We start from the raw sequence: 72089 nt of genomic DNA on the forward strand, positions 1-72089 counted from the left end.
ACCTCCAGAAGGGGCATAGCTTCTCCTCCACTTTACCACTGCCAAGGCTTCGTGGTTATCTGATCATCACAACCTTTACTCGACACTGCAACTTGAGGGCGCACTGCAACATCTTCATGCAACATCACCTGTGGCTTCGTTGTCGAGTTTTTGCATCTGCTTCTTCATCCACACCGTCTCAGTGGTAAAACCAGCATACGCAGCTCCCATTCACCACCAAGGATAGCCAAGCCCACCTCTGCACCAAGACGCCCAAGCTAGGTAGAGTTGTTTTGCCTTGTGAATCCTGGTCAAGGGGCCCACACAAGCTTATCCCCCAGTGGCTTCCCACAAACTTGACCGGCAAGTGACCGGTGTCACAAGTACCATTTTTCAGCACCCGTGGCTCCTGCGTTCAACACCAAGGACAGCCAGGACACCTCTGTACCTGGGCCCCATGAGACAGATAAAATTGGTCTGACTGTGACAGCTTGGACCTGGGACCCACACAACCTTAGTCACTTGTGGGGTGAGTTCAAAAGAACCCACTCGTTATTGAGTGTCACTCGTAACTTTTCCCATTGACTGCAATGGTGAGATTTGACAACTTGTGAATGCACAGATTTTATTTCCTAATCTAAAGTCCATAGTTCCGGTTGTGCATATCTTGTTTGTTTTGTTTTGGCGTCTAAAATCATATAATGATCTGCTTTATCTTTATAAATTGGTGTCAGCTTTCTTTCGATTTGTGTCAATCACTTATCGTTCATGTTGGTTCTCTGAAATGCTTAACGCATGTTCCTTTAGTAAAGCCTGACAGCTCAGTCCTGGTAGTGTGGCAAAGAGCAAAGGATTTCTTATTGTGAATCCAAAAGACCATCTTTGGGGTACTGTGACAGTATTAGATAGTGAAGCCTAACCAGCCCCACTGCATAATACTATAATACTCCACTTTCCTACACATATCAATCAAAACTCCCATGCTCTAATGTCTAGGAGGATTTAATCAATTCTACTCCTATAACTTAGTCTGTGAAAGGAGAGAGACAGTGAAGCATCTGATTCTGTACTGACATTACAAGCTTTCAACCCATGCAACAAGCAGATGGTGCTTAGTTGCACAGCTGTGGCAGATCATTAAGTAATAGGTGGCACCTCTGTGAAGGGGATGCCCCAGGGTAAATGCTCTTTAGCTATTCTGAAAAGCATTCACTAGGCTCAAAGGTAATAGTAAAATCACCTGCTATGATGATTATGTGCAACTTGCCATAACTATGAATAAAACTGTCCAAAGTCTCTAAAGTTGGGGAAGGCACTTTAAAAGGAGTGGACCTGTTATAAACATTGATAAGTAGCCACGACTTTCCACCAGACTCAGCAGTCTCAAGCCCCAGTATGTTCGGAGACTGTACTGAAATCTCTCTTATTTGCCCCGCAATGTAGTTTTGACCCATATTAACAGGCCACTCATTGACCGGGTGGCAAATTAGCTGTAGCTTTGGAAGCTGCCCCTAAACTCACTTTCTGTGGCCCATGTCTCATGGAGCACACACAGGTCAAAGTAATGATGACACCGTCACCCTCAATGTTTTTCTTGGAGGGACCGACCCAGCTCTCTCTCCAAGCCATTATTATTTCATCATAGAAACATGCAAGCAGATCCACGTTGCCATGAAGCCAGTGAGTAACTTTATCATGCAGTTCCTCATAGGGTTCAACCTTATTCTTCACCAGGGGAGAAACGCCTGCTAGAACCATCACGTGTGGACAAGCCTCTGGGGGAGGCAAAATAGTAGGGAGAGCGGGGGGTGACGAGCTCCTCTCGCATTCATTACTTCTTGCTGGGTTTATAGTGCATCTTTGTTCTCCTAGGTCCTGTCGCAGCAACAATTCAAATGGAACTTGATTACCTTTCCCCCCTCCTACTCTCTCAACCACTCCTGATACAGCTATGGAAGCTGGGGTAACGCCTGGTGGAGGTAACGGAAATTGGGTGTGGGTATCTGAATGTAGCTGGGTAGATAATCTGCTGTCCTTCATACCTGCTTCTACTTTGTCTAAGCAGGCTGTAAGTGGGCAGAGGGTGGATTCCATTATTGCTTTGACTTCTACTGAAATCATATTCAGAAGGGATGAGCACTCTAAGCCCCAAGGATTGGGCATTGGCGACCAAGCCCCTAATAGTATGGAGGGAGCAGCTCGATCAATACTCCCCTTCACCTTCCTAGGAGGCAGTGCTTCTCTTTTCCTCTTGAGAGAGGGGGCCAGGAGTGAAGGAGATAAGTCAACCATGGGCGAAGCAAAGGAAGATGATCCACTGGTACTTATAATAGTTGTAAGCTGATCCCCCTTGGGGCAGGGTGAGATCTGCAGGCAAGGCCCATGGTGCCCTCTGCACCCTGCCGTAGAGGGAGGAGAGATCGCTTTAGTAGAAGGAACACTGCGAGTAAGTGATAGCTAGCGCCTCAGCAGCTCAGTCTCCTTTGCGACTGCACCTACTGCCCTGGCCAAGAAGGCATTCAATGTCGTTTTGACGGGAGATCCCGTCTTTGGGGCTGAATTTACATGAGTCTTTGCAGGGCCCAAAAGAGCTTTACACTTAGTAATTAATTGTAGTATAGTTATCACTCTCCAGCTAGGAAATGCAAGAAAATATACATGAGAAAACTAACTACAAGTAACCAAAATAAAATTAAAATAAAAATCTGCTGAGGGTCCGCAACACTAAGATTTGAAAATGCAAAAGGCGAGGAAATATATGATTCGATAGATGACACTTTTGATATACATATAAGCGTTCATACTAGGAATCCGCCGGAGGCCCAACAGTACCTAGCACTCTGTCACATCAAGGGCAAAGGAGGGATACGCATAGCATAGGCAGCGCTTGTAGTGCTCAACAGTTCAGATACAACACAGTTGCATCCAGAGCTTTCCATAAAATCATGAGAACTTAAAATATTAAAGTCTAAGGCACCAGTCCTTGTCTCTGCGGGCCTTTTTTATCCTAGTAGCATCCTAGCGATGCAGCTCCGGGTCATATGCCGCACCCACCGGGGCTGCCAGCCAGCTACACCAGACCCCAACACACCTAAATCCCTTTTTTCCTTCACATCAGCCTCTACCCAAATCACTCAAGGGCAGCTAGGGCCTAGTGAAGGTCGCATGGGATTATGGAACCAGCGTAGCTGTGGCACACGCACCCCAACCGCTTCGGTGACTGCCCAGTGAACTTTAATATCAAAATCAAAATCAGTGCCACCACAAGGTTTAAAAAAAACCTTTTGCAGCTTTCCTTTCACCAGGTGCACCAGGGCTGCCAGCCAGCCACACCAGACTCCAAACACATCCAAATCTCCTTTCCCTCCCCGACATCGGCCACTAACCAAAAAATATGTCAGCTAGGGCCTAGTGAACGGGAGCAAGGGATTGTGGGACCAGCACATCTGCGGCACATGCAACGCATCCACTTCTGTGACTGTCTAATAAAGACTTATCTCAAAATGGAAATTAGTGCCACCACTTTGCAGCTTTCCTTACATAATGTGCACCGAGTGTGTATTTTGCAGCTTTAACCAGCCAAGTGAAGTTCACAATGCTCAGAATGTCTCCGTGTTGATGCATGCATATGGAGTGCTGACAGGATACTGGGATCAGCCTCTGCCACCTTCACTCCAACGGCGAACACCATGTGCACTCCACTCTCAGACTCTGAAACCCCCCTCCCCCCAGAACCCCTCAGAGCTCAGATCACGGAGCAGCTCCTCAGTGACACTTCCGCAGTATTCTCTGGTGGAGGTTCTGATGGCAGTTTTCCTCTGTTTAGGCAGGCTCAGCGGTGGTCATGCTGCTCCAGTCTGCTCCAGATGCTCGACCACCGCAAATGTAGCTTTTCCTCACCCTGGTGGATGGAAAATCTGGACTTTTATAAAGACACGGAGGCTAATATTATGCAACATTCTTTAATGGCACTACTCACAGCAGCTCTTTGAAGAATTTAGAACACAAAAATTCCAACACAATAAAACCAAAGAGCCCCCAAAACTCATCCTTCTTTTTTAGCCACTGCTACTGCCACAATATTCTAAAACTTTACAACAGTTTCTTTAGAACAGTCTCTGAAAAGATAATTTCTCCAAAACCCAAACAATATCCTTGTGAAATGCTTTGGAATTAAAAGGGTTGGGATAGCGGAAGGGATAATATTAGCCTCTGTGACTTTAATAATATCCAGATTTTCTGTCCACCGGGCTGAGGAAAATCTGCATTTATGACAAGACCCTTAAGCTAACATTATGCAAGTTTAAAGCCTTTTCAATAAAGGACTTGCCACATTTTCAACTGGTTTGTAATCTTCTAAAAATCACATCATTGGACCAATCAGCACATCTCAAAATGTCTTGTAATGAACCTCCCATCATAAAAGCCTTAGACACAGCTGTCCCTCTCACTGAATGAGCCCCAAACATATTCACATCCACACCTCCTCTGCTCATCACTTCTCTCACCCATCTCGCAAGTGTTGGAGAGGACACTGCTTTAAGGTTTCTTAAAAGAAATAAGTAATTGATTCACTCCCTGCAGTCTGATAACCGAAGTTCTACTCTCATACTCTTCCACACACTTTACCACACATAAATTATATTTTTCATCAAAAAATGGATTGGATAAAAAATAAAGAATTAATTTGTTTTTGTTGTTTTAGTCAGATAAAAACACACACCGCAGGAGAATAAATTTTGCTTGCTTTATCAAGCACTCGCACATCCAATAGTCTTCTGAATGAAACCAAGCACAACAAAATTGTTAATTTCAAGGCTAGGGGGGTTATTCCAACTTTGGAGGAAGTGGTAATCTGTCCCAAAAGTGACGGTAAAGTGACGGATATACCACCAGCCGTATTACGAGTCCATTATATCCTATGGAACTCGTAATACGGCTGGTGGTAAATCCGTCACATTTGGGACGGATTACCACCTCCTCCAAAGTTGGAATAACCCCCTAAATCTCTTGGAGGCAATAATTTGTTTGATTCCCGACTGTTCCGAAAATATATAACCTTTGCAACATGCCAAACTAAATAATACCTGGATATCAGGGTTTTTGTCATTCTAATGCTTCTCATTTATCTTTGTGCCACAACATCCTGCCCCACGGATAGACCATTTATCAGCCCAGGACCCCCAGCAATCACCGTTCTATATACATTCACCATTCTATTCGACAATTCATCTTCAAACCTTTTCGTTAAATAATTCACCACTTCTATGGAAAACACTGAAAGGGTATCAAACTCCCTCTCCATGCACCAGCAAACCCATTTCTGTTAAGCCAATCTATACATTTTTCTTGTTCCTGGAGCCCAAGATTTCTTAATATGTGCCGAAACCTGATGTGAAAGGCCTGGTACTTCCCAAACTCTCCTGAAATTCTCCATGCCACCAGCCTCAATTGATCTGTGAGAATCAAACCATGCACCTCCCCTGCTGGGCCCTACAGGAGTTCTGTAAACCTTGGTAAGAGAATGGGAAAGTATATTGATAGTTCCAGCAGAATAGGGTACCACACCTGTGCTCTCCAAAGTAGTTATCACCACCATTGTCTCCTTCAATTTGCAAACCATCATTGTCACACAAGCAATCATCACAAAAGGAGGAAACACATAAGGACTGAGACCTCTCCAATCCTTTTGGAAAGCATCTATCCCTGCTGACTCCAAATTCGGACGCCAACTGAAATACTGGCTCACCTGAGCATTCTGTCTATTTGCAAACAGATCTTCCCCAAATGGCCCCCAGATTCTCTCTACCTGTAAGAAAACTGTCCTGCTCAATTTCCAATTGCTTGTATCCATTAAATTTTGAGAAAACCCATCTGCCACCACGTTGCTGAAACCTGGGATGTGTTCGGCCTGAACACAAACCCTCCTCTTCAGACAATATTCGCTAAATCTGCCAAATCCTTCGATTTGGAACCTCCTCGTTTGTTCACATACCAAACCACTAACACATTGTCTATCCACAGAAGCACTGAGCATTTCACCTTTTGCTGCATAAGACATTTTATAGCAAAATATCCTGCTAGCAATTCTAGGCAATTTATAGGCATCTTCTTCTCCTCCTCTGTCCAAGGACCTCTTGTTGAAACTGTACCACATTTTGCATTCCAACATCGAAACTCGCATCCAACTCTAATAACAATTCTGGATTTTCTCTATAAATCACTCTCCCATTTAAAATTTCCATATTCAATAACCACCATCTGAGCTCTTTTCTCGCTTCCTTTGAAAGAACAACGTCTTCTGAATACCTCAAACCACTTGTCAGATGCATTGCCTTCAAATAATTCAAAAGTCCAGGAAAAATAGCCTGAATCATTGAAGACAAAAGACCATGAACACATGCTAGCAACCTCAGTGAAATCTGATCTTGCTGTAATATTCTCCTAATTTCTTTGCATATTCTCTTCAACTTTTCCTTTGGAAGTTTCAAAGCCCCATCTACTGTACTCAACGAAAATCCTAGAAAGAGAGATTTCTGTTTGGGAACTAAACAAGACTTCTGTTTCGGAACTAAACAAGACAATAAAACCTAAATCCTCCAGTAAATTGTCTGCCAAATTTCTTTAATCCATTACTTTTGCCCTTATCTGATCCATGATCAGGATATTGTCCAGAAAAATTATCAACTGACCTTTCTCTATCAGAAAAGACACCACTGAACGCAGAATCGTTGTAAAACCCATTTGGGCTTTCATCAGCCTCATGGTAAGGCAAACGAACTTCCACATCTTCCCGCCCCATTTGATTTTGAGATATGTCTGATGAGGTTCCCAAATTGGAACTGTAATATAGGCAGCCTATAAATCCAATCGAGTTAATCAATCTCCTATTTGCAATATGTTTCTTAAAATGTGCATTCTCTCCATCGTATAATGGTGACACACCACCCAATTGTTCAACCTTCTCAAATTTATAACTGACCCCACGCCGTTGCCCTTCCTCTCTAGAAGGAATGTAGTTCTCATAAATCCTCCCTGTTCCTGTAGCACTTCCACAGGAGCACCATTCTCCCTTAGCTCCAGGACCTCTTTGTTCACTAACTTCCCTTGGTCTGCACTGACCTGCACTCCACAGGGAACTAAACTTTTAATTGACACTTCTAAGAAATTGATGTGATAACCCTGCACCGCTTCTAGAACCCGAGGATCTCCTGTTACTTGCAACCAATTGTGATAAGATTGGGCAAGTCTGCTGTCCAACTTTATTGGAATAGCAGTAAGATCTAACGTTACTTGATCTTCAGAACCGCCGATCGCTACAACCTCCTCAGCCCCTAGGCTGCTGCCATTAAAGGTAGAAACTGGAAGGTCTCCATGATCCTTAACCTTGAGAGGTTCCATGTCCTTAGGAAAATGTAGACTTTGTAATTGCCTGTTGGGAAAACAACTCCTTGTTCTCCCAGTCCAACTAAAAACATGATCATTAAAGACCTTCTTTATATCACGTTGGGACTTCTGGAAACTAGTATACACCCCTACAAACTTTGAAATTGATTTGATAAAGTCATCCCCAAAAAGAAGATTTTTAGCAGAAGGCCCTACTTCATTGTTTGCCAAATCCATCAGCTTAGGGTCTCTCTTTAGTAATACACTCTGCCTGTGCTCTACTGAAAGAGTTGTATTTGCATTGCTCAATAGACAAACTGCCCGCTGGATCCATTGACATAGTTCTTCACTATCTAAATTCTCTTTGTTAACTTGAGCCTCCTCAATAATTTCGAAAATATTTCTCAGTGGTCCAATTACATCCAGCAGTTTATCCTGACACATGCGTAACCCTTTGTCTAGGCCTTTATGCTGGTCACAATCTCCTTTCTCAATAAATGCCAAAACCTTCAAATCTAGCTCAGCAGACGCCAGGACCTTATCCTCTAATGAAGGCCTTGGGTACACAGATCTCAGTCTGACCCTGACCTCTTTAGGAATTTGCTTCCTGAGCTACGAATGCAAGTAATCAGCGACATGTTCCACAGGAGTCCACTCCGGACAAAGAGGGTGTCTATGTTAGATCCTTTTTTGATCAGAGTCCCCTAAAGAACCTGTTAAAATCTCCAGTTCATTAGCCTTTACCCTTTTCTTAAACTCCTTATAGCTTCCTCACAGTCTGACCCCTCTGAACCAAATTCAATTGAGCAACCTAACTGCTTCCAGAGAACTCATCACATTGCACCACAGAGTGCTTACGACCCTTCTTCAAATGTCTACGACACCTCCATGTCTTGTACTTACACAGACTCCATGATCTGACATCGCAGATTTCCTCCTTTTTGCCTGTGAAAATTCCACTGTAAGGTGTTTCTCTTCCTAGCCTTCTTACCCCTCTTTTCTGTATGGGGAGTCTCACCTGCCAACCAGAATTCCTCCTCTTTTGGACCAACCTTATTTCTCAACATCATAGCTTCTATCTTCCTCTCCATTCTAGTACCTATCTCAGGCTACGTCTTATTCAAAGCTACATTCAACCTCTCCTCTAACATAGCCTCATCACCCGACTGAGTCCTCTCCTCACTCATCTTTCTTACTGTAATACCAGAAAACTGTGTTACATTAACTAATCAAAACAGCTTCCAATATGCAATAAGAATAAAAAATATATATATATATGTGTAACCAAATGTAAACGTTTTAATCCAAAGTGCTTATTCAAGAATTCCTTTCACCGCTATGGCCACTCCACAACACCTGTCAACAGTGCCTCAGCTGCAACTATCCTCAATATATGACTCACATCAGCAAACCGCCATAAAAGCGTTAATTACTGTAATCGGCCTTGACCTGCATCAGGCTTGTGCTGTAAAGTGCTGTTTGTACTTCGACTTGCCCACGTGACCGGTACTGAAGACAAGACTCCTACACAGCTGACTTTAGCTCCCTCCACGTGCGCTGACTCATGACACGCTCCCCCATACCTGCCTAGCCTCTTAGGTGCATATAATTCAGTGCAAAACTAACTCCATATTTATACTTTGGTGCTAGACCCATCTAGCGCCAAATTTATGGAGTTAAAGTCATTTTTTGGAAGTGGAAACCTACCTTACCTTAATGAGATGCATGGTAGGCATTCCCGTGCAAAAAATGACTCTATGGCCTTAACACCATATTTATACTCCCATGCAAAAATGGTGCACGGGAGGGAGGAGGGGGTCAAAAAATTGTGCAAAGCCATTATTTAACGCCTGGGTCAGGGCAGGCATTAGAGGACCTGTGAGCCTATTTCGATGGTGGAACACCATGGAATGAGCCCACATGAGCCCGCCCCAGGGACACCGCCACACACATACGAGGAACAGCGGAGGATGAGGGACCCCATCCCAGATAAGTATAGGTAAGTACAGGTAAGTATTTCTTATTTTTTTAAAGTGCCATTGGGGGCCCTGAAGTGGGCCCCCTAAATGGCACTGGCTGAAATTGCCATGCCCAGGGGACCCTGGTCCCCTGTGCTGGCCATTGGGGTGTGGGCATGACTTCTGTCTTTTCTAAGACAGGAGTCATATGGTATGGATGTTTTTGCATCAGAAAATGATGCCAGGCTGGTTAGAGTCATTTTTTTTTTTTTTACTATAACCTGCCTAACGTCATTTTTTGGTGCAAAACCCCTTCTTACATACCCCTGCTGGTTGCGAGACGCATCTTTTCTCACATGCTTCTCCCACTGCCTATCTCAGCGGCTCAACGCTCACACAATATCTCTATTACTCATTTATTTGAGACTGCTAACAAGCGCTGGCAAAGCCAATAGCTATGGCTTGTGTTAGGCACATGCCCGTTATTGTGTGATAGCATGGATGCACTCAAATATTAATCAGATACTAGGCATGTATCAAGCATGCACTGTGAAGCACAGGATTTTAGTTTACATGTTTTAAGCCGTGTCCTTAATTACATAGGCCACAACTCTTGGAAAAGATTCATAGTTATGCGTATTTGCCCACACCCCTTTTAGAGACCCTCCCACCATTTTTCATCCAACTTAATGCCCTGCTTAGAGCTGGAGGTAAAGGAACCAAGTCTTAAAGGCTGCATAGTTGGGAAGGCTGAGGGCCCTCAAGGTGATTCCTTACTTGGGGAGCCAGTGAAGGGCACAGACAGTGGACAATGCGAGGCAGGGCATGTTGTAGTTGTCCATGATGGGAATCTGTCCAACCCCAGGAAGAGGAAGAGCTGGTTTTATACATATAGAAATTCTGCTTGATGCTCAAACACTTGAAAGTGGGAGGTTTGATGCTTGGGACATGCTTTCTTGGAAAGGGACCGGCTGGAGACCTTATCTGGGTTGCACACCTTAGACTCAGAAGTCAGGTCAGGCTTAGTTTCAGGTTATACACTATGGGACGGCTGGGGAGAGAATCACAGCCTATCTTATTTTAGTTCTTGTAGCTTTTAGTTGATAATATTGACTACTAGTGTCATCGATGCGAAATACGAGCTGATGGAAACTGATTATTGAGAAATATTCACAATCAACATATTTCTGATTTGCACATTACTGTCTAAGTATGTTATCACTGCACAACACTGCCTTTAGTCAGCAGTTACCTTATATTGCTGTCTAATGAGATAATCATCACACAATACTGCCTGATGGGATTATTACTGTACTACACTAACTAATGTGTAATTACTGCATAGTGCTGTCTGATGAGATGGTTATTGCATAATAATGTACAATTATGTAATTAATAGACAATGCTTCCTTAGGTCATGAATACTGTCTAATCTTCTAAGTACCACTAAGTATTGCCAGATAGGGAGTTTGCTGAAGAATATTGTCTAATTCTATAATTACCACACAAAACTGTCACGTGTACCAATTACAATACATTAGTGTGCAATACTATGTGATGCCGTGATGGCATGTACTTGTCAAAATATTGAACAGTACTATTTGATGGGACGAGTACAGCACTGTCTAATTTGTGCTAACTGCGCTTTACTGTTTAGTGGGATGATTAGTGCACCATATGTTCTGTGTAGTTACTTTATAAAAATGGATTATAGGGTGATTTCTGCACAATACTGACTGATGATGTTTTTAATTGAGACACAATAATGTCTCTAAAACAATCTGTATAATTGTGCGTGTGTAAGTATATATATATTTTTTTCACTGAAAAAACAAAGGTGATAGGGATGTTATAGTCAGGCTCACATTTCAAACAACCCAAACCATAGAAATTCAGTTTTTAGAGTTATTCAAGCAACTATAACTCGTTCCTTAATGTAAATATAACTCGTGCCCCACCATGCACAGTTTTCTCATCAATAATTCGACTGCTATGGTAAATTGATATTTTTAATGGTGTTAAAAAAGATGCCATGAGTGCTATAATATCTGGTATAATGTAGATTTTCCTAGTAATTTATGACGGAAAGTCTTAATTTTATTAAAGACACAGAGGCAAATATTATGCGTTCTTTTCTTACTTTAATTTAAACAGCAGCAGTCAAGAAACTACAACTCCCAGAAGGGTTAGCTAATGTCTAACCAATGGGAGCGAAACAATAACTCGAACTGGACCAATAGGAAGGGGCCATAAACCATAGAGAGCACCCTTGACTGCAAGCAGCCCTCTTTTCTTGGACGAGCAAGTCAAATAGAGTCATGGAACAAAGGATAAATAAGACCAACAACTGCCAGAGATAAAGAAATGGAACACAAGTCTTGAACCACAGCGATGAGCCGAAAGGGCGATGGTTGAGGAAGCTGATCCTGGACAGGTTGCGATGACGCCTCCAGAAGTCTCTTCTTGAGGATGGAACCGATTGAGCTAGCGGCGTTACCCGGAAGCTGGAGGCAGTGCTGGAGTCGTTGGGAGGGAAAGAAAAAGTACATATTAATAGAAGTACTGTGGTGGGATAATATTCGCCTCCGTGTCTTTAATAAAATTAAGACTTTCCGTCATAAATTACTAGGAAATTCTACATTTTATGACAAGACCGGAGGCTCTATTATGCGCGTTTAAAGCTGGTCAATAACTAAGGAAGAAGCAGTTCTAACAGGTTTAGAATAGAAAGTTTTGAAAACATTATCGTTCGACCAGTCTGCCGACCTGAGAATGTCCTCTAAAGTGGACCCAATGGCGAAAGCTTTTGAGGCCATAGCTCCCCTGGAGGAATGTGCTCCAAAAACGGAAATATCTATTCCCGCTAGGGACATAATCAATTTTATCCAGCGGGCCAAAGTTGCCGAAGTCACTGGATTGTGGGGTTTTCGAAAAGAGATCAATAATTGATTGGAAGAGGACGTTCTCAGGTTAACGGTTCTTTTTTCATATTCTTTTAAACAAAGACCTACACATAACTTTGGCTTGTCCGGAAAGAAAGGGTAGAAAACTGAATGTAAGTTAGTTTTGGTGCGTTTGGAAATGTGAAATAGGACCCCTGAAGGTAAGAATTGCCGGGCAGAGACATCTAGGGACCTAACGTCCGAAGTCCTTTTTATAGAAATTAAGCATAGCAACATGGTAAGCTTAGCAGAGAGCATTTTGAGAGAAAGGCTTGGGTTATCTGGCCAGGAGAGGAAGAGATTTAAAACTAAGGAGACGTCCCAGATATATGAATACTTCACAGAAGGGGGTTTGGAGAGCTTGACTCCTTTCAGAAGACGACAGAATAAAGGGTGAGACCCAATAGGGTTGCCGTCAATATTTGAGTGGTTCATGGAAATAGCTGATCTGTAAAGATTTATTGTGCGGTATGACTTACCTAAGCCCGCCTGGGCGGCTAGGAAATTAATAATAAGACTTAGATCCGCTGAAAAGGGATTGGAACACTTTCTCAGACACCAGCTTGACCAAAGAGCCCAAGCTGATTTATAGGCTCTTCTCGTGCCAGGTGCCCATGCGTTATTGATGAACTCTGAAGCTTCTGCCGAAATAGTATGGGTCTGTTGGGTAGACCGGAAATGAGCCAGGCTGAGAGTGTTAAAGATTGGTCGAGAATCAGATTGTGAGGGCGATCGAAAGGATCTCGAATGAGGGATGGAAATGTCGGGAGTAGAATAGGAAAATCTACTGTCAGCTCGAGTAGGGGAGGGAACCAAACCTGAGATTGCCAAAAGGGGGTTAGCAGGACGAGGGATGCCTTCTGGCGTCTGACCTGGTTCAGAACCCTGTTGATCAGGATAAAAGGAGGGAAGGCATAGTTGAGGGAACCGGACCAATCTTGTAGGAAAGCGTCTGTAGCCAGAGCCAGTGGATCGGGGCGGCAGCTGAAAAAATGGGGAAGCTGAGTGTTGAGTCTGGACGCAAAGAGGTCTATTTGGAAAGGACCCCATTTCCTTTCTATCTGATGAAAGACAGACTGGTGTGATTTCCAGTCGCTGGAGTCTGTGAGGTGGCGAGAATGCCAGTCTGCATTGGAGTTCAATGATCCCGGTAGATATTCTGCTAAAAGGGAAATTTTGTGGGACAGGCAAAAATCCCAGAGACTCTTGGCTAGTAGAGCCAGCGGTCTGGACCTGGTGCCCCCTAGACGGTTGATGTAACGCACCACTGATATATTGTCCATACGGAGCAGAATGGAGCATCGTGCTCTGTTTTTTGTGAAACTTTTGATCGCAAAGGAGCCTGCAAGAAGCTCTAAACAATTTATGTGCAATCTGGACTCCTCTGTGGACCATATACTGCCAGTCGATATCGAACCACAGCGGGCGCCCCAACCCGTGAGACTTGCATCTGATTCTAACACAAGATCGGGCACAGAGGGGAAGATGGATCTGCCGTTCCAAGCCTCTAAATGGGATATCCACCATTGGATTTCCATCTGGGATTCTTGATCCAGGGAGACAAGGTCGGAATAAGCCAGCCCTCGACGAAGATGAAGGATTTTGAGGCGCTGGAGGGCGCGGTAGTGGAGGGGTCCTGGAAAGATGGCCTGGATAGAGGACGAGAGAAGGCCGACGACCCTTGTGAGGGCTCTGAGAGAAATAACATCTTTTTGAAGAGTTAAGATTAGTTCTTTTTTTATTGCAGACACTTTGGAACGGGGAAGGAACAGAGCGGCCGAAACGGAATCTATTTGGAAACCCAGAAACTCTATTTGTTGACAAGGTAGAAGAACTGACTTTTCGTGGTTTATCATGAAACTGAGATCTGAGAGGAGAGTGGATGTTATCTGCAGGTGAGATAGTAAGGATGATTTGCTCTGGTGCATGATCAAAATGTCGTCGAGATAGATAATCAGTCTGATGCCTAGGGAGCGAAGGAAGGTTACGACCGGTCTCAATAGTTTTGTGAAGCACCAGGGTGCGGAAGATAGGCCGAAAGGAAGAGAGGAAAAGTGATAAGTTTTTGAATTCCAAAGAAATTGCAAAAACTTTCTGTGAGAAGGATGAATAGGAACAGTCAGGTATGCGTCCTGTAAGTCTAGTCTGACTAACCAGTCGAACTGGAGCAAGATATCCCTGAGATGGATAATGGTTTCCATCTTGAAGTGTCAGTAGATGACAAACTGATTGAAAGATTTCAGGTTGATTACTGGTCTTAGCTTTTTGTTCTTTTTGTGGACGAGGAATATAGAACTGGTGAATCCGGATGGGTCTGGCGTGCAAGAATGGATGGTGTCTTTTTTTAAGAGAGATTGTATCTCTAAAGAGATTAGAGAGGACATTTCCAGAGAAAACTTTGGTTGAGGAGGAAGACAGGATTGGAGAGGGGGAGAAAGGAGTTCGATCTGATATCCCTGAACTGTTGAGAATACCCAAGGATCTGCAGAGATTGACTTCCACTTTTGGAGGAAGAAGCATAGGCGACCTCCTACGGGAGGGCCAGAAGGTTGGCTTACCTTGATTAACGGGCGGTCTGGAGAAGCGCTGGCCACGGCTGTGTAAGCCCCTAGCTCTTTGTGGGTTGAAGTGGGGTTTGAACTCGTGAGAGTAGGAATTGAAGGATTTGGCATATCCTCTTGAGTCTTGATTCCTGTATGTGCGGCCGGTAAAGCGGCTTCTACCTCTACCGGCCCGGGAAAAAACACGTTGGTTAAAAACTTTTTTGAGATTTTGTTGGGCTTTGTCCAAGGATGAAAAAGTCGAAACGAAACGGCTAACGTCTTTTATGAAGTTATCACCAAAGAGTTTCCCGTCGGCCTGAATGCCGGGGTCTCGAGTGGCCAAGTTGGCTAACTTGGGGTCCATTTTGAGTAGAAGGCCCTTACGCCTTTCGTGGATAATAGCCGAGTTCGCATTGCCCAAAAGACAAAAGGCTCGCTGAGTCCAAAGGGAAAGATCTAAGGGATCAATAGACGATTCCTCCAACCTGGCTGATTCAGCTATGTCAAAGATCCTTGCCAGAGGGCCTACCACGTCCAGGAGCTTGTCCTGACAAGTGGTCCAGGCCTTGTCCACTCCCTTACGGGGATCCTTACCGAATTTGGTAAAGAAAGTGATGAGAGAGTCATCAATAGTTGGGGTTGCTGTAATATTGGAGTCCAATGATGGTCTGGGGCATTCTGATTTTAATTTGGATCTGGTTTGCTTATCTAAAGGAAGGCGTAGGCGGGAAGTGATGTAATCACCTACATGGTCTAACGGAAGCCATTCTGTTGAGTTAGGATGGTGAATGAGGGACGGATCAAACATGGGAACACCCTCTGAGTCGACTACGCTGGTAGAGGGACCACCTGCCGCAATTTTGATACGTTTGGGGGAAGGTGGGGAAAACGTATCATCCGGATTGTCAGACTGAGATAACTCATCCATGTCCTCATCGTCCGTGTCCAAAATGTTTGAAATCACAATCTTTTTAGGCGCAGTAATATGCTTCAGTTTAGATTTACATTTTGATTGAGGTGCCGTATTTTTGGCGGAAATCCCCTCCTTTGAAGGAGGCCTGGGAGGAATCAAGTCCTCAGTCTTGTGTGAGGCAAGCTCACTTCCTGTCTGTGCGCCTTTACGTGATTTGGAAGATAATAATTTTTGTTTTCTGCTTTCCCCCGCAGAATGGGCCATAGATTTGGACACCATGGACATGACAGAATTTTCGATATTTTTTTACATTTTTTCCATAGACGCTTTCATAGCGTGTTTTACAGAGGACTGGATAAATTTATTCAAATCCTGTTTAAAGGATTCCTCATCCTCCTCAGAGGCAGACCTTGAGGGAGAACTCCCCGATTCCATGGTAAAATGAAATTATTGTGGGCAGAAATACGAGAAAAAACTGGTCCCAGAAATGTGTTGTAGGAATACCAAAACAAGGATGAGAAAGGGTTAATAGGAGCAACACGCTCCGAGAACTAAAATTTGGCTCCTCCCAAAGGCGGAGACCTGAAGGGGAAGAAATTCAATTGATACGCGAAGCGGCACCAAGGAGCGACAGCGGAATGAACGCTGTCCTCTGGGGCCGACAACGCGTGAAGCCGCTTTGGAAGGAAAGCGGTGGCAGACAAGAGGAAGAGAAGCCGAGGCGAAGCCGCGCCGGACCGGTAAGGGCTTCCTTGTCAGACGTGCGTTAAAATGAGACGCGCGCTGACAGAAGCAAAACGAACTGCGCAATGGAACGCTCGGCGGAGCGCGCGCATGAAAGACCGATGCTGGAAGGGGGGGAAGAGAGGGAAAGAAACGGGATAAAGCCGCCGCGAAGCGGTAAAAGCAATAGGGAATTATACACCGAATGCATAAACAGTAAATTACAGTAAAACTCTAAATGCCTTAAATATAACAGCTGAAAAATCAATAAATACGTATGAGACGAAAAGGAGAGTACTTATCTTGACTGCGAGCAGCAAGAAAAGAGGGCTGCTTGCAGTCAAGGGTGCTCTCTATGGTTTATGGCCCCTTCCTATTGGTCCAGTTCGAGTTATTGTTTCGCTCCCATTGGTTAGACATTAGCTAACCCTTCTGGGAGTTGTAGTTTCTTGACTGCTGCTGTTTAAATTAAAGTAAGAAAAGAACGCATAATAGAGCCTCCGGTCTTGTCATAAAATTAGCAGTGTATGGTGAGGGTGCGAGTTATAGTTACCCTAGGGCACGATTTATAGTTACTTGAAATAACACTATAACAGCTGAATTTCTATGGTTTTGTACGTTGAAATGTGAGATTAACTGTAATCTTCCTGTGACCTTAGAATTTTTAAAAAACATAGGAATTCACTTAAATAATCAATTTCCTAACTATAACGTCTCTGTAACCTTTGTTTTTTCTCAGTGACTTTCTATGTTTTTTTTTTATATTAAGTAATTGTAATTACTTTACGTTAATCCAACTACCGCTGCTCATGGCCAAAGGCCCGTGTGCAACAGAGTTGGCTACAGGACCTGGCCTGCACCGAGGCCCGGGACAAATCCCCTATAATCACTCATCCCAGTGCCTGCGGCCTGGCCCTGCAGCCAGCCCCCTATAACCACCCAACACAGTGCCATACATAGCCTTCACCCTACCTCACGCCACTCATGAAGTGCTTCTTTGTTTGGTGGAGATGTGATGATATTCCTGTGCATCAGAAATGTGTCTCTAAAATATGCGGGAAAAGTGCTTGGGGGGTTCTTTTAGTAAGTTGTCCATCTTCCTGGGGAAATGGGGGAAAGACTTTGCATACCACTAATGTACATGGGGTGGGGCTAAAAGGGTAAGGCTTCTAGACCATTTTACATCATTTTAGTTTTTAAAAGAGATAACACAATCTCTGGTCTCAGCAGCAGATGACAAGAAAGAACCCACTCATCAAAGTCACTACATGAGATATTGTACTCGAAACAAGCAAGGATGCAATACCTCCATTAAGGTTTACAGATAACTTTTCAAGGTGGAAATGCCTTGACCATGTGCAAGAAATTACGATGATCAGCACTTCATAGAAGTGAATCTTCAACTTGGGCACCTGCTTTGTTTACATCTGTAAGTGCTTCTACTCCAGGAACTATAACTCGCTTCCCAGCCATGCACAGTTTTCTCATTGATAATTTGATTGCAAGTGCTGCCATGATAATATCAATGATGCCATAGAAGGTGTCATCAGTGAAGTAATATGTGGGGTAATTAGTTGTGCATGGCGAGGGTACTAGTTATAGTTACCTTAGGGCGCAAGGTATAGTTACCTGAGTTATCCATAACTAAAATTCAGAACCTAGCTATAACATCCCTGTAACCTTTGTTTTTTTCCAGTAAATTTTTATGTTTTTTTAAACACGCATATTAATATAACCAGCACACAGCAGAAGTTTAGCACGGACATTACTATAACCAGCGCCACCCATGGCCTTTGACCGTGTGCGATGGGAGGTGGTCGCTGGGCCATGACCATGGCTAGGCCCTGTGGCCAACCCTCCTGCATGCACCCAAACCCAAGCAGCGCATGACCGCACACAGGATAGGGTTGGATACAGTAGATCTTTTTTCCCATTTTTCTCTGGATCGGTAAATCAACTGCAAATTTACACAGGGGGCCAGTCTGAGACCCGCAGATCTGCAGATTGGTAAAAAAAAAGGGCAATTTTTTAGCCAGTCCTATGGGGTCAGGATACTTGTTATCCTGACCCCTTATGTGTTTTTTGCTCTCTTCTTTTCCCACCCCCCCAGCCGAGGCGACAAACAGAATGGCGGCAGCAACTTTTCAGTCAGGTTGCAGCCAGCCAATCAGTGCCCTGTATTTCCCCCGGATCCACCGCGGGTGGATCCGTGGAGGGTCTGCATCCCTATATATATATATATATTTTTTTTAACCTGAAATAACTCAGACTTTACATAATAGATTTACACCAAAATCCAAAAGGACAATCTGCGGACAACGAGCTAGCTTCCTGCCAAATTTGGTGTAATTCTGTTCAGAGGTTCAGGCAGTAACCGTGTTTAAAGAATGCAAAATCCCCACAGACACAAAATGGGTGAAAAGTGTTTTGGGACCCTACTGTTTTCTCGGGCCCGACTTCATGAATCACCCTGAACTTTCCATGCAGAACTAGGCAAAGTAGGACACTTTTCTGGAAATTTTTGTGGAGATTCATCAAACGGCACCAACATTATTAGCAAAACAAAAACACTTTGTCTATGGGAAAAGTTGGTCATAACTATAACTACCTACTGCCTATCGCCAGTAGTTTTTATATATATATGTATATGTGTATATATATATAGATATATATATATATATATAGATATATATATATATATATAGATGCATTCAGGAGGGTTGCCTGCCGGACTTTGCCATTACCCCGGCCTGGCTGACAACCCCCACTGCGCAGGGTTGGGTGGTTATAGGGTTGTCTGCACAGGTTTGACCGCAGGTGTGGCCCTGCGGCGAAGCGCAGCGTGAGGTTGGGTTGTTATAGGGGTTGGGTGCATGGCCTGCCCACAGGCCCGCCGCTGTACACTTTATGTATAGTGATGAATATTACTTTTTTATTAAAAAAAAAAAACATCGAAATTCACTGAAAAAACCCAACTGTTACAAGGTCGTTATAGTTAGGAAATAGAATTAAGAAAAACATAGAAATTCACTTAAAAAACAAAGATAACAGGGACTTTATAGTTAGGCTCACATTTTAAATGTCCAAAACCAAAGAAATTCACCTGTTATCGTTAGAGTTATCTCAAGTAACTTGCGCCCTAAGTTCACCATAACTTGCGTCCCCGCCATGCAGTTATCTGATCAATAATTTTACTGCAGATGTTTCAGTGACATTATCAATGATGTCATCAAAGGTGTCATGAGTGCTGTAATTTCTGTGGTAATGAAAAATGTCCTAGTTAATGTAAAGGAAAGTTTCAATTCTATTAAGGACGCAGAGGCGAGGATTATGCATGTTCAAAGCTTACTCATTCCCAGCGATTATGCTTCATGAATAGGTTTGAAATATAATTTTTTTAAAGGTGGATTCTGATGACCAGCCCACCGCATTCATAATAACTTCCAGCCTGCCACCTACCTGGACCTCCTTAGAAGCCATGGCGCCTCTGGTAGAGTGTGCACCGGAACGGCGAACATCGATACCAGTCTCTGTCATGATCCATCTTACCCACTTGGCAATAGATGGGGAAGAAACCACCTTACCTTGTATGGCTTCTTTATGGCAATTAACAGTTGTTTCTCACCTGATTGTCTTATTTATGTTGTCATTTCCTCGTTTACCTTAAGGCATCTTACCACAGAGAGCTTAGGATGACTTTCAAACCTAGAATAGAATAACGACCTGGTATTTGTTTTGGTCTGCCTGGACATAGTAAATGTAACCCCTTCCAGGGTAAATAATCTCTCTGTGATGTCGAGAGCCCAAACATCTGAGACTCTCTTGCAGGATATGAGACATAAAAGCCTGGCCCATTTGGCTGATATCTCCTTCCGAGATAAGTACTGGTTATCCTGCCATTCCAAGAGGAGATGAAGAACTCTATTGACATCCCATAATCCAAAGTATCTGGGTTGTGGGGGTCTAGGCATTCTGATGCCTTTAAGCAGTTTACACACCCAAGGATGCTCCACCACCGGAATATTATTGATGAGAAGGTGTCCAGTCGAGATGCCTGACATGAAAGAATTCATTGTGTGGAAAGCCAGACCCAATTTGAATAGGTCTGCACGGAAACTGATTATGTGTAGAACTGAGGCCCCCACAGAATCCAGGTGTCTCTCCAAACACCAACGGGATCATGACAGTTCTAGCAGTGTGAGGAACCATGCCTGCGATCTCCAAATCAGGGTGATGAGTGTCAGGGACGCTCTCTGTCTCTGGACTTGGGCCGTCACTCTGGGGATCAGAAGAAAAGGAGGAAAAGCATAGGCCTGTCCCGATGTCCAATCTTGGAGGAAGGCATTCACTGCCACTGCTCCTGGGTCTGGTCTCCAACTGAAATACCTGGGAAGTTGCGCATTCAGTCTGGACGCGAGGAGGCCCACATTGCAAGGGTCCCACTGTTCCGTTAGGACCTGGAAGTCCGACGGATCCTGTTGCCAGTCACTTGAATCCATGAGATGTCTGGAATTCCAGTCTGCCACCATGTTCTGGGAGACCTGTCGCTGGAGGCAGTAGTGCCAAAAGTCCTTGGCTAATTCTGCTTGGGCTCTGGAGCGGATGCCCCCCAGTCTGTTGATATACTGGACCGCTGATGTATTGTCCATCCTCAGTAGTACACAGCACAAGACATTGTCCTGTGTAGGAGATATGATCGCAAAGGAACCTGCAAGAAGTTCCAGGCAGTTGATGTGCATACTCAACTCCTCCTGCATCCACTGGCCTCCTATGGCGACCTCGCCACATCTGGCACCTCTGCCCAGTAGGCTGGCATCTGACTGTATGATCAGTCCTACACAGAACCGAAGATCACCGGCCCGTTCTATGCCTCCATATGGTCTATCCACCCATGAATCTCTGTTCTGGCTTCTGCTGACATTGCCACTAGCTCCAAATAACTAAGGCCACTCTTCAGATGGGACGCTTTTGAAGAAGACAACAATCTAACTATCCTTGCAAGTTGTCTGAGAGGTATCCTGTCTCTCCTGAGCACTTTCAGAAGCTCCTTCTTGATCTTGACGAACTTCTGTTCTGGAAGTTTCAACATAGCTGAAGTGGTATCGATCAGGAAACCCAGGAAAGTCATTGACTGAGATGGAGTCAGTTCTGACTTCTTTCCATTGATGACAAACTTGAGGTCCTGTTGAAGCATGATAGTCGTGTTCAATTGGGCCATCAGTTGTTTGTGAGATTGATTCATCAGCAGGATATCATCGAGATAGATGATCAACCTGATGCCTTGCATCCATAAGGTCTCCACGTCAGGTTTTAGGAGCTTCGTGAAGCACCATGGAGCTGAGGAGAGGCCGAACAGTAAAAACTGGAATTCGTTGATGTGATTCCTCCATTCAAATTACAGGAAGTGACACTGAGATGGAAAAGGGGGAATTGTCAGGTAAGCATCTTTGAGGTCTAGGTGAACTAGCAAGTCAACCTGAAGGAGACTGTCCCTTAGGAGATGAATGCCCTCCATTTTAAAGTGGCAGTAAACCAACCACTTGTTGAACTCTTGGGTTTATCACTGGTTGGGTTCCCTTGTCCTTCTTTTCCACCAAGGAAATGGTTATTCAAGAAACCCCTTCAATGAAGAGTTGTCTATTTGATAGCTGCCTTGGAGAGCAGCTCCTGCACCTCTGTGTCGATCAAATCTGACTCCTGTTGGGAAAAGCCTATTGGATGTGGTCTCACTTTTTTAACTGGAGTTCTGTAGAACTCTAGGTGAAAGCCTTCGACCTTCTCCAGCACCCATGGGTCCAAAATCATCTGGGCCCATCTGTGGGTGAACCACCTGTGTCTCTCTCCCAGTCTTAGAGGGGAAAAAAGGGTACAGCTTACCATTGATGCTCCCCGAGCGGTTATCTCATACTCTGGGAGCTCAGTTGGGCCTGCCCTTCCCACCTCCCTGGTTGGGGAAGAAGGTGCTGTATCAGCCATCGTTCCACCCATTGTTTCGGCGAGCCTGCCCTCTGGAGGCGCCTGATTGGAGGGGGCAGCCGAAGGAGCGACCCCTACCTTTTCCGGCCCCCTAGAAAACCTTAGTTCTAGCTGAAATGTTTCCCTAGCTATAACATCACTTTAGCCTTTGTTTTTGTGTGAAATATAAGTATATATATATATATATATATATATATATATATATGATGTGCACACAGCTCGTCGCATGGGGTTGGATGCTTTGAAATAAAAATATCCACTATTTACTTGGAGTAGCGTCTGCATCGTCTTCACTGCATACTTTGAAAGTATTATTGAGCGGCGGCTGTGCCTGTATTTGCATGCGACACTACCGGCAGAGAAACTCGGTTATGGAGGCAACGCTTTGGGGTTTGGACTATATATATATATAGATACATATATGTACATATAAATAAGGCACACCTAATGTGGTTATGTTTCGGACCTTTTACAAATCTCATTGACGTCGCAGTATAATAAGCTTTAAACTTAGATTTAATTAGTTTACACATTAGGCACATTAACAAACAAACTCAAGGTATCTGGTGGCTCTAGACCCACACGAAATGCTAAAAAACTGCTGCTCGAACCTCCAACGTTCAAAAGTGAAAGACTTATGGTGCAACTGTTCAAAGGTAGTGCGACTAGAATCTGGAACTTCCTGCCTATAAACCTTCAGACCACCTTTTTCGGAACCTTCAAAATGGACCTCAAAACTTTTTTCTTCCAAAGATATTTTTCACAACAACACCACTCGTGAAGAACCATACTAGCTTCCACCCTCACCTTTATTGGCTTATCCCTAACTGCTAATTAACTATTTTGAGAGCTATAACTCTGTTATTTAAGTCTCTTATTTTCAGCTATCCTGGATTTAATTCTGTAAATATGTGCCATTCTTCTGTATAACCTTGAATCTCTTTTGTAATTTCTTTAAATAAGTTTTCTGTAATTAATAGGTACGATGCAAATAAGTAACTCTGAATGAGTAACAATAGCAACTGTACATGTAGTTTCCTACTATCGTGTTACTCTCAATTCTCTTGTAACGTTCTTCATTGTATTGTACAGCGCTCCGAGGCGATGGGTAAGGCCCACGCTATATAAAAGCGCATAAATAAATAAATAAGATGTGTAAAAAAGAGCCACCACTCCTTTAATGCTGTACAAATATTTAATCTTCACAGCACACACAAAGGTCTGCTTGCGTTTATTTCCGGCCAAGTCCCTTATATGTTCCTGTGAGCAATATATTCCTCATGCGACACGTTTCTCTCCCCCAGAACCTGGTAAAAACGTAGGCGACCAACGCCCCAGTTAATGGAATTATCTCGCCGCTATCCATTCCTCACACTTTATTATATCTCCCAGATCCCTTCCTGGTGCTCGCCTTCGTCACTCCGCTAGTTCTGCCCCCTCGCCAGGGCCGTCACCATGGCAACGCCTTTTGTTAGCGCCATATAAAGGGGGCGTCGTATGATGGGAGTAAGAGACCCCCACCAGTGAAGATCGACGGGCGAGGCACGCCTGTCACTCCGGGATTTATTCGTGTTATTATTATCCACTCTGATATATAGTTAGAATTTTGGGATATCACTTCACAAGCTCAGTTTCCTTCGGAAGTGCTCGCCCGTACACTCTCCAGACTCAAGTTTCGGAGGTGGCGCGCGAAAAGCGGCAGGGCACAACCATCACTGGATATCCCAGACACATAGGACAGCACATCCGAGCTCGGGACAGGGAGCGCCGGCGGGCAGCGTGGAGCGGCCGGGCACGACCTGAAGGCCCCCAGGTGCGTTGAATTTGAACAGCTCCAGTCCGGACTCCGGTGCTGTTCTTTGTGGGTTTGGCAGCCCGTCTGTCTGCCTTGGGCACGGGAGGGAAGGTTGACGTTGCAGTGTTCAAGGAATTATAATCATCGGTGGCGGGGGGAGGCCTAAGAAAGGGGCGAGGGGAAAGGACTTTCTAACGAGGCTACGGTCAGATCAGTGTGTGTGTGTGTTTTTCTCAATAATAATTTTAGGAGAGAATATGCATTTGGATGGAGGAGTGAGTGGGCGTGGGTGGTGGAGTAGAGGGATAGGAGTACCCCTTTTACAGCAGTAAGCATATCAGAAAGTAAAACAATGGTTTCGTGATGTGGCTGGCGAATGCTCCTTAAGAAAGGGTGGGCTCCTGAGAGATGTAGCGCGACGGATACAATGTAACGTGAATGGCACGGTGAGGAGGACTGGGGAGCCGCTAGGAAAGAGAAACTATTGGCGGTGGGAGGGTGGGGAGAGAGGGAGAAAGAGAGAGGTGAAAGGAGGGGAACAAATGAAGAGAGCCAGAGCGGAGTGAAAGAATGGGAAAACAAAAGAAAGTCGATTGGTAGGATGAAGGGGAGACACAAGGAGTCAAAGGGAGAGAGAAAGGGAAGGGGGACAAAGACAGAAGTTAAGTAAAAAAAAAGGAAAGAAAGAAGGGGCAATATAGGAGTAAAGAATAAGGGGAGCAGTATAGAGCCAAGGAACGGTGTGAAGAAAAATGCTAGGATAAACAGAAAAGGAGAGGCAGAAAGGGAACAAGAAGGAGAGGAACCTAAATAGAATAATATTATGGTGCTTGTAAAAGAAATACGTTGAGGGCCAGGAAGAGGGATTTGAATGCCTAGAGGCTAGCCCTCATCTAATGCTGTCCTTTAGTGAGCCGGGTGTGTGTGCTTGAGTCACTCCTCCTCCCACTCTCCAAAATGTCTCACCTCCTCCTCCTCACCCGTCTGACTCCCATCACGGCCCGGAATGAGTCATGAGGAGTGATTCACCGTGCACTGCAGACCGCAGGAGGGCCCTCTGCGGATAGGGCAGTACCATGGTGCCACTGCATGTTAGTTCAAACGTGACAGGCTTTGAATCCGCCGACCCTTCACGGGGCCCGTCAGGGAGACGAGCTTTGTAACCATGTGTCAGTGCACAGCGTCACTCCACCGTGCACCACAGCCAGAGCTTACCAGCCCCAGAGGTGACGGGCCCTGTGTTTTTGCATCTGTCTCCTGAGCCCCTCCAGCCTTGAAGATGACTGGTCCACTGGAATTATGCGGCAGTGGCGGTCCAAATTATGCAGCAGCACTGACTAAATTATGTGGCTAGAAAAAAAGAATTATGTAGAGTAGTGCAGTACATTCTTGAAGCAGTTTGCCCTTCACTATTTTGTCTTTTAAATATTCACTCTAAATGAGAAAAGGTTGCTCCCCATCAGTATTCATTTAACACTTAAATACAGCAATCAGCAGCAGAAAGGCGACCTGCCGCTGTGCGATGACAGCCCTGCCACTGCCCTGCAACATGTATGGTAGTAATTTTAGTCAAATTTGATGCTAGAAACAATTCTTCCTTATAAAAATCTGCAAATTATACACATGATGGCCTATGTAGCAAGTGTTACAAATCCAGAACTATACGCAAAGCATCATGGCCACAGAAAAGCATAATTCCTGTAGCCCTTCTTGAAGGTGAACATGCCTGTAGCCATGGGCCAGTGCCCTCCCACTCAGGAGGTAATAGGCCGTACATCCTTATGTTAACGCTCAAAGCCCTTCCAGGCCTCAAGGTGATGAGTTCTGTAATCATATATCAACATACTGAGCCTTTCCACTCATAATTATGACTGTCTCTGTATCCATGTGCTAACAATTTGGGCTCCTTCACATATAGGGCTCCTAAACCCGGATCAGTGTGCAAACCACTGACCCCATCCAGCTCTAGAGGTGCTATGCTCTTTACCCATATACCATGCTCTGAGGCCATTAAGCCCTAAAGGTGATTGATGTGCTCTGTAGCCATATTAGAACCCCTAGCACCCATCGTGCCCTAGAGGCAATTGGCACCGTCTTATTGCACTAAATCCCAGAGCCCTTCCTAGAGGTGAGGGGTCCTGCATCTGTACACCATCCAGTCTTAGAGGTCAGTCGCCTGTTATCTATATCTAGTATCCATATCCCGACTCTCTGTACAGCCACTCTTTGACTCACACAGGAGACACATTGAGAACAAATATGGAGTTTGAGACTTGAGGTCTTATTCTTGAGTTTGGTTGTGGCGGACATCAGCCATCTCTACCAAACTCGAAAACTCGTCTTTGGAGGTACACATTAAGGCATGGGCAAAGCGGGTAATATGCCAGTCCCCCTCCCCCCGCCACCTTTCAAATGGCCCCTGGAAAAATTAACTTTCTTTCTATTTGACCTCTGCCTATGCTATTTCTCTGTCTTTTCACTCTGCCTACCACTGACCCGGTCTCTCTACTGCGTGTCATTTTAAGGATTTTAGGGATCCTAAAGACATATTTCAGCACTTGTTGTGTGACCCTGTTAAAGTTTCACATTTTATTTATTGTGTGGCATCAAGCGGGCATGAATTATCATGCAATGGGTAATACAATTCAAATTTGTTCCGTACAGGAGCTCATAAATAATGTCTTTTCTGGGCCCCCAAAGACCTTAAGCAGAGCAAATGGAATTATGTGAATGTGTGGCTGTGGCATTTTTCACATAACTATTGATTTGCCACAAAATCCATTATTTGCTGCACAATCTCCAGTTTTAACAAAAAATTGCTTATAGGTCAGTGGTTCAAAAGTTACCAAAACGCAGTGATGTGTTGCCATATAGAGGAAGGTCCTTTGCAAAGGTGGACCATAAGCAATATATACATTTGTTAAACAGACCTATAAGAATATCTATATAGTTTTAAACCATAAGTAGTATATATATTTGTACAAAGAAATGCAGATGTCTGAAAACATACATAAAATCAAATTATACATGTTTACACACAAAGGCACATGCTGTACATTTGTTTCAAGTCTGGTGGTCATGTAGGAAAGAGCCAACTCTTGATTAGTTTTCTGAAGATAAGACCGTTATCTGTGGATCGTATGTTTGGGGTAATGAATTCCAAAGTTTGGCTGCTTGAAAAGGGAAAGATGTAATACCCATGGTATGTTTTCTTCTCCACTGGGGTTTTGAGGCAAGGTGGCAATCTGGAGTGGAGGTTCCTTTGTTTAATGTATTTGAAGATTTTATTCATGGTGAAAAGTGGTCCTGTTCCATGTATTCCTCTATGCGTGATACAAAGCAGCTTGAAGGTGGATTTTCTGGTAACGGATAACCGATGTAGGGACCTAAAGACAGGGAGATGTAGGCTTGTGGCTTTACATGTAGGAGTAGTCTAGTAGCAAAGTTCTGAATTTGTTATAGTCTTTTCCTAGTAGATAAATTGATCCGTGGTAGAGGCCATTGGCATAATCAAATGTAGACACAAGAGAGATAGTAGCTTGGACCTTGTGTGTTAATCCTGGCTACAGGAAGATGTATTGCAGAGTTTTCGTATTAATGAAGCTTGATCTTGATAACTTACCCACTTGACCTTTCATCAGTAGCTCGGAGTCCACGGTAATTCCAAGGTTTCTTACTTCATTAGATAGTTTAGGAGGTGGTTCCAGGTTGCCAGGCCAGGTGCAGAGTGGGTCACAATTTTTCCAATTGTCTCATGTATTTCAGTTTTGTACGCATTCAATTTGAGATGGTTTCATGTTATCCACTGATCAATGGCTCTGAGGTACCTGAAGATTTTTGAGTTTCCGATATCTTTGGGACTTTCCAGTTTAAGAAGTATTGGTGTCATCTGCATAGTAATAGCATGTGACTCCGCTCTCACCATGTCCAAACAGGTCAACGCTGTCTCCTCTTCCTGTTTTAACACCCTTCGCATGCTCCGCAGGATCTTCAAGTGGATTCCAACAGGAACCAGAAAGACGGTGACCCAAGCCCTCGTCAGTAGCAGACTCGACTACGGCAACGCACTCTACACAGGAATCCCAACAAAAGACATCAAACGACTCCAACGCATCCAGAACGCATCCGCCCGCCTGATCCTCGACATACCCCGCCGGTGTCACATCTCCCCCCACCTGAAGGACCTCCACTGGCTCCCCGTGGACAAGAGGATCACCTTTAAACTCCTCACCCACGCACACAAGGCACTACACAACACCGGACCCACCTACCTGAACTCCAGACTCAACTTCTACGTTCCCTCACGCCAACTACGCTCTGCCAACCTTGCCCTCGCCACCGTCCCCCGAATCCAGCGCAAGACCTCTGGCGGCAGATCCTTCTCCTACCTCGCCGCCAAGACCTGGAACTCTCTCCCCACCTCACTACGCCAGACCCAGGACCTCCTCACCTTCAGGAGACTCCTCAAGACATGGCTCTTTAAACGATAGCAGCAGCACCCCAGCCCCCCCCCCCCGCCAGCGCCTCGAAACCCTAACGGGTACATAGCGCGCTTTATAAATCTATTGATTGATTGATTGATTGTGAGCTGAAATTAATTGATTATTGCCAGTAATGGCTTCATGTAGATGTTGAAAAGCATGGGTGAGATCAGAGCCTTGAGGCATGGTTTGGATGAGAAAGGGGGAGTATAGATGGCATTTGTTCTGTTTTTAAGGTTGGATGTGATCCAGTTGAGAGCAGTCCCCTCTTTGCTGACTTCATAGAGCCTTTTGATTATACTGTCATAATCAGCTGTGTCGAAAGCGGCTGAAAGGTCCAAGAGAAATAGTGCAGCAACCCCATTCTGTGATGACCTTAAAAACACAGAAGACCAGATGGCCATGAGGGCATATTCTGTGCCTCTTCCTGGACAGAATCCTGTTTGGAAGTCGGAAACCATGGAGTTATCTTCAATGAATTGTGACATCTGGATGAAGGCCTCTCTTTCTATCTGTTTACCCAGGAAAGGTCCATTCGTAATTGGTTTGGGTCCAGGTTTGTTTTCTTTAATACTGGGCTATGTATTCCTTTTTAAGTCTTCTGGAAAGATTCCTGTAGTTAAATAATTATTCTTGATTGTTCTGACTAGTGTGGCAGCAGCAGTAGTTAAAAGAATGTTCTTGAAGGTTTGAGGTGGACAAGCACCAGGAGAGCAGCCGGCTGGTCTGCTTGCTTTGACAAGATCCAAAAATTCATTTTCTAATAGTTGTACGAAGAAATGCAGAGACTGGGATAACCTACTGGTCATCTTTTTGTTTCTTATTGCTATATTTGGGTGTTAAACTGATACTAATAGAGTGCAATCTATGCCCAGACAGTGTTAATATGGGTAAAAATTAGAAAATAAGTAATACCATGACAGAATGTGCTGCATTACACCGTATAATTTACCTTTTCTCAACGCATAATTTAGTAATCCCTGCTGCATAATTTGGCCCTCCCTTGCTGCATAATTCCTTTGGCCCCGACTTTAAGATTACTCTGCATCAATGCACTCTAAATGCAGCAGACAGGAAGTGTGCCACTTTTTGGCAGATTGTAATTGCACCCCTGATGAGGCGTTGAAGCACTTTTCGGTGAGTAGTGCCCTACTCCAGAGCCAGAAATGGATTAGTGGTGGATTAGTAGAGTGAAATATAAGTTATTTTGAGCAGTATACTTGTGAGCCTATTAGTTACATTTATTAGGATAGAGGGGGGAAGAGTCTAGAAAATGTTATTTGGGAGATATTGTAGTAAAATGAGGTTTGGGATGAGCAAAAAAAGGGCTAGAGGTGGGAAGACTCTAGAAAGGGTTGTTAGGAAGATCATAGTAGTACAATGACATTTGGGGTGAGTCAGAGTGGAGGTAGAGAATATACAGAGAGGTATAGGATGAGATAGATTAGTGGATTGGAAAACGTGGAAAGGGCTATTTCTATTGCTAGAGTAGAAGTAAGATAATATATAGATACATAACTACATAGGTATACATGTGTATCGAAAATAATAGAGATGTAAAGTCGTATTATATAAGTCCCATGTGTGCATGTATGGATAAATACTTAGAAGCCCAGACCTTCAAGCTTTGCTGTACACAGTTACTTTATTTGTGTATTTGTAATATTTTCTGGGGAAATGTTATGCATTTTTATTTATGTATTATTTATTTATATATTTTTAAAACATAAGTAGTATATATATTTATACAAAGAAATATAGATATCTAAATACATACAATCAAATTATACATGTTTACACACAAAGGCACATGCTGTACATTTGTTTTGAGTATGGTGCTCATGTAGGAAAGAGACAACTATCTTATCTTCAGAAGACTAACCAAGAGTTATCTGTGGATCTTATTTTTGGGGGTAATGAATTCCAAAGTTTGGCTGCTTGAACAGGAAAAAAAATGTATTGCCCATGGTGTTTTTTCTTCTGCACTAAGGTTTTGAGGCAAGGTGGCAATCTGGAGTGGAGGTTCCTTTGTTGAATGTATCTGAAGATGTTATTCCTGGTGAAAGGTGGTCCTGTTCCATGTATTCCTGTATGGGTGATACAAAGCAGCTTGGATCTGGATTTTGTGGTAACAGATAACTAATGTAGGGCCCTCAAGGCAGGGGGATGTGGGCCTGTGGCTTTATACGTAGGAGTAGTCTGGCAGCAGAGTTCTGAAATTGTTATAGTCTTTTCATAGTTGATAAAATGATCCGCAGTAGAGGCCATTTGCATAATCAAATTTAGACATGAGATAGTAGCTTGGACCCTGTGTGTTAATCCTGGGTGCAGGAAGATGTATTGCAGAGTTTTCATATTAATGAAGCTTGATAACTTATCCACTTGGGCTTTCATCAATACCTTGGAGTCCATGGTAATTCCAAGGTTTCTTACTTCATTGGATACTTTAGGAGGTGGGTCCTAGGTCATCAGGCCAGGAGCAGAGTGGGTTATAATTTTTCCAATTGCCACATGTTAGTATTTCAGATTTGAACGCATTCAATTTGAGATGGTGCCATGTCACCAACTGATCAATGGCTCTGAGGTAACTGAAGATTTCTGAGTTTCCATTGTCTTTGGGGCTTTCCAGTTTAGAAGTATTTGTGTGTCATATGCGTAGTTACAGCATGTGAGCTGAAATGTATTGATTATTGATGGTAATTAATTCACATGGATGTTGAAAAGCATGAGTGACATGATAGAGCCTTGAGGTACAGTTTGGATGAGAAAAGGGGATTATGGATGACATTCCTTCTGTTTTGAAGGATGGATGTGATCCAGTTGAGAGCAGTCCCTTCTATACTGACTTAGCTGATCATGCCCGTATAATCGAAAGACTCTACTATGTCGGATGCGGCTGAAAGGTCAAAGAGGAGCAGTGCAACAACCCCGTTCTGGTCTACTGTGTTTTTAAGGTCATCACAGATGGCCATGAGGGCATATTCTGTGCCTCTTCCTGGGCGGAATCCTGTTTGGAAGTCGGAAAATATGGAGTTGTCTTCAATGAATTGTCACATCTGGATAAAGGCTGTTCCTTCTACCAGTATGCCCAGGAAAAGTCAATTTGTAATTGGTCTGTAGTTGTTTGAGTCATATGGGTCCATGTTTGTTTTCTTTAATAATGGGCTATGTATGCTTTATTAAGTCTTCTGGAAAGATTCCAGTAGTTAAAGAATTATTCATGATTGTTATGACTAGTGTGGCAGCAGAGGTAGTTCAAGAACATTCTTTTAAGATTTGTGGTGGACAAGGATCAGAAGAGCAGCCGGCTGGCCTACTTGCTTTGACAAGATCCAAAAATGTATTTTCTGATAGTTGTTTGAAGAAGTGCCGAGGCTGCCTTAGCCAACCTTTGCAGGGGCTTGTTGAAATGGGTTGGGGCAGTTTTCCTTTGTTTTAAATAGGAGTCCAACATGGCTGCTTTGGTTGTGTAATGATTTGCCAGTTTGTAAATCCTTTATAAAAGGGATGGGCTCCTTCTATGCATAACGATAAACTCTGAAAGCAACACCTCACAAAAGGCCTTTTTAGAGGGACAGGGAAATCCTTTATGAGCATTATTTGGTGTCAGTATTTAAAAAACCATCTATGCTTAATTATTATTTTTATCTCATTTCCTATAAATGTTTGAAATTTTCAAAAACATAAGACTTCAATACATGCAAAAACAGGTAGAGTGGCGTTCCTTTTCATGTGCACTGTAACTGTAGCAAGATCATCTGAAACACAAGTTGCTTTACATGGAACAGTATGGTGTATGGGGTCAAGTTGAGACCTCATAACTGAAAACAAAATGTAATAGGAAGAGGTTGAAACTACACGAGACAGCACCAGACACTGTACAGTTAGTTTTACATAACGCACTTTTATATTGCATTTTACAATTTGAGGACCAGGGAGCTAGGGTAGTCTGCCTAGAATCACATGGTTTCCGGTTCACTGTCGAAGCCGGGATCAGGAGGGGTGTCGCCAGGTTCTAAGACCGGCAGTACATCCTCTGGACCACAACTCTGTCCCTTCCTCCGGCGAGATGCCTTTCTCTTTTCGGGTCTATGGCTTTAGTATTTCGGTATCTGCTTGGCGGTCCATATTTCTCTGGGGATGCCCCTATTTGTATCTGAACAGTGCTTCTTATTCCTTGTCTGTTTATTCATCCATCTGAGCTTATTTATTTCTGCATCTTTGTAGTGCATCAACTGTGTCTTTAAGAGGCAGTGCAGGTATTCCCTCCCCTGTCCCGCCTTCATTTTCTCCTTTTTTCCCCCTCCTCCTCTTCTCCATCAGTGGTACTGCAAGGTCAGCCTCTCGGCCAGGCCCTAAGTTCTCTGACATCCGGATTCCCGTGCCCGCGGAGTCCAGCCCATCACAGAGCTTCAATCAGGTCACGCGAATGCGCGTCCAGGCGAGACGGGAGCACCCCTCCTTTCCAGCCGTGTTCTTGAAGGCAGCAAGACGCCCTCACCCACCCTTCCCCGATGCACTCCACGTTTCCGGTTGTAGCCTCCAACAGCTGCTTCTAGGCGCCCAATTGGACTGCACGACCGAACACCTTGGCAAGCTTTAGACCGTCTGCAATGGGAAAGGTAGATACACGCAATCCCTTGTGCCCATTGGAGGGAAAGTTATGGTTGCGACGTTTAACCTGGGGAGGAGCGTGGGAAACGATGGATGCCCTTCCGAGATGGGTTCAGGGTGCACTTCCGCAGGTGTTGTACTTAGGCGATGTGGCTGCGGACCTGTATCCTGAAGGCGGGTGGCGGGTGTTGTGTGTGGAATGCTGGTTGTGTGTACCACCGGAAGGTGGGTACATTACGGGCCGGGTGAGAACAGCCGTGTGTGTCGTGTCAGATGGAGGCTGGAGTGTGACGATTTGCTAGGAGTCGCCTCCTGTTAATTTCATGGTAAATGTGGGTCCTGTGTGTGACAGTAGCAGGTGGGTGTGAGGAAAACAGATAGTCTTGATTACACTGGTGCTTCACTTACCCACGGTAGAGGAAGATATGGGGTGTTCTGGAGGAGAGTAGAGTGTACCCAAGTGGGGGCTGAGGCAGGAGTTTTATGCTAGGTTACAATGGTGGTGTAGTCGGGGAACTAATGCAGGCAGGGAGAAGTGGTATGTGCTGGGTGGGGTGTTTGGTATATACTAGAGTAGGTTGAAGTTGGTGCTTTGTGGTGTGTACCAGGGTCAGGATGTAATGTGATTCTAATGTGGTGACGTGTACATGGCAAGGTGATGTTGGTTGCTGTGTACACATTGGTTAGGTAATGGGGACAGAAATGTCTATACTGGAAAGATGGCAGTAGGTCATGATTGCGCTCTTGGAACAGAGGTGGCAGTAGGTGCGTGCCTAGTCAATTAGTGGTGATTGTTGTGCATGCCCAGGGAATGTGAAGGTGGGTGGGTATAGTGGACAGGTAATAGTATAATGTGTGTTCCCCTGAAAGGGCGAGATGTATGCCCTGGGGACGTTTGGGGTAAGCAGGAGTACGAAGGAGGGAAGGTCTGTGTCCATAGCAGGTATGTGTTGGTGGACATATAATTCCCAGATGGCATGTGTCCTTTGTGCAATATACTATGAGGAGGTGAGTTTCATGTGTATCTCTTATTTTGCAAAAGGGATGGTAAAAGTAGGGTGTACATGGGAAGGGTGGATATGTGCATGCCTTGAAAGTGAGTGTGGGATGGGCCTGGATTAGATGGAGTTGGTGGTGTGTGACCTTGAGACAGGTGAAGATGTGTGTGGTGTTCACTAGGTGCTCGTGGGGGCAGTGTATGACATCACCCTATGTAGCAGTGTGGGTCTGTGTTAGAATGTAGGTGTTTTGAGGTGCGTGCATGAAGCAGGTGGTCAAAAGTTTGGCGTATTCTCAATGGAGGTTATTGGGTTGTGTTGGTAGGTTCAGTTGGGGTCTAGACTGGATGGAGGGCAGTGTGGTGTCTCATTTGGGGGAGTAGGTGGGTGAGCCATGGACTGGGAGAAGTGTCTGTGGTGTGTTCCTAGGTCAGGCAAATTTAGTGTGTTCAGTGATCTGGGTAGGTAAAGGTGGGTGTTTTGTGGTGTTGCAAATTCCTGACACCTAACATGGTGGGTGAGAACCGCAACTGCCATTTTGTGTTGGGGATTTGTGAGTCAGAAATTGCACTTGTGAGTCTGCTGCAAGGACCAGGGTGTGAAATTTACATTGTGAAAAGAAGGCATGTTTAAAGGCCAAGCACTAGGGGTCAAACATTGGGCATCAGCTACAGGCCAGAGCCTATACCCAAGTCCCCTGTGCATGGTTCAAGGCCCTGTGCAGCAGGGGTTTGTTGCCTGCAGCGGGTGGAAGCCTGCAGTCACCCCCTGCAGCATACCCAAAGACAATGAGCACCATGGGCTGGCTGCCAGCCCTTGGTTGGTTCTAGCCAGGCCCTGCACCTTACTAAGTGGTGTATAGCTGGGGTTGAAAAATAAGTATATCAAGGAAAAACCGATGGAATTCGCTGAAGTAGGTGGTTTCGACTCACACAAATAAACCACTGATATTCAACAGTTATGGTTTCCAATGCACATAGCACATAACAAAATATGGACGCCCACCATGGTCAAAACAGCAATTTGCCAAATGGCACAAAAATATAGCCACCGAGAAGGCAACATGGTGGGTGGTGGAAGTTATGATCAATACTTACTAATAAAAAATAAAAAGGGGAAAAAGATGCCAGTTAGTGCAGCACAAAGGCAAAACCTTTATAAAGTGTACTTACTGCTATGTAATGAGGTGAAACCTTTGCTCAGAAGAGCACTAGTGTAAGTTAAAATAAAGAAAAAGTAATGTAAGACTGCCTCAGTATGCCACATAATCTACTATCTCTTGCATGTTAACCCTACTGCATAATTTGGTCTTTCATTGGTGCTTAATTCTAGTGGCACAGAGCATATGTGAGAAAAAGTAGGGAATAGAGGCTTTCAGTATAATGCAAGAGGGGGGTAAGAGGCCAGTAATGTCGATCAAGGGAGAATACTAGAAAACAGAAAGGAGTTGGGAGAATAAAATTGTCCAAGGATTCGGTTTGAGGTGTGCAAGAGGAACGTCATTTTGATATTTCAGACTTGGACAAAGGGCGGGTAGCGTGCAAAGAGAAAGGATGTGTAGGGAGACATTAACAATGTTTGACCTGGAAGGTCAAGTAGAGGATAAACAGAGAGGTTATCATTTTTTCGGAGTTTCATTTACATCTTAGATCTTCTGGGGGAGAGTTCAAGAGAGAGAAGGTCCACAAAAAAAAACACGAGGGCTGTGACCAAGTGGGATTTACATTTCTCAGCACTGTTCGAAATCTGTCATTCACGGCCATATTTATAATATTGGGTTGTAGTTTGGCAGCACACCAAAAACGAAATTGTTGAACTGGAAACAAGGATGGGACACCAAATTAATTAGGTAGTCCAGAGGTCTGAAAAGATACTCCATCAGTTGGGTCTTATTTTTTGTTGTTGTTTGGCGCCCAAGAGGCATTAAGGGGGTCATGACAGGAGTTAGCATGCAACCCGTTCGGCCGGAAATCAAAATATAGACTGGGGGGCCGTCCACTGAGGCTGGAAATAAATAAATGTAATCATTGGATAAAAACAATGTGGTATCCTTATGGAACAGGCCCCTACGTGTGTGGTATGGAGGGCAGCGTGATGTAGTGTTTTTAAGTACATAATAGGATTTAGGAAAACACTACCATAGGCAGGTAATTTGTTTTTCAAAAAATAGTTCAAAAGGCTGATAAAAGATTGCCCCAATCAAAATATTTATAAGGAAGGAGCAACACCTCTCTTCTTTTTTGTGAAACTAGACTGCCAATTTTTGCCATTAATTTGTTTTTTCAGACCTTCTAATGGATCAGCAACCTAGCTAACTGGTTATGATTTGAGAATTAAAAAATTCAGTTTTTTGAATTCATGGACAAACAATCATAAATCAGACGCACGCTAAACTTATTAACATATAATTATACTGCCCAAGAGTTTTATTAAGCAAACTTAAAGAAAACGAAAATGGCTTATTGCACGGATTAGACTGTTAAAAAGGCTTTTAGGAAGTTAAACACCTGGTATCAAACGTTCACTGTATGAGAGCACTCAATTATGAGTACATCAGAAAAAGTAGCCACATGTCTGCTTCTGAACAAAGGTCTGAAGTCTTTCTAACCAAATGGCCAGAGGGCACAAAAGCACATTGTGCAAGAAGACAGGTTAGATTGCCTATTTGAGACAGAATTAAAATTGTACGAAAAAAATGTTGACAGCTAGGGACATAGCTGTGCCTGGTGTATAAAATGTAAATACGTGTAATAGTCGCGGGCACACTAACACTGTATGAGCCCATGTTAGGCTGTTTGTGTTTTGTAACTTGTGCCTGCAGCATGTGGTCAAGAGTTTGGTGGGTTCCAAAGGGAAGTGTATTTGGATGTGTTGGTGGGTTCAGGTTGTGTCTGGATTAGGTGTAGGGCAGTGGTGTGTGTCGTTTGGACAGGAAGGGGTAGGTTTGGTGTGCCTTAGACTGGTAGAGGGGGGTTTGTTCCTAGAACAAGTGAGCGTAGTTTGATCAGCGATCGAGATAGGAAAAGGTGGGTGATTTGTGGTGTTACAAATCCCAAACACCTAAAACGGCAGCTGGGAACCATGATGTATGACTGGTGCCGCAGTCCCCGACTGCCATTTTATGTGTTAGGGATATGTAAGACAGGAATTGCATTTGTGAGTCTTGTGAAGTCTATAGGTGCAGTAAAGGCAGTGCACCTATAGATTTAAATTGCGAGGCATAACAAAAAAAAGTTAGCTTTAAACAACATTTAACAACAGTTAGTGAAAACATTGTTCTGCTTCTTGTGACTCCTGGACACAGGCCTGGTGCTAGCCTTCCTCTTTCACAAACAGTAAATCAAACCTTCTTTCAGTCCGTGCCTTTTCAATGTGCACTACTCGGATTTTAAATTTGCATATTAAAAGAATATTTTAAAGTGTGACACTGGGATTAGACATTCTCTTACTCCAGCCGGTTGCTTACTCACGTGGCTAATATTCTAGTGTGGTTTGTATTTGGACAATCTAACTTTGGATCAGATTTTAACCTCGGCCATTCCTTAGAGGGGCTGCAGTGATGGACATGTGAGAGGACTTGGGATTTCTTCAGTTGGAGTATATGATGTTGCCCGCCATCATCAAGACATGGCTAGTTGGAAATCCTGATGCAGCCTTTAATAAATGCCAATATTTAGGATACAGCGTACGTTCCAAAGACCAATTCCAGTGTGGTTTTCTGGCATGTAGAGTTCCAAAAGAAACCCAAGCTTAGGTAGCTGGATCAACCAAAAATAATTCCTCATACATAGCGAAGCCTAGAGTAGGATTATTTATTTGGTTAGGTGGGGATGAACGAGAGGAGGACTTGGTTTTCTGTGTAGGAATGTGTACATCTTGGTGAAAAGGTCCGTTAGCTGAAAGTCAATTGTGCAAAAGGAGAACGTTGTTCAAGAAGATGGATGCAAAAGGGTTCACAAGCAGAGAGGGTTGTATGGTTTGCACCTGCCATTGAAACGTACTAAACCCTAGTGCAAAACCTGAATGGGGATTGGGAAGGCTACCACCCGAAACTGTTGACTGCACATAAGCAACTGTTTTTGCATTGAGAGGTCTTAACACAAAACTATACCTGGTGCTCCACAAATACTCTGCACTACGCCTTAACATTTTCTGTTTTTTTTCTCAACAGTTACTGTATAACAAGGGAAGCTCTACGTGTGGTCCAGGAGGACATCGGTTCTGACTGCACCTTGGGTTGCAAGCAACTCAGATTGCCCCTAGTACGAGACAGCACGTTGCTAGCAGATTACAAATACACAACAGTCTTCATTCACAGCAGGATCCAACAACCTCGTTTCCATGTCACTGGAATTCAGCGCCATGAATTTTCGAAACCATGGCTTTTTCAGGAGGTCAGCGCCACCAACTACACCACCTACTACAGTTCAGAAGCCTACCACACGCACTCTTTCTGTGTTGGGTGGTATAGCACAAATCAGCCCATGTCTCTACTTGTGCAGTGGCAATGCTGCAGCCAATCGCCACCTAGTTTATTCTCGCTCAGTGACATGCATTATCAACGCCACAGTGGAGATCCCTAACTCCAACTGGTCTGATATTGACTACTTCAAGGTTCCAGTGCCTGACTTGCCTCATGTACCACTCTCGCTGTACTTCGACACAGTAGCAGACCGCATCCACCAGACAGGCAAGAAGAATGGGCGCACCCTGGTGCACTGCGTGGCTGGGGTCAGCCGTTCTGCTACGCTCTGCATTGCCTACCTTATGAAGTACCACAGGCTGTCACTCCTGGACGCACATGAATGGGTGAAGATGCGACGACCAGTGGTGAGGCCTAACATGGGCTTCTGGCGCCAGCTTATCGACTATGAGAAGAAGCTCTTTGGCAAGAACACAGTCAAAATGGTCGCTACACCTATTGGGCTAGTGCCCGACATTTATGAGAAGGAAACACGTAGCCTTGTGCCCCTTTGGAGCTTTAGATAAGAGACCACTGTATGCAAGTTGCTGGAAAAGAGTTTGACTGGTATTGAACAAAACGTTTCGCAATTCACCCTACTTCCAGAGCACACTCCAAAAAATAAACTTATAATGTTTAGTTCCCGAGACTACACGGATTTTATTCAGCAAATGTGCAGAAGTTCAGAACCAGAGGGGACCTTAAAGCTATAACACAGTCTGTTTTTTTTTACTTTAAGGATTTGTTTACAACCCCCCTCTAGCTTTAACAAAAAAATCGCTGCTCTCCATTAGTAGGGATTTGTTGTATCTGAATTAAATCTGACCACCCCTGGTTTGGATTGGTCTAATAGTACAGGGATTCATTGGAGGAAGATGGATAGAGGGACCTACGTTCCCCACTCAGAAAAGATAGTTGGGTCTAGTTGCTGCCAATAGCCCAGAATATTGCACAGTAGATTACATTAAATCAAAGGAGATTATCGGATCTGTAGATGCGGTTTATGATATATAACTTTTTGGATGAGTGAAAATGTTATTAAAATAGCAAAACAGCCACAATCTTAAAAAGTATATACTTTGGAATGTTTGAAAAATATATGTTCTGGGGGATGGAACTGGTTAGAAATGTATTTCTGTTTTTTAACCTTCAGGAGTTGATGAGGAGGCAGGAAACTACAACGAACTGTGAATGCAAGTGGATCTGAAGTATATATTACTGCACTTGTTTGACAGCAGCACTAAAACTTTGCGGGAGAATCAAGGGGAAAATGCCAAAGCAGGCTGTTTTTTTTTTTTTTTTTTTTTAATGCTCAGAGGGTCCAGTACTGTAAAATGCAACTCAAGCAGCTAAACTACTCGGATCTGAGCGGCTTTCTACTACTCCAAGGAACTCTTATAAAGAACAGTGCAGTGGCACTGCTGATGGAATGATAGCCCTCCATTGTGTTTTTACCAGCCAAGGAGCAAAGGAGGCTAAAGGCATTTTCATAACGAAGACACAAATTGGACTGCAAACCTCAAACACCATGAAGGGCACACGTACCATTGAGCCCTATAATCTTCATCACTTTCAACCCATACATATGAATTCTTACATAGAGTTTGGGTGCTGATGCTCAAGGTAGCCGGGCCTTTTTAGCAAACGTCCCCTCTCATGGCCGATGGCATTTTGTGTTATCCTAACTCATTTCTTTGACAATAATCATCCATGAGATAGGAGGTGTTTCCTTTGCAATGAAAAACACCACTTCATGCTGAGGACTCCTGCTTCCATTTGTGGATCTTGTGGAATCAAGCCTTAAACCTTTAGATTCCCAAATCACTTCTCTAGAACTACAACAAGGGAGTGATATGCCGCTTGCTCCAACGGAAAGCTGTACCCTCTCTTAGACCACTTCTTAGACGCTGGAGCTCTGCCCCAAAGATAAAGGGAGGTTACCCTTAGTCATGCCATATGGTACTGACCCAGAAATTAAAGCAGCGCAGCCAAGCAACACTTCACGTCAATCACCCAGACTTCTGAAAAGCAAGCTTGAGCACAAATGTGGACTAGGCCAACCAGGACTGTCATCTGGCTAATCTTCCCCCCAACACCACTAGTCTTTCAGAGGTGCTCTCCTGTCTAAACTCGTACCAGTTCAACCCCCCACCTCACCCCCCCTTCCCTCCACAAAGTGCTTGTAGGCCTATTTCAATTGTGGCATGAGAAGACAGTCATTCTGTCAACTAGGCTTGGTCGCTGACCTTCCTCTCCCAAATGGTTTAATGGCACAAACACATGGACTTGTGGTGGTCAGGGTTGCATCGCTGAATCCTTGACTTCCTGTTCTGCATCTCCAGTTCTTGCTAAAAGACCATGCACAAGTCCTGCCAGTATCATCCACAAGAGTAAAATAACTTACTCGCTAGCTCATACATCCCAGTATGTCAACATTTCCCCTTCACCTACCATAGCTCCGTGGACAGTGGTGATGACCAAGGGTGCGGTTTCATTAGAGCAGGCTGCCATTAGACACCTAGTAGAGGAGGCGGCTGCCTAACTAACAAGACTGACAGCGAAAACAAAAATACTCCTACTTGTAAGAATGGATTTTTAGATTTTCAGGGACTACAGCTCCTAGCACAACATTTTCTGGATGGATCAGGACACGACACCCACCAAGGCCCACTGTCCTGGAATTCACAAAGGAAACAGCACACAGCTGGATTCCAAACTTAGTAAATTGAAGATTTAAAATATTTCATTGCATAGCGCTGTGGAAGAGTACAAGCGGAGGGGCAGTTGGGAATGGTAGGCCAATGCTGAGGCAAAGTGAGATATAAATGTCTATCAGGGAATGAGGTGCTGCACCCAGACTCCAGTCCTCTGTATATTTAGCTCACTGGATAATAATTTAGATGTGAATTGCCAAAAAACAAAAACAAAGGGTTACTACAGACCTGTGAAGAAAAGGTTGCCAATAAAGAGCTATACGTCATAAAATACACTAAACCTTGTATTCGTTTCTTGCATGTTTCTTGCGCTGAAACTGCTAGATGGAATTACATCAGATTTGGTAAAAATGTAGGTCCTGATCCATAAAGCGAACTTTTTTTGTTTTGGTGTAAAAACCATGCAGTAGTTTTTGAGAAATTGAGGAGAAAAAAATGTATATAGAGGGACCTGAATGATTCGCTACCCCTCCCGATCTCGTGCTGAGATCTGAGTAGCTGTCAATACTTCAGACAGGAGGTAATGGCAGCCATCTTGGGACTTGTTAGACAAGTCAGCCTAAAAGCATTTTGTTTTAATTTTTGCCTGGATTCGTGGCTGATCCAGAAAAACAAACAAAAAAAGTGCGGACTCCCACCATTTGTGGTTTTTAAGCCCCAAGGTGGACCAAGTCCCTGAGGCATTCTTTTTTTGAATGCGGGGGTGCTGCCTGCTCCCCCTCCCCCCACAGCCCTCCACCTCACCAGGGCAAAACAAATGATGTGCAGGGGGCCACATGCCCCCCCCCGGGTAAAGAAGCAGGGGGACCATCTGACACCCCCACTGCCTCAGGGACCACGACCTCCCAGGGGGCAAAGATAAAAAAAAAATATTTAGCATATTTAGGGTTTTTAAGCCTATGCGTATAAATGTAGAGAAAACCACATACCACACAATGCAAAGTTCTGTTGGCCATTCAGAGTCATGATCGGTGATGGATGGAAAACATGTATGTTAAAATTTGTGACGTTTTCATTTGCTAGTTTTCCAAGTTTTGTATTCTGATCAAAAACGTGTGTAAATAACAATTTAGCTTATTTTGTTCTACATTTTTACATCGTTCCTCTCAAACCTTTCCTTGCCTCGTTAAAATTTTGAGCGGCAACATGATGGATGGAATGCTTCAATAAATCTAAGCCACTGGCAGTCGCTCAGTGCCACAAGTCAACCCATCGTTTTCCACCTATCATGCCATCTCATTTTGGACCCAGCCATATGAAAATCAGCCTGGGCCCTGCTCCAATCGAAAAAGATCCAGCCGGAACTGACAGGCCATCCCTAAGCCAGAAAACATGGTATGAGCCAGGTATGGCTTGATTCCAGGTGCACAGTGAGCATAGGACCCAAGCCTGGGCATAGCCATTGCACTTAGGGCAGCAACTGCAACAACAGCAAGGTGATGGATGGAATGCTTGAATTCATTTCAGCCACTTGGTAACGCTTAGGCCGCATCCCAATCCATCGGTTTTCACCCACCATGCCACCTCAGTTTGGACCCAGCCATATGTAAATCAGCCCTGACCCTGCTCCGACCGAAATAGTCCTGCCCCAACTGCCAGGCCGGGTTCAGGGTGGACTGTTCCCATGAGAAGCATAGTCCAGTCTGATTAGCATGTGGCTAGGTCCAAACTGAGGTGGCATGGTGGGCAAAAAAACAATGGATTGGGATGCAGTCCAACCGATTGCCAGTGCTGGGATTAACTTAGGCATCCCATCCGTCTTCTTGTTGTTTTTTGCATTTGACACCCTCAATGCACCAGGCATGCCCAGATGTGGGTCCAGGGCTTACTGTGCCCCTGGAGCAAAACTATGCCTGGCTGAAGAGCCCTAAATAGGGATAAACCAATCCTAGATTGCTTGTTTTCTGGGCTAGGAAGACCCTGGCCTGATAACTCGGGCTGGACTGTTCCCATGAGGAGCAGGGTTAAGACTGATTTGTGTATGGCTTGGTCCAAACTGAAGTGGCATAAGGGTAAAAAATGATGGCCTTGGATGCGACCCGAGCAATGGGCTGTGGTTGAGATTAATTCAGTCCTTCTATCCATCACTTTATTGTTTACATTTCAATGCATATAAATATTGTGAGGGGTTGCCAGAAATGAATAGGCTCTCAAAACGTTGCTGGTGTTCTGCAGTGCACTGCCTAATTTGAATGTGTCTGTGATTACTGGATTTCCTTTTACTTGTGTACCCATGAAAACAGTTTGCTCTCGGTGATTACTCCAAAGCTCCTGGTGTGGGTTCTTGGTGATTGAGTTTGGCCAGCCACCAGTTGGCATCTGATGGTGAATTGTTATTTCCGAAGGTCACTTCTTCTGTCTTGTTGGTGTTGAGGTTGATACAGTTGGCTTTCATCCAGTAAGTGACTTTGGTCTTAAAGGCTTTGAACTTGTTTCTTGTGATGGGGGGATGTCAGATATGGAGATTAGGAGTCCTGTGTCACCATAGCAGAGGATATTGATGTTGTGTGACCAGATGATATTGGCCAGAAGAATTGTGTATGTTTTGAAGCGGGTGGGGCTGAGCACTAAACCTTGGGGCACTCCACAGTTCAGTTTGCAGGCTCCTCATGAGCTTTAAAAAAAACAACAAGTGCCAGGCTAACTGCTTGTGATCTATCTGTTAAGAAGGAGCAGACCCAGTGGACAGCAGGTTCTTGGATAGCAATCTTGTGATGAGGATGGAGTGTGAGAAAGTGTGCAATGCTGCAGAGAGGTCAAGGACAATGAGGGCTGTTGTGCCTCCTCAGTCAAGGATCATATAGAGGTGTTTGTGGCGGTGATGAGTGCCGTTTCTGTACTGTGGTGGGGCCTGAATCCAGACCGCATGGCACTGAGGAGCTAGCAGTTGGTGCGACATTGTTTGATTAGTTTCTCTAAGACTTTTGCCGGGTAGTATAGGAGGGAGATGGATCTCTAGTTGGAAAGCATGGCTGGATGAATAAATGGTTTCTTGAGCACAGACATGGTGGTGGCATATTACTAGGTGGCCAGGAATGTGTCGCAGTCAAAAGAAGTTTTGAAGTTGGGTGAGAGTGCCTTGCTGATCGGTAGGGGTTCTTTGGTGAGGGTGTAGTGGGGACAAGGGTCAGATGGAGCTCAAGAGTGGGTGGTCTTCAAGGTAGCAGTAATTTAGTTGGGGCGATGGCAGGCCACGAGGTCAGGGTTCATTCATCGGTCATGATGGGAAGTGGGGTTGTGACAGTGATGGGGTCCTGTTGAAGGACAAAGTTGCTGTATACGGGGGTGATCTTGGTACACAAGAAGTTTGACAGTTTGTTGCACAGGACTTGTGAGGGGGGTAATTTTGCAGGAGGTGCAGCAAAATCTTTGAAGATGGTGAAAATGTCCTTGCTGCTGTTCGTGGTTGGACTCATGCTGTTGGGCTGCACTTGAGGGGAGCCTGGGCTTCGGCACATGTGGTGATCCAGCTGTTGAGGTTCTTGAAGGCTTTCAGCAAGTTGTTTGTGTGCTCAGGCCAATGCTTAGAGACGGCGGAATCCCATTCCTCTTGTGAAATGCTTTCCCAGCTGCGGCAGGCGGTTTGGTGGTTGTAGGTCTGTGGTGGTGCAGGATGGGTATGCTGAAACTGACAAGAAGCATGTTTTTTTCCAGGTAATAGTTGCTGGGTGATTGACTGTGATATTGCTGTTTGAGGAGCAAATCGGATCCAAAAGGTGAGGGGGGGTTAGAAGCTGGGATTGGGCTCGGTAACGTGCTGGGTGAAGTGAAGGTTTCTGAGGTTTTCTAGAAGAGCTGTAGAATTTGGGTTGGCACAGTTTTCTAGGGAAAAGTTTAGGTCTCTGAGATGAAAGAAGGGACTGGTGTTGATAATGGGGCGTGCAGCAAAGTCCGTAATGTTGCTGGTGAAATTGGTGCGGGTCGTGGTGGTCTTTCCGTGAGGGTATGGCCTACGGAGAAGTATATCTTGAATGTGAGGTGTTCCATATATCTGATGGAGGTGCCCCTGATGGTATCTTTGAATATTTTGGCGACTCCACCTCCAGGCTTGTGCTAATGGTCTTCCTAGCAACCCTGTAGTAGACAGGGATGGCTGTACAGATGTTTGGTGACAAGGTTGGGTTTAGCCATGTTTCCATGTGAAAGTGCAGGTCTGGTACATGGTTGTGCAGTAGGTCCCATAATCTCTGTGGTATGTTAGGTGAGCAGGAGGGTATTGAGGATCATGCATGCGAGTGTGGCATGTTGTGTGGGTGATGTTTAGTCAGTGAGTGTAAGTCAGTGTCTGGCTTGTGTAAGTGAGTGGGTTGCCAGGTGCTTTTGGTTTAGGAATGTAGTGTGTGAGAGTGAATGAGAACTTGCAGGAGTGCCTGTGAACACTCCTTCCAGTGTTCTGTGGTGCGGTGTGGCAGCAGTCCAGTAGGTAGGAAGAGAACCAGGGTTCCTGGCCCTGGGCGTGGTCCTGGCACAACCAGGTGCATATGGGCTTGCCTTCAGAATGCTAGTGGCGTGTACATGCTGCAGATGGCATTAAATAGGCCCTGGGAGGAGCACAGGGTACTGTGGGCAGGAAACCAGTGAAATCACTTCCTGTGCTGCTTGCTGATGGGGAATCCAGTGATGTCACTTCCTGTGCCGATGAACCATGTGAAATGAAGCCCTCTTGCTTTGCTTTTATTTTTTTTAATTATTATTAAAGATGGTTTTTGTGAAGTGTCCATTGATGTAACTTCCTGTGCTGATGGATGATGCGCAGCATGATTATTTACTGGCCTGCTTGTATAAAGTTCCACTTGCTTGTAATGCCCAGATCCTGCATGTGTATGTCAAATCAATATTGCATGTACGCTGCCAGCTAGTATGACTAACTCCATGTTAATGACAGGTGTTAAAAAAAAAAAAGAAAATAAGAAATACCATGCTTTGCTCAACTTAGGAGCAGGTAATGGTGATAGGGAATATTTGCTCCAGTCAGGTTGTAAGCAGTAAGTCAGTCCCATGTTTCTAATTTGGTAGATTGGGCTCATCTCTGCACAAAGCTGAGGGATCTTTGGACCCTGTTTCTACTTACACAAGGGGTAAGTGTGATACCTACCTTTTCTGTCAATCACTATTTGCGTTTTTCATGGCTTGCACTTGATTTATATATTATTTTACAGAAGTGAAGGTTTTAAGTGGTTTAGCTCATTTCCTATTTTGAGGATTCATTCTTCCATATTTCTACCTTCTTCCGTACTCACCTGCAATCAAGTATGTTTCTCTGTGTTGTAATAAAGCCATTCCAGTAATACTGCTTCTTTATGTACCATACTACATTAGGTTTGATTAAAGTACTTCTCTTTTCATAAAACAAAAACATTAGGCTGGACGTTCACTGGTCGTATCTATTGTTTAACTGAATGAGCTCGGAGTTCCTAAATTCCTGCAACAATTGGGACTACACACTTTTGCTACCTTTGGAGTGAGGTGCAATAAAGGTATGCTTGGCACAGTTTGCAGCATACTACAAGTGCATATACCAGTGGTAAACAGTTCAAAGCACCATAGTTGAGGCTCAGTAACCAGTGGTTGCCTTGTGTGCCTCAAACATTAGGATCATAGCCTGAATGTCCCTGTAGTGACAAAGCCTTAAATTCCATTGTGTGCACATTCGTCGTAATGAACTGAAACCTATGTGAGGGAATTGGGTGGGACATCAGGTAGTTTGTGATGAAACCAATGTTAGAAATTCTGCCTTAGCCCATACAGCACACCTTCAGCAGACAATCTTTGCGGTACAAGAATTCAGGAACATTCAACCTCCGATGATGGGCAGCAACCACTGCCGTCACTTCTGTGAACATTCGAGGGGCACTGGAAGAAGGGAAGCACATGAAAATGCTCCTAGCCTACTTTGAACTGCATGTCACATGGTTGGGGCTTCAGGATGGGTATATGAATATACATCCAGTCATTGTTGTTCAGAACAGATAGGATCTGAAACAACGAGAACATTTTGAATATGTTTTTCCACAGAAAGGCATACAGGGGTTGGAAGTCCCAGATATGCCTGGGGCCCCACTATTTTTCAGAACGAGGAAACAACTAGAATAACAATCAAAGCCTTTCTTTAAAGTTTGGTACTCTCTCTATGGCAACCCTGAGGAGCAACAGGACCATTTCCTGTAGAAGGAACGTAAGATGTTACCGTCACCACCACCACCACCGTCACCACCACCACCCCCACCGTCACCACCACCGTCACCACCACCGTCACCGTCACCACCACCACCACCACCACCACCGTCACCGTCACCACCACCGTCACCACCAACCACCCACCACGTTACATCTCTTGAATTCTTCTTTCTTGCAGTCTCGAGGATAAGGTATAAAGACCTTCTTCCTTGTCCTGCCATGAATCCTACATCAACACATTCATGCCATTCTCCTACCTGGTCTGATCCTACCCCTCTTTGCCCTCTAAACCAGTTAAAGGCCAGATTAATTTTTACTTCAAACTCCTGGCCTTCCTCGTTACAAGCCTCACATTCTGAGGGATGCCCTCACCCTTCAGAGTATTTAGTTGCCCTTACATATATGACAAATTTCTTGAATCTTTCTTTACTTTCAATGTCCATTCCTGTCTTCAAAAGTAGATTACCAGATAAACATTCTGCATGGGATAAGGTACAGAACTGGGAAGGAATTAACTCAGAACAGTGATCATGAAGGCTAGGGCTTAGTAATGAAAGTAACCTGTACGTAATTGGCCTGTTATATCCTCATCCATTGTGCACCTCTCAGTCCTCATAAGTGGAGCAACATACATTAACCACCCTTGCCACACTATTACAGATAGAAAACATCTGTTCAGCTTGCTTTACTCAAATGTCCCTTTTTATACTAGAAACAAATAGATAGTTTGATTGCATTCAATGCCCTGTTATTCAGTACTAAAGTGCATGCGCTGTCTCCCCTACAAATTGGTATATTTGGCTCATTTAATTTACCTGTAAGTCCCCTATAAAATGGTGTAACATGTACCCAGGGCCTGTAAATTAAAAGCTACTAGTGAGCCTGCAGCACAGATTGCGCTGCCCACAGAAGTAGCCTTTCAAATGTGTACCAGGCCTGCCACTGCAGGGCAGTTTACTGCCATACTGACTTCGCAAGTCAAACTACTTGATAAGGCCTAAACCCATTTTTTTGCTATACCTAACTCACCCCTAAGGTGGGCCTTTGCTAGCCCTATTGACAAAGTGCTGTGTGTATAAAAGGTAGGACATGTGTAGGAAAGTAGCCTCTTTCTAGCCTTGTTACCCCCACTTTTGGCCTTTTTGTGAGTATATGTCAGGGTGTTTTTACTGTATCACTGGGATCCTGCTAGCCAGGGCCCGTGCTCATAATGAAGACGCTATGTTGTCAGTGTGATTGTTATGTGTCACTGGGATCCTGCTAGCCAGAACCCCAGTGCTCATAAGGTTGTGGCCTATATGTGTTCCCTGTGTGGTGCCTAAGTGTATCACTGAGGCTCTGCTAACCAGAACCTCAGTGGCTATACTCTCTCTGCTTTCCAAATTTGTCACTATCAGGCTAGTGACTAAATTTACCAATTCACATTGGCATACTGGTACACCCATATAATTCCCTTGTGTATGGTACTGAGGTACCCAGGGTATTGGGGTTCCAGGAGATCCCTATGGGCTGCAGCATTTCTTTTGCCCCCCATAGGGAGCTCTGACAAATCTTACACAGGCCTGCCACTGCAGCCTGTGTGAAATAACGTCCACGTTATTTCACAGCCATTTACCACTGCACATAAGTAACTTATAAGTCACCTATATGTCTAACCTTCACCTGGTGAAGGTTGGGTGTAAAGTTACTTAGTGTGTGGGCACCCTGGCACTAGCCAAGGTGCCCCCCACATCGTTCAGGGCAAATTCCCCAGACTTTGTGAGTGCGGGAACACCATTACACGTGTGCACTATACATAGGTCACTACATATGTATAGCGTCACAATGGTAACTCCGGACATGGCCATGTAACATGTCTAAGATCATGGAATTGTCACCCCAATACCATTCTGGTATTGGGGGTACAATTCCATGATCCCCCAGGTCTCTAGCACAGAACCCGGGTACTGCCACACTGCCTTTCCGGGGAATCCACTGCAGCTGCTGCCAACCCCTCAGACAGGTTTCTGCCCTCCTGGGGTCCAGGCAACCCTGGCCCAGGAAGGCAGAACAAAGGATTTCCTCTGAGAGAGGGTGTTACACCCTCTCCCTTTGGAAATAGGCTGGGGAGGAGTAGCCTCCCCCAGCCTCTGGAAATGCTTTGATGGGCACAGATGTTGTCCATCTCTGCATAAGCCAGTCTACACAGGTTCAGGGATCCCCCAGCCCTGCTCTGGCGCGAAACTGGACAAAGGGAAGGGGAGTGACAACTCCCTTGACCAGTACCTCCCAGGGGAGGTGCCCAGAGCTCCTCCAGTGTGTCCCAGACCTCTGCCATCTTGGAAACAGAGGTGTTGGGGGCACACTGGACTGCTCTGAGTGGCCAGTGCCAGCAGGTGACGTCAGAGGCTCCTTCTGATAGGCTCTTACCTCTCTTGGTAGCCAATCCTCCTTCCTTGGTAGCCAAACCTCCTTTTCTGGCTATTTAGGGTCTCTGCCTTGGGGAATTCTTCAGATAACGAATGCAAGAGTTCACCAGAGTTCCTCTGCATCTCCCTCTTCACCTTCTACCAAAGGATCAACCGCTGACTGCTCCAGGACGCCTGCAAAACTGCAACAAAGTAGCAAGACGACTACCAGCAACATTGTAGCGCCTAATCCTGCCAGCTTTCTCAACTGTTTCCAGGTGGTACATGCTCTGGGGGTAGCCTGCCTTTACCCTGCACCAGAAGCTCTGACGAAATCTCCCGTGGGTTGACGGAATCTTCCCCCTGCAACCGCAGGCAACAAAAGACTGCATCACCGGTCCTCTGGGTCCCCTCTCAGCACGACGAGCGTGGTCCCTGGAACTCAGCAACTCTGTCCAAGTGACTCCCACAGTCCAGTGACTCTTCAGTCCAAGTTTGGTGGAGGTAAGTCCTTGCCTCCCCACGCTAGACTGCATTGCTGGGTAGCGCATGATTTGCAGCTGCTCCGGCTCCTGTGCACTCTTCCAGGATTTCCTTTGTGCACAGCCACGCCTGGGTCCCCGACACTCTAACCTGCAGTGTACAACCTCCCGAGTTGTCCTCTGGCGTCGTGGGATCTTCTTTTGTGACTTCGGGTGAGCTCTGGTTCACTCCTCTTCGTAGTGCCTGTTCCGGCACTTCTGCGGGTGCTGCCTGCTTCTGTGAGGGCTCCTTGTCTTGCTGGATGCCCCCTCTGTCTCCTCACGCAATTGGCGACATCATGGTCCCTCCTGGGCCACAGCAGCATCCAAAAACCCTATCCGCGACCCTTGCAGCTAGCAAGGCTTGTTTGCGGTCTTTCTGCGTGGGAACACCTCTGCAAGCTTCTTCACGACGTGGGACACCCATCCTCCAAAGGGGAAGTTCCTAGTCCTCTTCGTTCTTGCAGAATCCACAGATGCTTCCATCCGGTGGCAGCTTCTTTGCACCCTCAGCTGCCATTTCCTGGGCATCTGCCCAATCTCGACTTTGTCGCGAATCTTGGACTTGGTCCCCTTGTTCCACAGGTACTCTCGTCCAGAAATCCACCTTTGTTGCATTGCTGGTGTTGGTCTTCCTTGCAGAATTCCCCTATCACGACTTCTGTGCTCTCTGGGGAATATAGGTGCACTTTACACCTACTTTTCAGGGTCTTGGGGTGGGCTATTTTTCTAACCCTCACTGTTTTCTTACAGTCCCAGCAACCCTCTACAAGCTCACATAGGTTTGGGGTCCATTCGTGGTTCGCATTCCACTTTTGGAGTATATGGTTTGTGTTGCCCCTATACCTATGTGCTCTCATTGCAATCTATTGTGACTGTACATTGCTTGCATTACTTCCTTTTGCTATTATGGCAAATTTTTGGTATTGTGTACATATATCTTGTGTATATTTGCTATCCTCATACTGAGGGTACTCACTGAGATACTTTTGGCATATTGTCATAAAAATAAAGTACCTTTATTTTTAGTATATCTGTGTATTGTGTTTTCTTATGATATTGTGCATATGACACCAGTGGTATAGTAGGAGCTTTGCATGTCTCCTAGTTCAGCCTAAGCTGCTCTCCATAGCAACCTTCTATCAGCCTAAGCTGCTAGAAACACCTCTTCTCCACTAATAAGGGATAACTGGTCCTGGTACAGAGTGTAAGTACCCCTTGGTACCCACTACAAACCAGGCCAGCCTCCTACAACATGTCTTTATGTACTACATGTCCTAGTAGTGACAGCCTATTTCATTTCTAACTACTGTGAGTGCTGCTCCTCTCACAGGACTGCGTTGGAAATGCACCGTGGTATCTTCTGATTTATAAGTAGTAGCATGGGCATGTATAGTATGTCTGGAATGGTAGTGGTAAATCCTGCTTACTGGTGTAGGTGGATTTTTCATTACTATTTTAGAAATGCCACTTCTAGAAAGTGGGCATTTCTCTGTGCTTATAACTAGTGCTTTTGCAGCCTGACTGCAATCCACATCTGGGGCAGAGTGATAGCTCCACTTGGTGCATACTTTCCAGACAGCCATAACACAGGAGGAGCTGGGTGTGACAGAAGAGGCATCTGCATACCAATAGTCTTCCTGGGCTGGGAAGAGGGAGAGGGAGAGCCATTCAGACCTTACATGCGAACAGGCTGTGTCTTGCCCTCACACAATGGACTGATTACCTCCTACTAATGTCTGGCGACAGGGCTGGGTTGAAAGAGTGTTGTGCTTGAAGTTACCCCCTGAACAAAGGCATTTTTGAGTATAAGTAGAAGGGCTCTTGCTCCCTGATTTTAGAGCACTTTTGGAACTTGGACCGTACCTCTGCCAGAGGGACTGCACAAAGGACTCATCTGGCCTGCTTTTCTGTTTGTTCCCCTGCTGACTGGTGATTGCCGGGTGGCACAAAGGACTCATCAGGATTGCTTTTCTGTCTGTTGCCAGCCTGTTCCTTGACTAAGGGGTGCCAAGGAGTGCCATTCAGTGCACTAATGTGCTGGCCTCCCTTCTACTGCCTGGCATTTTACCCTTAGCAATCCCCCCACAGGCCAGCGTGGGGAGTACTGTTGTGCATTGGCTGCCCCTGCAAATATAGAGTCTGGAGCGGTACTCTATTTTGGTACTGGTGTCTGAAGATATAGAGGGGGAGGAGAGTGCGGTACTGCTTCTCAATGTGCAAGCACTGTACCCTCCCCTGAAGAGAGCTTTACATTGATGGATTGTCAGCTGACTCCAACTTCATTTGCCTGTGTGTATGAGGTGTGGTCCCCTGGAGAAGTTACAGATAGAGATTGCACATCGACTGCTGTGACCACACCCTGGGATTACTTCCGAGCCGCCCTCTACAGCCAGGGCAAGATACTACATTGCATGGCCTGCTGGGAGAGAGCATAGTGGGAGATCGGACCTCTGAGGTCCTAAGTGTGACATCCCCCGCTCCCCCAGCACTCACGGCGGCAAGGAAGAGCAGGCGTGAAACCACCAACACTGTTACCCCCGCACCCTTGCAGCCAGCACAGTGGGGACCAAAGGCGGTCTCCCCACCTCCATCCATAGTGTGGGCGTCCTCCCCTTTCTCCTGGGCAATACCTAAGGGGACATGGGTGCACGGAGGTGGATTTTGTAGGGCGAGATCTCATCGGAGACCCGTGCTGTGGAGGTATTCTCGGGAACCCACCCTATTCATCTCTTAACGTATTATCTGTAAAGTGTGTGCAACGCTGTCTGCTCTCAAACAAGGGCATTTCAGGTTCGGTACCTCATGTTTACATCGTGCTCGTGTGTGAGAGCATATTTTTACAACCGTTACCTTTTCATGACAAGATGAAATGTCGTGTGCCTGGTTACCCCTTGCCCTCTTGGATACTAAGTTACGCTGCAACAAGGAATACATCTGTATCATGCTCATGAGCTATTGTGCACTTAGCCCTATCCAAACTACCACATTTCGTACCCTGATGTAACAGTGTGTTCTTGCTCTGACAGAATAACAAGTACTATGCAGTAGTGACCCGATATATGCCGTGTTTATGATCTATGTTGTTTTGTGGTGTTTTATTTACCTATTGATATCACCTAATCGACCTATGACCAAGGCACTTACTGTCTGCATGCAACTGTTGGACTTTCCATTATGACAAAACAGAGTGTTTCTACTGGGATTGCATAGTATGAATAGTGTATGTGATCTTTGATGTATTTGGTCTAATTATATATTTGCAATAAGACTTTTATTTTTATATAATCCTGTGTGGAATCTCTTTTATGGTGTATTTATTGCGTCACTGGAGAGTGTGTTGCACAAACACTGTACAAATGACCTCGGGGGATAACCCCGGCTAGAGTAGTGGGCTCAGCCTGGCTGAAGTGCTGACTCTAGTCAACCAGAAATCCCATTTCTAACGGGCCCCAACTCTTAAATGGCTCAGTGCTGAGTAAAGGAGAGGGACTTCTCCCTCGTAAAATACTACTGACATCATGTATGGTCCCAACTTCTCGTGCATAAAGGATGCTTAGACTCAATGTATGCCAGCTAGACCTGTAAATAGGATGAAAACACAGCATTTAGCTCATGCGATAAATAGAATTTCACGGTGAGTTGACAAACTTGCATTAATATCAATATATTTTAAATTAAGTGAACGTTCCGGTAGGGGGTACCGTTTGATTACACTGCTACAGAAGGACACCATGCCAGGAAAAGTGTTAAGAGAAATATGGTAATATGAAATGTAGTAGTATAAAAAATGAACATTTACGACAAAACCTAGTCATTCAAAGCGCTGCTTACAATACTCACTGGGAAAAAGGCTCACCAATGAATTTTCCCAAGAAACATGAAGCACCAGTTACAGATCGTGGTTAATCTGTAAATAAAGCACGTGATGCGGTGGCATTTACCGTGTGCCCCGATCGCCCTGGGCGACACAACACAATTAAAGCGGACATCTGTCATCTATGAAACACTAAAGACGGACTGCTGCACAATGAATGTTTGAGTGACGTGAGACCTCACAGCCTCAAACAGGGCTTCTTGGTATCACTGCCTACGGGACCACATTTCATCAATGTGATGGTGTCAACTACAAACCTTAGACTGCAAGCGAAAACTACAATGCCAATTGATTATTTAAACAAAAAACAAGGAAACATGTTTCCATTACCTGTTGTGCTTGCAGTGAGAAAGGCTTCATAGATACACTCGATGGGCAGAATCTGCCTTTTTGGGCCAGTGCACCATATTAGAAAAATACAAATACAATGAAGAAAAGGGAAGGTTCTATGTCACAATATCGACCACAACCACATTGTACTTGAAAAATAAGCAAGTTCACAATATCTAATTACTACAACTGTATCACCAACGTATATATATATATATACACATTTACTTATGTCATGTTCTTTGAAATTATTGGGGTCACACTGGGTAGATTTTCTAATCCCAAATAGGAAATTACAAACTTCTGGGAGAAAACTTGCAACTAACTGCCTCTCATCCTTCCTGCTACGATATGGTAGAGGGAATCAGGTGTTCCGAATGGGACAAACGTCAAATAATCTCTCATCAGAAGATGGTAATATCGAACCAGAATCTAAATTTCAAAATCATTAAATATCGAAGTATTGGTATTTTACAATAAACTAATATGTGCCACTGGCCTACAAATATTACAAGCAAGAATTAACATTTGTATTACTAACTCGGCAAACAAACATGGATAAGAGTATCGGGGCCTTATATAGGTCAATCCTATTTCATCTCAGATCCCTAACTGATTAGAAACCTTACCAATGTTACGATAAGCCGATTTACAGCTCAGTTATTGCAGAATATTTTACTTGAAATCCTATAATATCTGTGTATCCAAAGTCGGAGACATGTCTCAACAGCATCTTCTATCAACTTGTCCATCTGCCCGTACCCACCTCAACACCTGGCATCTCTATTACCTTTTTTCAATAAATCATGATTTATTTAGTGAAAGAAGGGTCTGTTCACGCTCTGCTTCCGAATTTGTTATACAGGATGGTAACAATGCCTCCTTTCAGATTTTAGAAATTTATCTTTACAGCCGATAAGAATGGAGTTTGGGCGCCCAAAAAAATCTGTAGCCAGGGAGTGCGCATTTGTGAATGTATGCTGCAGGTTAAAAGATACAACAGAGAAATGCCTAAATCAGCACTTATGGCATGAAATAAGCAAGGTAGCACCGAAGGCACGCACGAAACGTTATCTGGAACAGCCACTGGACGGTTTAAATCTTAAAACAGCCTGGAAACTCCAGCGTACCTTTCCTAATTTTTAAGAAGTTACTAAACAAGATAATGGCGTCCCAATACTTGCTCGAGGACAAAATCATCTTCTCAAAGCAGCGTCATACTTGGATGCGGATACAGAATCATAACAACCATTTGCAATGCAATAGGTCTCGCACTGTGAGAGTTAAAGCTATTGGCATTGCAAATGACAAGTCTTTTACCCATGTCCCAGGACTATCGCTGCAGGAGAGAGGACACAACAAGGCCACCTTCTTGTGAGTGTTTTTGCCTGATTACTACAGACTGGCAGTGATACCATAGAGATGCAATCCTTTCTAGTGTGTTTACCTAAACTTTTACAGCATCAAACAAGCCACAAAGAGGCATCTTTGTGGCATTTAACCCAGAGAATGAGGGGGTCAAAAGAGTTATAAGCAAAGAAAAAGGGGGCAGACATATATTTCTGTGTTAAACGCTTAAAGGAATGATTCCTCTACATTGGATATACCAGCCTAACGTTTAAAAACATTGACTGTATACAAAGAGAATAACAGAAGAGGCAGGTTAACTGCAAATGAATTATAGCAATTTTGTTTAGAATGGCACTTGCTTTGCCGTGCTACAAAATGGTGGAACTTTTATTACCAAGCGCTATATTAAAAAAAACAAGTTATTCCAAGACTGCCTCAACACGCACCAGACAAAAAACCCTAGGGTAGAGGATGTGGCGTAAGGGCAAGAGCTGCAGAACTTGGAGCTGGGGAACACGCTTCGAGTCTCAGTGCCGGCTCAACATTCTGTGACTTTGGTCAAATTACTTAATCTCTCCTTGCTACCAAATATGAATGTGTTCTTGTGTAACGTAACAGGTGCTCATGTAAGCGCTGTAATACCTTTGTATCGTGTTCACGCTAACTGAACTCTATTTGAAGAGGCCCAATTTACATCCAAAGGCTATATGGTTTTTGCTATCAAGCTTGAGACTTAAGTGCTTGGGTCTGGAGTCACAACTCCTTTTCCACCATTTTGAAGAACGCAGCTATCGTTATCTTCTTGCCTAGAGCTAACCTATGTGCTTGGTTGGTGACTCCACCTCTCCCCCGAAAGTTATCAAGAGTACGTGATATCGCCTAGTGTTAAGCTCTACTCAAGTCAGTTGGTTAATGCACCCACTGCGGAGGTCTCAGAACAAGAATGTCACAAATTACAATCCTGATATAGCCTTTTTACCTCTTCATCTCTGCAAGGTCAATGCAAATTAATTATACCGATTTTGTTACGAATGGAACCTTTGCAGCGCTACGAAATGGCAGAAGCTGTATTACTAAGAACTATATAAGAAAAAAACAAGTTATTCCCAGACTGCCCTAACATGCACCAAACAAAGAACCCTAGGGTAGAGGAAGGGGCGTAAGAACCAGAGCTGCTGACTTTGGAGCTGGGGAAGACGGTTCAAGTCTTGGCGCTGGCTCAACATCCTGTGATTCTGGGCAAATCACTTAATCTCCCCTTGCTACCAAAAATGAATGTTTTCTTGTGTAATGTAACCGGTGCTCATGTAAAGTGCCATAATACTTTGTATCGAGTTTGCGCTATATAAAACTGCAAAAAAAAAAAAAAAAAAGCTCCAATATCTTTGCTGAGTTCGCCCTACATCAAGCTGCACAAAAATAAATAAGCCCCCGCAGACATCGCAAAAAAAACCTGCAAGATGCCCGAAACTAAGGAAGACGAAGAAACAACATACAGCCAAGAGCAAAGCGGCGAGGCAAAATAAATAATAGTGCACCACACTACGTTACATGCCCGATCTTGCAATAATTCATGTAACAGGGTCAGTCTCCAAGGCGGTAACAAAACAGCCTCAACGTGGGACAAATATAAAGCATTTATCAACTACATCAAGGGTTTTTGAAAGGTAGGCCCAGAAACGAATGAAAGAGATGGGTATGAGATAGGCACAGTTAAAGCCCACAGAATACCAGCCTTATCTGGAAACAGGTTTACCGAACCACTTAAAACAAACATTTATGAGATACTGATTCGGCAACCTGCCTTTATTGGACTACAATCCACTCATTAGAGCCACTGGAAAACACAGTTTGCAAACTCTGTGGGGCCATGATCCACTTTCTGTTTCCGAAAACCTGCTAGGTAGCTGGAGGTCCCTACTGCACTGGCTATTCGATGAGAAGAGCATTCAGTCATGCAGACTGGCAACTTTAGCTGTCCAAGTCGAATGACAAAGGGTGAACTGCTATTTTGTGAAATTTTTGATAACGGAAGAGACTGCAGGAAAGGGGCACAACAGACAAAGGTAGCATGAAATTGATTTCAGCCAGTCCGCACTAATGAAGCCTATGGCAGCTACAGTAAAGATGTTGTTTGTATTATTTTTGTTTTGTTAAGCACCTATATGTACGATGTTATAATGAATTTAAATAATTGTGCAATAAAGTTAACCTTGTTCGTTTAGATTTTAGGAAGCATGTGGAAGTCACCACTGTTGTCTTTCGATTTCCTCCCATAAGGAACAGTGTAAGATTGATTAAGCTTGCAAATCAGATCCCAATCTACTTTAACCCCTTCGCTGCCAGGCCTTTTCCCCCTCCTGTGCAGAGCCTTTTTTTTTTTTTAGCTATTTGGGGCTTAGGCCCTCATAACTTTTTGTTCACATAAGCTACCCACGCCAAATTTGCGTCCTTTTTTTCCAACATTCTAGGGATTCTAGAGGTACTCAGACTTTGTGGGTTCCCCAGAAGGAGGCCAAGAAATTAGCCAAATAACAGTGAAAATGTATTTTTTTCAAAAAAATGGGAAAAAGGGGCTGCAGAAGAAGGCTTGTGTTTTTTTCCCTGAAAATGGCATCAACAAAGGGTTTGCGGTGCTACAATCACCAGCTTCCCAGCTTTCAGGAACAGGCAGACTTGAATCAGAAAACCCAATTTTTCAACACAATTTTGGCATTTTACTGGGACATACCCCATTTTTACGATTTTTTGTGCTTTCAGCCTCCTTCCAGTCAGTGACAGAAATGGGCATGAAACCAATGCTGGATCCCAGAAACCGCAACATTTCTGAAAAGTAGACAAAATTCTGAATTCAGCAAGGGGTAATTTGTGTAGATCCTACAAGAGTTTCCTACAGAAAATAACAACTGAAAAAGAAAAATATTGAAAATGGAGGTGAAAAAAACATAGATTTTTCTCTACGTTTTACTCTGTATCTTTTTCCTGCAATGTCCGATTTTCGAAAGCAATATACCGTTACGTCTGCTGGACTCCTCTGGTTGCGGGGATATACAGGGCTTGTGGGTTCATCAAGAACCCTAGGTACCCAGAGCCAATAAATGAGCTGCACCCTGCAGTGCGTTTTCATTCTATACCGGGTATACAGCAATTCATTTGCTGAAATATAAAGAGTGAAAAATAGCTATCAAGAAAACCTTTGTATTTCCAAAAAGGGCACAAGATAAGGAGTTGAGGAGCAGTGGTTATTTGCACATCTCTGAATTCCGGGGTGACCATACTAGCATGTGAATTACAGGGCATTTCTCAAATAGATGTCTTTTAAAAATGTAGAGAAACACAAGGGGCAATAACACTTGTTTTGCTAATCTATGTTCCCCCAAGTCTCCCGATTAAAATGATACCTCACTTGTGTGGGTAGGCCTAGCACCCGTGACAGGAAATGCCCCAAAACACAGCGTGGACACATCACATTTTTTGAATGAAAACAGAGGTGTTTTTTTGCAAAGTGCCTACCTGGAGATTTTGGCCTCTAGCTCAGCCGGCACCTGGGGAAACCTACCAAACCTGTGCATTTATGAAAACTATAGACCTAGGGGAATCTAAGATGGGGTGACTTGTGGGGCTCTAACCAGGTTCTGTTACCCAGAATCCTTTGCAAACCTCAAAATTTGGCTTAAAAAAACACGTTTTCCTCACATTTCGGTGACAGAAAGTTCTGGAATCTGAGAGGAGCCACAAATTTCCTTCCACCCAGCGTTCCCCCAAGTCTCCCGATAAAAATGATACCTCACTTGTGTGGGTAGGCCTAGCGCCCGCGACAGGAAATGGCCCAAAACACAACGTGGACACATCACATTTTTTCATAGAAAACAGTGCCTACCTGTGGATTTTGGCCTCTAGCTCATCCAGCACCTGGGAAAACCTAGCAAACCAGCACAGTTTTGAAAACTAGAAACCCAGGGGAATCCAAGATGGGGTGACTTGTGGGGCTCTGACCAGGTTCTGTTACCGAGAATCCTTTGCAAACCTCAAAATGTGGCTAAAAAAAACACGTTTTCCTCACATTTCGGTGACAGACAGTTCTGGAATCTGAGAGGAGCCACAAATTTCCTTCGACCCAGCATTCCCCCAAGTCTCCCGATAAAAAGGATACCTCACTTGTGTGGGTAGGCCTAGCGCCCGCGACAGGAAATGGCCCAAAACACAACGTGGACACATCACATTTTTTCATAGAAAACAGTGCCTACCTGTGGATTTTGGCTTCTAGCTCAGCCGGCCCCAGGGGGGGCAGAAATGGCCTAAAATAAATTTGTCCCCCACTCCCCAACCACCCCCCCCCCGGGAGCGACCCTTGCCTATGGGGTCGCACCCCCTGCGTGACATTGGCGCCCCAAAAAAAATCCCCGGTGCCTAGTGGGTTCTGCCCCCCTTGGGGGCAGATTGACCTAAAATCGGCCAATCTGCCCCCAAGGGGGGCAGAAATGGTCTAAATACAATTTGCCCCCCAGGGGAGCGACCCTTGCCTAATGGGTCGCTCCCCATCTCTAAAAAAACAAACAAACAAAAAAAAAGAAAATTTGCCCTGGTGCCTAGAGGTTTCTGCCCCCCCTGGGGGCAGATCGGCGTAATAACAATAGGCCAATCTGCCCACGGGGGACAGAAATGGCCTAAAATAAATCATCCCCCACCCCCCCCCCCCCCCCACCGGGGAGCAACCCTTGCCTACAAGGTCGCTCCCCTTGCGTGACGGAGCAAAAAAAAAGATCCCTGGTGCCTAGTGGTTTCTGCCCCCCTTGGGGGCAGATTGACCTCAAATCGGCCGATCTGCCCCCAAAGCGGGCAGAAATGGCCTAAATACAATTTGCCCCTCCAGGGGAGCGACCCTTGTCCAAGGGCAAAGTTAAAAGATCCCCATTAAAAATTAAACACACCAAACCTGTAGGTCTTATACGTCACCCGTCACCCCTTAAGTGCTGAGGAGTTTTTCTATGTTTAGAGTCGTCTGAGCTTAAGCCTTCATACTTTCTTTCCACAAAAGGCATCCTGGCCAAATTTGCCTCTTATTCCTCCGGGCCAAATTTGCCTCCTTTTCCCACCACATGCTGGGGATTTAGAAGTTATCCAGGGCTTGTCGTTATCAACGGAGACACAATTTTCTTTAGCTACAATGTATTATAATTTTGTTTTTATTGGAAAAATGCACAGTTAGATAAATGTATTCATTTATCGCTGTGACTGATGCCTCGGAGTGGACAAGCACACAAATCACACAGTAAAGCCCCCTATATTCAAAGGTGTCTTTAATTGAACTGCTTTTATACTTTTCTTTTTTCCAGTACTTCCATAAGCACTGGTCAGTCATTCGTCCTGACAGGACAATGTAAATAATGGTTGAGCAAAAAGTGTTGACAATTTGGGTTTCAGCTTGAACCACATAAAACGCTTAATTGAAGGACTTGCCCAGGGGTCCTTTAAGGATAAGCAACCCAGAACGTATTTTCTATACTGCGTCCATTTGGATTCTCTCAACCCAAACATATCAACTTGTGGGCCTCTGAGCTTTTCCCACAGAGTTACCCCCAATGCTCACTGAATTGAGCAGGCTGTTAAAAAGAAGACATTTTGTAAACTTCAGTGTGGCATTGATTCATCATTTATTCACATTGTAGGGATGGTACACTTTGTACAATGCATATTGCTTGCCATGTTTTAAATAAACAGTTTGATAATTTACAGAAACACTGAAAAACTGAAAAGTATTTATGGACCTTGTGAATCTCATACTTCATATCTTGCTTGCTTTTTTAACAAAGATGGACTATCTATTTATATTCATAGAGCTTACTACCCTCAATGGCTGTTGAATCGCTTTTCGGCTTGTAGCACATTACTCTGGAACCCAAAAAGGATTTGAGGTGTATTAGTAAAGGATTATATGAGTTAATGTGAGAGGAGGACATGCAAGTCTGTTAGATGAATTGAATAGGATAATGGAGGGACAGAGGAAAGATGGGTCTAGAAAGTGTTATTTGGGTGATTATAGAAGAAAGATAAGGTTTGGGATGAGTAAAGGAGAGATGGGAGATGGAAAAGTCTTGAAAGGGATCAGGAAGGTCATGTAGCAAAAAGAGATTTGAGATGAGGCAAAGAAGGATTTATTAACGAAACATTTAGAAAGGGTTATTTGGGAGATCATAGTAGTAAAATGGGGTTTAGGTGAGCAAAGGAGGGTAGAGTCTAGAAATGGTTATTTTGAAATTCAAAGTAGTAGAATGGGTTTGGGATGAGTCAGAGCTGAGGTAGAGCATATATTGAGAGAAGTACAGGACGAGCAGAGCAGTGCATTAGTCAATTTTTATTCCTTCTACAATAGGAGTAAAGTAATAAATATATAGATACATAACTACATAGAGAGGGTATACATGTATAAGGAAGATAATATATTGAGGTATAAAGTCGTATTATATAAACTCAGACTTTCAAATGTTGCCGTAATTGAAGCTAATTTGTGTATTTTAAAATTTAATTTTAAATTTTCTTCAACATTTCAAAAGTGAAGCCCTTGTAAATAAAATTTGTTATTAGTATAGTGTGATCGATAAATAAAACAGGGACCATAAGCATCTAATCAAATAACTTGTATGAAAACTATGCAGTGACCTATATACAGGTTAAGCATTAAAAATACACACACACACACATATATATATATATGTAACTGCAAGTAATATATATATTTGTTAAGCAGAACTAAAAAATATCTATACATTTTTAAAAAACAGTATAAATATTTGTACAAAGAAATACATATATCCAACTACATACATATAATCAAATTAGAAATGGGTATGCTGTACATTAGTGTTTGAGTATTGAAAACTGAAGGAGATAAAACACATGACATTACTGAAATAGTCGACTTTGTGCATCTGAACATGACAGACACAGGTCGCTCTAAGCGTTTATAGCAGTCTGTCCTCCATCTGTTAATCCTCTTGACCGTCTAAGGGTTAAGCCCTGCCCTACTGCAGATGTGTCTGCCCCTATCCTAAACAAAAGTGAGCTGAAATTACCTGAGATGCCTTCCGCCCTACAGGGCTTTGCACAAGACTTGGGAGAATTCATATTTAGTGAGTGGCACTCGTGTGTTATGGACCAGTAGGGAGTTGGCTGCCTCCAAGGGTCGTATCTGCAAAGATTGGTCCTTGGTCCACTGCAGTCACGGCACACCCCACAAACCCACCTGTTCCGCTTAGGATTACCTGATCCCCTATTTCCATCTGATTTATCTTAGACTGGGGTATGGTGACTATCGGATAGCCACCTAACCAGGAGATGTGGCCGAGTAAAATCCCCCATCCCACTGATATCCTGTTTAGACCTTGGCATGATTTTGGAAACCCTAAAGGCCCAGTAAAATGTTAGGGTGAAAACTGCAGCAAATTGTGTTGCTTTGTAGTCTGACCCACATGCATTGCAAATGACCCCATTATTCTCTCTAGCTTATCCACATCAATGTGGCACCACTGATCAGGAGCTGACCCCTCCAACCTTTCCCAACCCTTTAACAATCCCCTAATCAAAAGAAACGGTTGGTATGCCTCTAAATTTGCAAACAGTTCCACTGCAGCTAACTGCTACCTAGCAAATTTCCCCTATTTCCCCTGTGCCCACATGGTTTCTGTGAACCCCTAGGAAGAAGAGCTGCATCTGAGGATTGCCTGTGGTGTAGGAAATACAATTTCAAAAAGCACTCTGATGTGCCATCATTGTCTTAGGTGTGAGGCTAGCCAAAATTAGATGAGAGTTGGTTCCATGGTTAAATTAATGGTCTGGAGATTGTGACTTCAGTCTATGCCTCTGGGTGAAACCGCCGGAAATCCTGACTTCTCAAAAGGTATAAGTTTGCCTTTTGTGATGACATCAAATTTTCTAGGAGAAAATAGGAGTCCTCCCTTTTCCTCTTCCAGTTGCACGCCATAGGTGTCGGCCATCCTCCCTCTTGATGAGACCACTGTAGGTGGAGAGGTGGTAGGGCCTCCAAGGAAGTTGCCAACGCTTTCTTCTGAAGATTCGGAGTTAAGGTATTGCCATATGTTTGAGTTACTCCTGGCCCTTGAGACGAGCAGAGTCCACATCGAAGAACTCCTGGTCTTCTTCACGTAGGTAAGAAGTCAAGGGTGAATCGATATCTGGCTGTTCGTCTAGTTACTCTTTCTGCTCTGGGGGCTTCAAGGAGTCAAACTCCTTTTTTCTCTCTCATGAGGGGTGCTTCCATTTCGACTAAATACGAATGTTTCTTCCACTTAACCTCCAGCATTTGTTGTTTGGCATTGCCAGTCGATGAGGCCAGCTCCCTGGACTTCCAATTCTTTCTCCTCCTGACATCGAAGGATGTTCAGAAGGCTTGCCTCCATCTGTGTCCTTTGGTCAGGACCAGAGCAGCTATTTTTGTTTGTGCGGTCCTTCTACTGCCCAATATTTAAACATCAAGTCGGTCTTTGAGGACTTGGAATCCACCCCTTTCAGCACTTTTGTTATCTTCTGCTGCTTATTTTCGGCACCTTTCTCGCAACCCCGCTTCTCCATCATGCTTTTCTTCAGTGTCGGACCACCCTCCCTGTGCCAGTTCGGCTTCTTCGACATGCTTTTTTTCCTAGCTGGATAGGCCAAGGTGCGTTAGAGATTCCTGCTCCTTTCAGTGTTGGCCATGGCATGGTGTGCCACATGCTGTCTCAGACTATGGTTCAGTGTCTTTGGTGCGAACTCTTCACAGGCTTCCTAGTCTTCAGTGCTGTGGTCCCTCTGGTGGCACAAGTTGCAGACCACGTAGTGGTGGCAGTTGACGTAGAAATTAAAAGGGGTATTTTTCATCTCCCCTCGCTACCTCAGTTCTGGGCATTCTCCAGCCATGTGGTTTTAAACATCAGAGCCCCCCGTTAAGGACAAGAAGGCACCCTTCCACCGATGTTCAACCTTCTATGGCCCCTGATAACATGCAATTATTTTCAGTGGAAAAACTTAGAACTATGCAGGTCTTCCAGTCTCTCAGTTCTTCAGGGCTCTTGCCTTGTGCTTCCAGACCCAACATGGGGAAAAAGAATCTGAAGATGGTAACCATGCATAGGAACTTCTGGGGAGTTAGTCAGACATCACAGAGATGATGGACGTACCACCAAATGGTGGTCGATGACACCAAGGAAAAAAAAAAGGAAGAAGAGATAGAAGAGGTGCCGCTGTGTTGCCCTGCACCCAGGAGACTACTGATTAAAGTTGTGCTGGGCTTTGTCAGAAGGGTGTTTCCTAGCAAGAGAAAAATAACCCAGCAGAAACAAGGAAACTTATGGGAGCTGCTGCTGAAATGCACCACATCCACAGCAAGAGGCCTTCCTGCACAGCAGCTTTAGGTCATCGTCAACTTCCATATCTGTATCACCCGACAGCTCAGGGGAGTCATCACCAGCATGAGTTGCTGGTGAGCATCCTTTCTTCCTGACCCCACCCTAGGTGCAGGGAAACCTGTGAGCACTTTGGTTGCCTTCGCAGAGCCTGAGTAATCCTCAGATCCCCTGACCTTTGGCTTGGAGGTATCGAAAGCATGGGTGGAGGCGAGACTTCTGATACAGGAACCACTGACTACATCTAAATCCACTGCATGGTCCCAGTGATATAAGCCTTTGAAGTCTGTCCATACTACAAAGACTGAACTGGCTCTAGCTTTGCTTAAATCTAATGGGCATCTTGGAATCGTAAAATTCCAACTCTAATTGGTGGTTTTCAAGTTACAGTGCTGTGAAGTATTATCCTGCTATTATGGGCACTGGCATAGTCTGGCATCTTAGATGATGGACTAGGGGACTGCAGTAGACTAATGAGGCAGCTGGCACTGAAAAGTGACCGCTTTTGCCCCTTTTGTAATAATTAAGGCTACCAGGTTTTGGGAGAGTATTTCGGACAACTGAACAATAGTTCACTTTGGTCATGAACTATTAAGGACAACTTGATCTACTGGAAGGTTGAGATTGTGTTCTGTGCTTTTGAGTGTTGAATCTATGCTCCCAAGCAGCCTCTATTGATTGATCTTGTTAAGTAAATGCTCATCGATCTGTCAGCCTTGGTTCCAAGCTCACAAATTCAGGAAAACATGCAATACACACACAATATGGGACAAATGATTCCGAGAAGGCATCTATTTAATTCTGGAACACACTTCCAGTATCTACTGTCGGCAGAGTGGCTATAGTTAAAATGGTCCTTCTTCCTCAATGCTTGTACTCATTGCTGAATTCGATGTGTCCAACTACCCGATCAATCTTTGCAATGGAGTGAACATGACAACTCTAAAAAGGGATGGCAAAGTTGGGTGGGAGGTCTGAGCATCCCAGAACTTGGGTTGCATTAGATAACTGCTCTGAGCTAGATAACTGGGAGAAGAGATGTCTTCATACCAGCACAGACAGTACACTTCTACAACAGTATCTCATAATGGGCCACATGCTTGCGTAAAAGGTGCCACAAATTGTGCATCAGATTGCCTGGGAAAGTCTAGAACACTAAATGCATGGTGGCCAAAGCCATTTTCTAGCATTGAGGGGTGCTGTCCTTGGGCCACTATCAAATAGGGGATTGTCAAACTTAAGGGGATTTATATCCAGTAGGGAAAAACATACTCTTATCACCACCTATCCAAATGTTTGGACTGATGCTGCTGGTTATTCAACTCTCAAGTGCACTGGGGCCTGCTGTCTAGGTCCCAGTGCATGTGGTCTGTCCCCCAAAGTAAGTGTTCAGTTGGATAACACTTGATTGGCTCATTTAACTTACTTCTAAGTTCCTAGTATATGGTACAAGAGGCACTAAGGGCTAGTAAATTAATGTCACTAGTGGACTGCAGCACTTAATTGTGTGACCACTACAGTGATGAGGTAAAAATGTGACTGTAGGCCGGCCACTGCAGCCTAGTCCAGCAACGTTGAAACTGTCAACACTAAATGGCAAAATAAACCCTCTTGCAAGTCAAAACATAAATTTTTAATATTATTAAGCCAACCCTAGGGTAGCAAATGGCAAAATAAACCCTTTTGCAAGACAAAACATTTTTTTTTTAATATTAATAAGCCAACCCTAGGGTAGGCCTTGGTAGTCCACAAGCAGGGTGCTTAACATTAAAAATGGCATGTTCCGTTGGTGCCCTGAAAGTGAAAGCATAACTTTGCCATTTTCACTGAAGTAAGGTTGGCAGTCTCACTAGCCACCGCACTAAAAGCCAACTTCCATTTTGGCCAACTAAAGATGTTACTCTGAGTTATCAAATTAATAATTACATTAAACCAGACTCATTGGTGAAATCAAATTTAAGTTAACTTTTAATAAAATAACCACTTTGTTGCCCAAACCTCCTGTAGCCTTTAATTTCAATTTGCATCAGTTGCCATGCTAGACAACATGCTGCCCTCTGCTAGGAAGGTGAAGTGCTTACAGGAACATGGAGCAAAGAAAGTGGTTGGTTGAAGGAGGTGTGACCTTGTCTGGCAAGATGACTACAAGGCAGTGGCCATAGATAGCCCAGCTTCAAAGAGGCTACGTCTCTGTGAAGCAAATGGTGATCAGACCGACTGGCCTGTTCCTCTGTAAATGCAGAAAAGCTGGCGTCTCGTCCAGAGGGGGGAAATCCATTATGGACCCAGTTTTCTAGTGGCTCATTATGATAGGTACATCCCAGAGTGTGCCCAGGCCTCCTCAAAAGGGAAGAAGCACCATCTTGGATTTGGGAAGAGATGGGCATCCTGGAATTGTTTGGTGACAACACCCCAAGGAAGTGATGTAAAGTGGGAAGGGGTCCCGTGGGAACTGTTGGGTTGTCAGTCTTCCTGTCCCAAAAACTCATAAAAGTGTCACCCCAGACACAGAGTCCTGAGATGAGTACTTTACTAGAAACAAGACTGGAGGACTACCCTGCTGCTTCCTGGACCCAGCAAAGAGGCTGCACCAAAGACTGGAGTGCACCTGCTGCACCTAGGGGGCCCCAAATTAGGACTGCACCCACTCATGGAAAAGAGGTCCAATTATGCCAGGATGGAAGTGACTCGAAGGGCTAGCTGGCTAACCTGTTAAGCTTGAGATCCACCAAAAGCTAAGGAACCGAACACTCCTCCAAAGCCCAGCTACACTGGACAGCCACTGAACACGAAGTGCCCACCGGGCAACAGAGTCCTAACCTTCCCAAGGTGTCTCCAAGTCCTTAGGACCAGTAGCCAAGGTCCAAATGGTCCCCAGTATCCAGAAATAAAATATTTACTTACCTGTAAGCAACAGCTGTAACCAGTAGACCAGAGGCGACTGAATGTGCAATGTGGCATCGAGGGAGATAGAGTCCTGAGGCCAGAGACCAACTACAGAGCTTTGTCTCAAAAGCTGTCCTTGTGGATACAGATACAAAAAGGACAAGTTAATGACATGACAAGTTAAATATGCAAGGCAATCAAATAAAAGTTTTAGGTACTCACTGTGATGAAGCTGAACCCATTCAAGATCCTAGTTTCTGGTACCTTCATAAGCTGGATGGTTTCTATCCTCCCAAAAGGCTCAAGGGTAGCTACTGCCTCAAATGTACTGCAAACATTCTTTTTTAATCACACCTCAATTTGTTTCTGTGTGTGCATTTCAAAAATCAGCTTAATCTACAGGCCCCAGTGGTGTATACTCGTATATTACTGTCAGGCCTCAATATAGAGCAAGCACCCTTCATTACTAATTATGTGATCACACAAGACAAGAACATTAAGGCGCAGTTCCTACTCAAGGACTTTGTGTGCATTCAGTCTAAGGTCAGGCATTCTTCCATGTACTACTGTAAAGATTGCAGACCAGTCGTGCCCCTACTTACACCAAGATTTTGAATTTCTGAAATGTGGACTATTTTACCATTTATTTTCTAGGGAGGTCGACTCTTCCCTCAAGAAACACAGCTCCTCCTCATCTCAGTATGGTTTTCTCTGCACTGTATTTTAAGCAAACTATGACCGGCCTTTCCCCTGAATTGGCAGACCCAGGAGGGTTACCCTCCTCTCATCACTGCTCCAAATCCAATGCATACACGCACTTTCGTTCAAGCGGGCTTGGTGTCTCAATTGCCAGCCCCTCCCAATTGCTCTTGTGATTTTTTATGGGTAGGACAAGAGGGGGTGCTTTGGGTTAGTTTTAGCAGCAATTGCGTTGCGGCAGTTCAGGCTGTCTGCCTCTTGGACTACCTCACCCGTTGATTCACTCTTACAGCTTTGAAGTCTTGACTTACTCAAACATAACAGCAGCAACATGTAACCAAGTACTTTGTCAATTTATTTATATAGATTTCATACAAAAGGGCAGGAAAACACAGACAAGATTAAAACAAGCGAAATTATGATTTTTACATTCAACAGATCCTCCATTAGTCCTGAGGGGACGGGATGTTTCCCAACACCCAGGAATTCGACTGTCAGTCTTACATTATCCCCACCATGGAGATACTGGAAATACAAGTGTAGGAATGGTCAAACACAGGCTAAAAGGCCAGGCTTCACAGCACCTCGGTCAGGATGAGGCTGAAACTGCACGAGCCAAGAACTTCTCCACAACTATGACTTTTTGTACCAGCTCCAACATTATCTTTTGACAGGTGTCTGTGCAATTCCTGTTAGGCTCTCGAGCCACCAGCCACCACATTTACACCAACGTCAGTCCTGGTACTGTCGCGTAGGCTTTCATTATCCTAATGTGACTACTGGATTTTTGGGCGGCAAGATCGTTCGCAGTGTGGGGACTAAGTCTGACCCACGGTGAAGGACCCTTGTCACCCCAAACCTGTTTTTTGCTCCAGCTAACTAGCAGTGCCTCATCTCTCCCGAAGGGAAGAGACAATTGGGCAGCAGAGCGCATGACATCTTAGTACTTCCCAGGGAAGTCGTGGTCACTCAGGTCACAACCGGTTCTCTCGTACATGGTGCGGTCTCATTTATAAATGACAAAGGCAGTTTGAGTTTTAAAGATTGTTATCTAAAATGCAGTAATTTTATTAAACCAAAGCATGAGCTGCAATAACCAGAACTATACAACACAGTAGGATTGAAATAGTAATGAGGAGAGTGAAGCACAGGAATAAGGCTATCATAGTGCAACTAAATTATGTTCTCTCTAAGTTATATTTTGAGAACAGCCTGTGAAGCTCTAAGCCTGCCTCTCAGGTTCTCCCGGGAGGACATCAACCCTCATACCTGAGCAAAGGCCTGTAATCTGCATCAGCATCTGCAACAGGGCAGTCAGCATCTATTTGTGGGTTCCTGGTCGGAATCTCCCTCTTACGTGTACCAGGACTAGAAAGGGTTTTTATAACTAACACGCCAATGTTCTAAGAAATGTCCCTATGTAAGGATGTGTACTTTCTACGAACCCTAAAGACTAAACTTCTACCACGTCTATCGACAATGTACCAGAGTATCCTTGACTGAAGCACAGAGCGAGCAAGAAAGTATTGTTTGAGAACACAGTGCTAAAGTAAGCTAAACGGTGTGATAGAATGAAATAAAAACAAGACCGTGAAACTGGTTATTGTAAAATAACAGTGCGAGGTTGAATAAAATGCATCTCGGGCAAAGTGCACAGATGCCTAATATGTTAAGCAAACGTGCATAAAGCTACATTAAAAATGGCTACACTACACCCTTCCCTTGTCGGTAGAAAGTGGTTTAAGCCGAAACAAAAAAATGGCCTAGGCCAAAATATAATTAAAACCCTATAAAATGTCAACAAGTTAAGAGGACACCAAAGCATATTAATTCTCAATTAAAAAAAAAAAAGGAATGAGCACGCAGCAAAATGCCGAATTCAAATCACAATGTCATTTTAAAATAAATCTAATTCCAACAGTGGTCATGGAAAGCAGGAGAGTCTCCACTTCGGCAGATGACAAAACCAGAAAATCCACGCCAAAGACTACCAAGGAGCAGGTGTGTTCCAAAGCCCCAGTGTCAACCAAGGCGGCATCCCGTGTAGAGCCTGTAAACGAGTCAATATCAACTTCCTCCAGGAAGGGTATCTCGTAAGTAGCCTCTTGAAGCAAACGCAGACACAGCGCAGAGGTCTGGTAATGAGCCCTCATCTGGAACATCAACAGATCGGCATCAACCACTGGGGGGTGTTGCTGTGAGAGACAGACATCTAGTGCATGTTCAAAAGAGCAACAACGGCACAGAAACACGGGCTGCACACAATCCAAAACCGGTCTGAATGACAGAGACCAGTCACACTCCAAATATTCCAGGAGTGTTGCTCCAAAGTGCTGCATCATGCGTTCACGACACAGCTGTGCTGATGGGAGCGCCCTCATTTGTCGTTGTTGCGGCGGGACAGCCATTGCGAAAAAACAACAGCAACAGTAAGATGCCGGCTAATAAAGACAAAGTTATCGGAAAACCCCGAAAAATGCTTCCAAAAATTGAATGAATAGCCGAAGGTATTAAACCGAATATGGAAGAGAAGGCGTGAACGAAACCAACACCAGCGGCTTTGAAAAAATCTGCTAATCCAACTGTGATTAAATATACGTCCCACGAGTTCACCAAAGTGGTTCGGAAAGTTGGTATTTAACAGGGACTGTATTTCCGCCGATGACCTTGCCACCTGAAGTGCATAGGTCTCGCGTGCAGATGTAAGGGCCACATGCTTCTGAAACAATAAAGCCTTTAGTCTACTTAACTTGTCGAAATTCACCTTGGAAGTAGCAATGTGAGGCCAAATATCCGCTACCTCCCTCAATTTAGTGGGGGGGAAACAACACACTCCCGCAGCAAGTAACGACCTTAGTGACTGAAACAATGTAAACTATTCCGGCCCGCATGCCGCAAGTCTTCACTATTGAGGAGGACGTAGCTGCCTTTTGAAAGCACCTGGAATGTGCGTTTAATCAAGGGGACTGGAACTCCCTTC

General features: G+C 44.4%; 1 protein-coding gene across 4 annotated transcripts; it reads left to right on the forward strand.

Annotated features, from left to right (window-relative positions):
* Positions 1 to 23915: 23915 nt before the first annotated feature.
* On the forward strand, positions 23916 to 46845 carry LOC138304228 (dual specificity protein phosphatase 14-like). 4 transcript variants are annotated; one of them, XM_069244115.1, is made up of 2 exons: positions 23916 to 24233; positions 38480 to 46845. In XM_069244115.1, the coding sequence occupies exon 2, from the start codon at positions 38650 to 38652 to the stop codon at positions 39295 to 39297; it is 648 nt and encodes a 215-aa protein (XP_069100216.1). In that variant the 5' UTR covers positions 23916 to 24233; positions 38480 to 38649; the 3' UTR covers positions 39298 to 46845. The 4 variants fall into 4 exon arrangements, with proteins under 4 accessions (XP_069100216.1, XP_069100218.1, XP_069100217.1 ...); XM_069244117.1 differs by lacking the exon at positions 23916 to 24233 and adding an exon at positions 24400 to 24420; XM_069244116.1 differs by lacking the exon at positions 23916 to 24233 and adding an exon at positions 24578 to 24661.
* The last annotated feature ends 25244 nt before the right edge of the window (positions 46846 to 72089 follow it).

This window comes from Pleurodeles waltl, chromosome 7, assembly GCF_031143425.1.
Source record: "Pleurodeles waltl isolate 20211129_DDA chromosome 7, aPleWal1.hap1.20221129, whole genome shotgun sequence".
NCBI classification, from domain to species: Eukaryota; Metazoa; Chordata; class Amphibia; order Caudata; family Salamandridae; genus Pleurodeles; species Pleurodeles waltl.

Excerpts from the sequence above, each read along its gene's own strand:
- LOC138304228 (XM_069244115.1), top strand. The coding sequence starts at position 38,650 with ATGTCACTGGAATTCAGCGCCATGAATTTTCGAAACCATGGCTTTTTC.